The following is a 72,089-nucleotide window of genomic DNA, read 5'->3' on the forward strand; positions in this document are numbered from 1 at the left end:
GACTGAAAGTCAAAGGGTGGAAAACAATACTTCATGCAACAGGAACCCCCCAAAAAAGCGGGGGTAGCTATTCTGTTTGCAAACAAAGTCAACTTCAAGCCAATAATGATCAGAAGGGATAAAGAAGAACACTACATACTGATTAGGGGAAAACTCCAAGAGGAAGAGATAAATATATTAAATATATATGCACCAAACTCCAGAGACCCAGTTGTATAAAACAAGTACTAACAGAAATGAAAAACCAAATCAGCAGTAATACAGTTCTAACAGGAGATCTTAACATACCATTGACACCAATGGACAGATCAACCAAACAGAAAATCAGCAAAGAAATAAAAGAACTGAATTGCACCTGTGAACAAATGGACTTAATAGACATATACAGAGTATTCCACCCAACAACAACAGAATACACATTCTTCTCAGCAGTCATAATATATGGTCTATTTTAAATAGACCATATATTAACTCACAGAACATATTTAAATAAATGCAAAAGAGTTGAAATTATCCCTTGCATGGTATCAAACCATAGCGCTATGAAATTAGTAATTAACAATAAAAAATACTGCAAAAATCCCACAAACAAGTGGCAACTGAATAACACACTCTTGAGTAATCAGTGGGTCACAAAGGAAATTAAAAAAAGAAATTAAGCAATACCTACAAACAAATGAAAATACAGATACAACTTACCGGAATCTATGGGATGCAATGAAAGCCGTCCTCAGAGGAAAATTTATTGCACTGAGTTCCCACATCAGGAAAACAGAACAAATACAAATAAACAACATGATGCTACACATCAAAGAGCTAGAAAAAGAAGAGTGAGTCAAGCCCAAAGCCAAAAGAAGAGAGGAAATTATAAAAATCAGAGCAGAAATCAACGCAATAGAGACTAAGAAAACAATCCAAAGAATCAACGAATCAAAAAGTTGGTTCTTTGAAAGAATAAATAAAATCGATACCTTATTTGAAACCTTATTTAAAGAAGGGAAGAAAGAGCTCAAATTCATGCAATAAGAAATGAAAAAGGTGAAGTCACTACAGACTCAATAGAAATACAGAAGATCATCAACACCTACTTCAAAAACCTCTACTCTCAAAGGTTTGATAACACAGAAGAAATAGACAGATTCTTAGAAGCATACGAAGTATTGAAGCTAGATCAAGAGGATGTAAAACTGCTGAATAACCCAATCTCTATCAATGAAATTGAACATGTAATTAATTCCTTACCTACAAAGAAGAGCCCAGGCCCAGACGGATTCACTGCAGAATTCTACAAGAAATACAAAGAAGACCTAATGCCGACACTCCTCAAACTTTTCAATGAAATTGAAAGGGAAGCAATCCTTCCTAAGTCATTCCTGGAAGCAAATTCCTCTAGTACCAAAACCTGAGAAAGACCCAACTGAAAAGGAGAACTACAGACCAATCTCCCTAATGAACACAGATGCAAGAATCCTCAATAAAATATTGGCAAATAGGATGCAGCAAATCATCAAGAAGATTATACACCATGACCAAGTGGGATTCATCCCAGAAATGCAGGGATGTTTCAACATACGTAAATCAATAAATGTAATCCACCATATCAATAAAGCCAAAAGTAAGAATCACATGATCATTTCCATAGATGCAGAAAAAGCCTTCAATAAGGTCCAACATTCATTCATGATAAGAACTTTACAGAAAATTGGAATAGATGGTCTTTACCTCAATATAATAAAGGCCGGCTATGACAAACCAACAGCCAGTATCATACTAAATGGCCAAAAATGAAAGCCTTTACCTTAAAATCAGGCACAAGACAAGGATGTCACCTCTCCTGTTTAATATAGTACTGTAATTACAGCCAGAGCAATTAGACAAGAGAGAAAAATAAAAGGGGTAAAGATAGGAAAAGAAGAAGTTAAACTGTCATTGTTTGCAGATGACATAATACTCTACATAGAAGATGCCCTAAACTCCATTGAAAGACTCTTAAGACATAATAAATAAATTCAGTAACGTAGCTGGATACAAAATCAATACTCAGAAATCAATAGCATTCCTATACATTAACAACAAAATCACAGAGAGAGAAATAAGAGAAGCCACACTCTTCACACTAGCAAGCAAAAAAATGAAATATTTAGGAATTACTCTTACGAAAGAAGCGAAAGACCTATACAGGGAAAATTATAATACATTGAAAGAAGAAATTGAAGATGATCTCAGAAAATGGAAAGACATCCCATGTTCATGGATAGGAACAATAAACATTGTGAAAACGGCCATTCTCCCAAACTGTTATACATATTCAATGCAATCCCAATAAAAATGCCATCAACATACCTTATAGACCTAGAGAAATCACTCCTAAAATTCATCTGGAACCAGAAGAGACCTAGAAAATCAAAGGCAATTCTAAGCAGCAAAGGCAAGGCAGGAGGCATAACAATCTCTGACTTGAAGTTATACTACAAAGCAACAGTAGTAAAATCAATGTGGTACTGGAATCAAAACAGAGCAGAGGATCAATGGAATAGATTATAAGATGCAACCACAACTACAAACACACTCAACCACCTTATCTTTGATAAAGGAGCCAAGCAGGTTCACTGGAAAAACGACAGTCTTTTTAATAAATGGTGTTGCAAAAACTGGCTCTCCATTTGCCAAAAACTAAAACTCGACCCAAGCCTATCACCATGTACTAAATTAAAATCTAAATGGATCAAAGATCTGAATATTAAAACAGAAATACTAAATCTATTGGAAGACAAATTGGGTAGAAACCTTGAAGACATAGGGGTGGGTAGAGAATTCATGAACAGGACTCAAACTGCACGGGAAATACTTCCCAGAATCAATAACTGGAATCACCTCTTATTAAAAAGTTTCTTTAAGTCAAAAAAAAAAAATCTCCAGCATAGTGAAAAGAAAACCTGCACACTTGGAAAAGATCTTAGTCAACTCCCCCTCAGACAAGGGACTTTTGTCTAAAACATATAAAGAACTAAAAAATCTCAGACCCCCAAAATTCAAAGACCCAATGCAAAAATGGGCATCTGAGATGAATACACACTTCTCAGAGGAAGAAATACAAATGGCAAATAAATGCATGAAAAAATGTTCATCATCATTGGTTATTAGGGAAATGCAAATTAAAACCACACTGAGATTGCATCTCACTCCTGAAAGAATGGCCAGGATCAAGAAAACCAACAACAAGTGCTGGAGAGGCTGTGGGGAAAAAGGAACTCTCCTGCACTGTAGGTGGGAGGGTAGACTGGTACAACCTTTGTGGAGGTCAGTCTGGAGATTTCTCAAAACTGGGATTGGAAGTCCCATTTATTCCAGCTATTGCACTTCTAGGCATATTCCCAGAAGAACTGAAAGCATCGTACCACAGTGATATATGCGCACCTATGTTTATAGCAGCACAATTTGTAATCGCCAGATCTTGGAAACAACCCAAGGGTCCATCAACTGAGGAATGGATAAAAAAGTTGTGGTATTTCTATACAATGGAGTACTACTCAGCTATAAAGAAGGATCACATTGCGATATTCATCAATAAATGGGCACAGCTTGAAACCATACTCATAAGTGAAATAAATGAAACTCACATCTGTGAACACCGAATAGTTTCCCTAGTGTAGGAAATGATTCAAATATATAAAAGTATGTGATAACCATGATTCCCCATTATGTGGCATTGAAGCCTTATAAAGTTTTCATTCATTAATTGGAATGGCTTTATTTTAGGCTATTTGATATTATGTCCTGTGATGCAATGAACAGCTGTTTTGAAGAAAACAAGACATCATCATAGCTAGCACATATTTAATACCATCTTGTTTTGAAGCCGCACCAACTATGGCTCTTCTGTCTCCAATGATTTTATCATGTTGTATCTTGCTGGATTTTATTGTATGTGGTAGTATAAACAAAAATTGTTATAGGCAAAGAGACAATATAGAAACTATTGTTCAATTTTCTGTTAGCTGGTTCTAAATACTCTACAATGCTTTCATCCACTTGAATGGTGTTACACTTTAAGGGAGATCTTTCCCACTCATGACATGATACATATGAAGACAGGAATCTTTAGGCAAATAAACAGAATGAACACTAAGCTGTTATGCTAGCACTACTCATGTATATTTAATAGAAAAAAATGATAAAGGATAAAATTTGAAACCAGAAATTAATCCAAAGTCTAGGAGAGGATTATTTTTTATTAATAATCTTTACATTCTGAAAGAGTTCTTAAATATTTCTCTAAGTAAAATGCCATGAAGTTGGCTTGAGATTTTAAATACCAATAAAACAAAAGGTCAAATACAAAAACTCAAGCTATCTTGATTTGATTATTGTAGACATTTATCTATGCAACATATAACCTTTTGTAGTTAAAAAAAAGTCTACCAAGTTATTTTTAAGTGACCAATAGAGACTATGCTTATTTCATTTTTGTATACTCTGTTCTCTACTTCTCAGTTTTTTAAACACAGGAGGTCATAAACAATTTTCATATAGTGAAAAATGAAGGCATCAAAAATTCAAAAGACTGAACAATTAAGAGATTTTTCCCTTTGACTTCAGATTATTGGTAACATTTTTTAAAAATATATCCTCTGAAAACAATTTCCTTAAAATAGTCTTGCAGAGATATTATTTGTAAGTGAAACTGAATGTGCCTTTATATATATGCTTATACATTTTCGTTTCTATCATAAATGTAGAAAGGAAAAAAGTGTGTTGTGTTGAAGAGCAAGAAGGCAAAGTGAGGAGTAACACACGGGAATAAAGGATCACGGACTACATATATACAAGTTCCCTCACACATATACGTATGAAATTTCTACACTCTTTATATTAAGTAATATTCCTAATACTAATTTAGCCTCTGTAATTTGTCATAAATAGAACCAAATGCAGAATCCCCACAGTGCATTTACACTCCTAACATGCAGAGTGACAAACAATGAGCAGGGCAGAATGTGTCACACGAAACTGTGTGAATTTGCTTTTTTCAGGAAATCATGTGAATCAAACAATAGCACAATAAAATTATGAAATAATAACAATGTGGACAAGAATAATAGTGTGTGCATTATGCGCCTTGAGGTCAGTGGCTATACTGATGTTAGCACACATTAATGACTCCATCAAAACTTCAGAGTCAACACAGTTGAGAGTAATTCCTGCCCTCTAGAACAGTTACTTGTAAGTCCATGTAGGTTTTCAAAATTCTCCTCAATCCATTGTAATAAATCATTGGTTAAAAACGATTTTAAGCTGTTCTTTTCTATAAATAACAAAATTTAATTGTCAAATTGCTGCTAGTGACTGTTAACTAGGACAAGAAACGAATGTGAAACTGCTGACTTGCTATGGTTCTCTTTAATATTTATATATAGTAAATCAAAAGAGGACATATTCATTCACAATGACACTAAGATATTTTAAGGGCATATGAATACTTCAAAAGTCCCCAAAAATATCAAAATTATATTGACATTGAAATTATGTTATTTAAAATATCTAAATTTAATAATAGGACCTAATGAGGTGATTATAAGTCAATGTTACTTTATAAGAATTTTAGAATGCACTCTGGAATGAACTATCTATGAAACATATATAAGACTACCTTTATTAACCAAATATCTTTATTTTAAAGGGAAAACCTTAGTTAACTTTTTCATTAAAATCCAAAGAAAACTATACTCATTTAAATTAAATTACTAGAGGTTAAAGTTATTCTACTGAAACAGATTTAAGTATAACAAATGATTAAGACATAATGTAAACAATATATGTGTTCACTTACCAAATATATATAAAGCACCCTCAAATAGATTTTTAGTGAAATGTTATTAATCATATTGTCCATTAGAGACTTTATAAGCTTTTTCTTCATCTTTATATTGTAGTAATAGAAATATTCTGATATTTTCTATTATTTAGTTCTACATTATATTAACATGTACCAAGAAAAATGTATTTATCATTGGGGTGTTTTTTGCATGTATTTGCTATAAATTAATTATAAAAGAAATATATTTCAGTTATGCAGTACCTACATGGAAGGCACAAGGTCCTGAGTTCCCACCAAAAGCAAATCTTAGGTAGTGGAAGAAAATAAAATTATAATTTTAAAATATGATATTTTACTTCATCTTCTTATCATAATTGGAACTTGTTTTGGTACAATTTTTACAGTTAAATATCAATTTGCAATTGTTTTTTTAAAAATGTTACTATTGAGGCTTTTATAGTATTTTTAGCAAAGGAAATACAGTACGTTAATACTAAAGGAGGAATTTAAGTTTAAAACAGAAATACAGATTGCTCCGTTACTATGCCAATTTAGAACCTATAGAGGGGATTTTTAAAAAATGAATATTTACTTGATTCATTTTAGGAACTGTCTGAATACTACATATTAATACAAACTACTTCAAAATATTACATAACAAGCTTTACAATATTCAAATATTTCAATTTTCCCAAAAAATTATTTTGTTCTGAAATTTACGTGTCTGTCACATAAACAAGTTCTTTTTTTATTTTAAAGAGAATCAAACAAAACAAAACAGAATAAAGCAAATCAAAACAGAACAACATAAGTGATACAAGGCCTCAAGACAACAAGAAATCAACAATGGCTGCCATAATGTCTCTCGTTTTCTTCAAAATAGCTGTCCATACCGTCAAGTACAATAAAGGCAAAGAAAAAAAAAAAAAAACCGGAAACAGAACAAAACCAATCAAAACAAAAGAATTAAAATAAAATAGGACTTCCAAATAAGATAATAGGAAATAAACAACAGCTACTTTTTATGGTTGATACATTGTATCAACTTGAGCAGTACAGAAGTTTAAGAGACACAGCAGGAGTCAGAGTTCCTACTTTGTAGATACATTCATCTTGTGTAAAGGAGGGCACAAAGATTTTATTTATTTATTTTTTTTTTTTTTGTCTTTTTCCTTTTTATCGGTACCGGGGATCAAACTCACGACTGCCTGCTTGCAAGGCAGGCGCTTATGCCGCTGAGCTAAACCCCCAGCCCCGGCACAAAGATTTTATGAGTACTACACCTGCCCTGGAAGCTGGGGTTGGCCTGTGTACAACAGAAAAGAGAAAGGGCCTGTCCTCCTGTTGCTCTGGCTGCTGCCTTGAAGTGTTGCCCTGCCTTGGAGCCAGCTGATTGTGGACTGAAAGAGTGGGCTTAATAAACCTTTCCTTTTTTCATTTTGGGTGTCAGACACTTTGTCCCAGCAATGAGGGAAAAGTAGCCCAGGCACGACTATAATGACTCTCATTTTCTTCAAAATAACTCTCCATAGTATCATTCATAATAAAATCAAATAAAACAAAGCAGAATAAAATCAATCAAGACAAAAGAATGAAATCAATATAGGAATATTAAGTTTCTTTCAATAGTTCCTATTCATTTTCCTTGGGATAAATTTCCCTAAATCACCAAAAGAACAGTTCATAAAGAACGCATTTATTGAACAAACTCTAGCCTTCTAGTTTTATAATAAAATATGCAAGTAGCTACAAAAATTATTTTTATAAATGAAGATAGTGGCTGATGTTCAAAGACAAAAAAAGTTTTGTTTGAATGACATATCATATTACCTATCAGAATTTTAATCTAAAGAGAATTATCACATTAAGAGTCCTCAAAACCCATTACACTAAAAGAAGTATTCTTGAAATGTGAATATAAATGTAGCATATTTTGTAAAAGAAAGATTGGGTTAAAAAGGTAAACTTCTAAGTGGGGGGGGGATCAAGAAAGTAGAATTGACTTATTTCATACATGCATTACCTAGAGTAGTCTCAAGAAAAGTGATAATGATGAAGAAACTTCTGTAGGCACAAAAACTAATACAGTTAGTAAGTTAAAAATAGCGTAGTTTAAAATTTTAAGCTAGGCATTTTCTCAGTACTAAATTTTAGCCATGAGAATAACACTTATACCAATATCTCATGAATGCTACATACCTTAAACAATAAAATGTACTAAAAAATTTACAGTGTTAAGCAGAACATTTAATTATAGTGAAAGTAGCTAAAGTAGAGGACAAGGAATCAAGTATAACTAAAACAAAAATGAGAAACTGAAGTCCAGTAGAGAAATTAGGATGTCAAGAAAAATGCATAAAACTTGACTGAGTACCCAAGGTTGGAAGTTTTATTTAGACCCCTCATATTGAAGGTCTGGCTTCTTTATCTATTTATCTAAAATAACTATGGATTCTAAGTTTGAATCTTTTTTCTATCCGTGAATCTAATTAATCTTGCATATGATTTCATTGTTAGTCTCATTTAGATCCTTTCATTCTATTAATAGCTCACAGTTTCCTTTCTATAAACTTTGTATGACGGAATGACTGTTTATTAAAGGCTTAATTAGATTTGCTTTTTCCAGCGTTTGGGGAAAATAATCATAGGTTGTCTATAAGTAATAATATCGAGTGTATGACAGTTTCAATGCCTACAGTTTGGATACTGTACTTTAAACAAGAAAAACATTTTAAAATAAAGGTCATAAATTAGATTAATTTAGTGATATGAGATTATAAATATTTTATAATTAAATTTTAAACTTTTGTATATTTTAACCTTGGAATTCTTACAGACAAAAGCCAAGAATATTTTGTGCTATTCTCAGAAGATATATTCAGTGTGAATTCTACATATTTTTCTCTAATTAACTTATATCACCATTTACTTCAATTTCTACGGAGATATATCAGCACATCTAGCACTGAATCTGTCCTTACAGTAACAATTTCCACAAAAATTCTTCTTTCTTGATCTGGGGATATAGCTCAGTAGCACACCGCCTGTACGCCAGGTCTTAAATTCAATTCCCAATACACACACACACACACACACACACACACACACACACACACACAAACTTCTTTGTCACAGTAAAAATAACTTATCTTTTTGTTTTTCCATATATTTCTTGTTCTTGTCTTGCTTTAATCCAGAAGAAAATGTAGGGCATAAAAAATGGGGTAAGAGAGATGCTAACCAAGAAAATATTTTACTCAGCTTTCTATATTAATTAGATTAGTTTACTTATATTCCTACTTTTTAAAAACATTCATTTCATATTAACAAATATATGTGTCAAAACTCTAATATTATTTATAAATTCATATGTACATATATATGTATTTTCTTAAATGACATATATTACTTCCCCTTTTATTTTTAATATTCTTTCAATTATTTATTTAAAACAATGTGATTACAAGATATTTATAGATTTTTCCTTGCATTTAACCTGCTTAGATTCATTAATAGTACATTTTAGCTGATATGAGAAGCGACAAGCCACTATTTTCCCTATTTTGTTTCTATTATAATTGTCAGTGTTCTCCTTTTTGTATCCTCCTTTGTGCATTACTCATAACTCATTCTGTGTTTTATGTTTCTGTTACTTGTTATTTCTTTGTTTCAGCTTGAATTTTTGTTAAGATTCTGCATTTTGGATTTCAGTAAAGACCCAGTGTACTGTACCCAGGTACAGGAAGGACTACATGAAATCTTCTTGACTCGTTGCACATAAAAATTCTATTGATATGCTCCATTTTTCATATTGCATTATTCTGTTTTGTATAACATATGCATCATGCTTTTGTGTCCTTTCTTAGTTTTAGTATTTCTATAGTCTCTTGGTCTTACAAGACTATTTTATCTGTTTATTACTGACAAGTTCCTGGTTAATCAATAATTTTATATTTTATGTCACATATTAGAGATAATGCATTTTAGAGACATTTGATTATTTTTTCCTTCTATTTCTCTGAGGGCTACTTCTGATGCATAAACCTTAATTCTCAACTCAGGTTTTTCTGTCTGTAGCATGGCATATTTAGTTTCTCAAACAGAAGCTTTGATTTTTACCAAGGTAGTATTCTGTAATTGATTTTGAACTTCTATACATTTGTTTTAATCTCTCCTTATTCCTTTTTGCTTGTTTTTGCTAGGTATCTTGGAGCTCTGCTTACTGAATACACACCTATGCATTCAGTTGAGATACAAAGAGAATTTTATATTTTTTTGTGGTTCTCTGTATGCGATACTTCCCTTAAAACCCTGTTCCTGACACTCAAACCATTATGACAGCAATAAACTGCGATTTCACTGATTTCCATCCAGTCTTCGTGCTTCTCTTTGTTTGAATTCCATTGTCCTGCACGATGTTAGGGGACATACCTCCACAGAAAACCCAGGATGCAAACCTGATGTCTGACTTTATGCTCCTTTTTAAGGTACGTTCAGCCTGCATTTTTAATTTTCCAATGTCCCCATGAGGTGTTTGCTCAGATTTTCCTGTAACTTTTAAAAGTTGCTACCTGAGTGACATAACTATGTAAATATCATGTCCTCTGCCATGGACAGAGTTGGGAACTTTTTGCTTTTCAATTCTGAAAGTGTGTAAGGCGGAACTCCTCCTTCAGGATATTATCTGAATGTACCAGAGGATAATTTGTAGTGGGAGGAAAGTGAAATTTAGTAACAAGGAAGGAGGAATATTGTTGAGATATTTTTTACTTCCCAAGCATCATCATATTTTCCAGTCTCTTGCCCTGGGATTTGGGCCAATTATGGCAGAGGAATTTGAGCAGAAATAACATGAAGAAAGCCTCTGTAAAAATAGTATAAATACTCTTTCTCTGCTTCAAAGCTCTTGATCTAACAAAATGATTCTTGAGTCAGTAGTGAGAGGAAAACAGCCAAGTGGTCCAGCAGCATTAGACCTAGAGTAACAACCATACTTGACTGTGATTTATCAATGGGATTTCATCATTTATTTTGTAAACGCAGCATATACATTTAAAAACTCTGATTAACCAGAAACTGAGTGGATTTTTTATATACATTTTTTTCAGTTTTTTAGGTATATTTTCCTTCTAGATTCAGGAAAATGCCTGAAAATGGATGAATTTTTTAAAAGAAAATAATGACCCTCCCTCCATAAAAGAACCTTAAAAAAATGCCCTATTTCTAAATTTTCCCGAGTCTCCAAAGAAAATACACAGTGACTAGTATATCAGGAAACCAAAAGTAAATAAATAAACATACTAACATGCTCATAGTATTTTAAACAAATATAGGGGAAGAAATTCACTTACAAATTCCACTGAACTGTGCCAAACTACTGACGGTAACACCTGCATATAAAATTAACTCTGTGAAAGTAGAAAGGAGACAAAATAATTCCTGATGGCTGTGATGCTGATGAACCCAGAAATTGCTTAAAATCATTCACTCAGAAAGCCAGAGAAGACACATTGAATTAGAAGTCAGGTGTAACAATCTGAGAAAATAGCTTAGAACAGCAGCGGAGGCTCTGTCGTCTCCATTTCATGGGTGAGTTCAAGGGGACCTCAGGAATGTGAGTGCTGAAGTTGTCTGGGCATCAGAAAAGCATGAAAGCACAGGCTAGGAGGAAGTGTTGAGAATATAATTAAGCAGCACAGAAATGAGGGAGACAAAAGGAAAATACTGGCCACAGGAAAAAAAGACAACAATTGAAATTCTCTAGTACTACATATCTGAACATTTTGATGCTTCAGTATAAAAGCTCTGAAGCCACCATGCTATAAAAACTATATTGGCACATACCCCATCATAAACAGAAAGGCAACTATAAAGTGTCAGAAAATCATCTTGTATAAGTATTCATACACAATCGGGTGCAGTTGAATTTTACACAAAATTATTTTAGGTAAAAATAAAATTCTGAAGTGAATAATCATTTTTCAGGCAGCAAAGCATATGAAAAGGTCCTAATCCTCCATCAAAAATTTAGACACCATGCATATGACTACTAAACAAACAAAATATTGAGATATGAGCAATGAAAAAAATAAACTAGAAAAAAATTTTAAAGTCATGATAGTAAAAATTTGAAAAAAGACATTGCAGTGCTTGGAAGTGATTTACAAGTAAATTTTAAAAATTTTTTGAACTTAAGATTAGGTAAACCACTACAATAAACAGTATCATAAATCATGTATTATCAGTAGACAGTTTAAGATAAAAACATTCAAATTAAGCAGAAATGCAGAAAGATGTAAATGAGAGAGAAAATGATAGAAAAAGAAGGTAAGGTTTTTCAAATTAGTGTATTGGAAGACAAAATGCAACAAAATAAAGTAGGACAAATAATACATTTTAAAAATTTCAGTTTAACAAGACTATCTTTAAATAGAATTACATCTTACATCAAAACCAAATACTGTTTCCCCAATAGCAAAAGTCAACATATGTTGCAGTAAAATTACCTAACTTCACCAAGAAATGTTTTAAAAAATGAGTGATCTTAAAGAAATTTAAATTTTACCTCAGTTTTATTTCAATAGTTTATGCTACTCAAAAATAAAAACCTTTAAAACTTTGGAGAAAATTTTAATACATTGATTAAAAGGCTAGTAAATAATGTGCTAAAGAGGAGATAAAAGCTAATCTCAGATGGGGATGCTAAGAAAATTCTCCATTTTTAAACTATTGCATTGATTTCAATGTAAACATCATTTTTGCTTAGAACAGAAAAACTTCATTCTTCTAAGACGTGTTATGTACAAGTATTGCGTCCTTGCGAATGCAATCATTATGTATTGCAAACACTTACTGCTAAAAATTAATAAAAAACACTTATTGCAATGTTCATGTGAAAGTGCGAACAGGCAGGAATAGAAAACTTGAAATTCATGAGAAGGGTATGTTAGTCATCCTCTATATGAAATGCGTATTTTGTTCTCAATAAGTAAATCAATGAGATGTTTCAACATGAAAGGGACAAAGTGGAAACTCTGAAAGTAGCTGTACTAACAAAAAAATATATAGCATGTCAAGACAGTTATCAGTGAGCAAAAACATGTTACATAATACCTGGAGTTATCATAAGGGCATGCTTTTATGAAGAAAGATAAATCATCTACATACTGTGTATCATATATTAAGAAATTATCATTGAGTGAGAAAAAGGAAGGCATACAAAACAAAAATAAAAAAGAGGAAAAAGAATTAAGATGTAAAGTATTAGACCAACTGCCCATGATAGTTGTAATTCTTATGTACTGCAAACATATATTAATGAAAATATATTTCAAATTTGGGAGAATCTATGTTAACTATTAATCTTGAAGTCATGAAGATTTAAATATATCTTACAAAAATAATAAAGATAAAATTAGTATATTTGTTTTAAAAATCCATGTAAAATGAATATTATTAGCAAATGATGAAAAAGTGAAATTTATCAACAATAAATTATTTTAATATAAACTGAACTATGCATTAATGAATATTGTATAATTGAGCATTTTTACAAAAGAGATAAGCTACATATTCAGAAATATTCTAAAAATGAAGAACAATGCTGGGATTGGTTTGCCAGCACATGTGCAAATATTGGAGCCATAATGGAGATCAGAATGACCCTTACCTGATAATAACATGCAAATTTGTGAAGTATGCTATATTTTTTTGTACAATCAAAAAGTTGAAAATGTTAAATTTTATGGTATACATGTGTTGGCATAATTGAATACATACAGAAAATACGTTTTTCAATAGAATAAAAAAAACATAATTAGGAATCTTATTTTCATTAATAATGATGAAAAAAGTCATGATGTTTTCTCAGTTTAATTCAATAGGAAGCTCATAAACCCCATGAAATATCGTTACCAAAAAGTTGAATGTAAGTTAATTTGCTTTCAACGTGTAATTACTTAACAGAAATAGATGGATAGCCATAGCATTTTAAGTGAGATAAAAAAGAGGTAAGCAAAATCTTGAATGTGCAGTTTAAATATGATCAGTTATCTGATATTATTGAGTGAAATGGAAAGGACAAAGAGGATGATAAACTTATACATTAAAATAAATTAAACCTATAGAAATAAAATATATGTATACTTGATTTTCTAATAAAAACAAACTTACTTTAAGAAGGAAAAAATAAAAATAAAAGGTAAATTTCACAATAGTAAAAAACATATCTAATTATTTAAAGAATAATAAAATGTTGGAATTAATATTTTTTTATTTTTTTATTTTATTTAAGGAGAAAAAGAAAAAACAGAAAAAGGGTACAAGTTATACAGAATTTCAGAAAAAATAAATAGTAGGAAATCACTAGTTAATAGATTACATATTGTCATCTTAGAAATAGTTGTTCAAGTTACAAAATTAAAGCATACAAAGTGGACTTTCAAACAGTGAGACTGCAAACAGTTCTGTTCAATGATCCAACAAAACTCAGTAATATGGTTATCTGTTTTATACACTTAAATATACACACAGTTATATCCTTTAGAGCACTTTCTTTTCCTCTCTTTTGTACAATGACAACTATATTTTTAAGATAGCAGGAGGCAGTATGGAAACCATTGTTGATCACCTTGTATTCTGTTTTTACATTATGTATTATGTCAATCCTTTTGATCTACTGACTGTTTTTTTATGTCACATTTGGTTTTACTCTGTTCCAAAAAAAAAAAAGTAATAGGAACTGTGGGAGTAATAAAAACCAAAATGTGGAATTAAGATTTTTTAAATATATCTTTCAAATATAAACTGAATTATCTATGAATGTAATAATTTAATATCTAGAAATTGCTTGATATTTAGGGTCAAGATTAAAAAACACTGAAGGAAAGGTATACTTTTGAAAATTGACATTATATTCATGTATTAATAATACTGTTTTTCCTCTCACATACTGTGTTTAAACTTTTGCATTATAACTTTTCACATAGTATCAGCACTATGATCAGATCAAGTAGTACTGTATGGTGGAAATTATTATAGCAAAGTATTTGCAAGGTTGGAATTAAGAATGAACATACTTTATCTCCTTTTAAAATCTTTTTTACTTCAGATTATGTAAACCAACCTCCAAACATGATGACACTTTCCAGTTTTAAATGTATGTTACGTTACTGGACATCTAGAAACTCACATGTTATAAAGTAGACGTTTCCTGGCTTTTGTTCTTACTTAATAAACTTCTTTTGAACTAGGCATTAAACGCCAGGTACTTTCTTAAAGTACATTTTCGGTTTACTCTCCACCAGGGAAAAATGTGACCTCATTCCGTGTTCTGAATAACACAAGGGTGCCCTAGTGATTCATGCATCAGGTCCAGGGAGAGAAAAACACATGGCTCAGTACTTTAATAACCTGCTCAGGATTAAACTGCAGTACCAAGACATTTAAAGGCAAAGCTTGAGAAATGTGAATTGATTAAGCACAGTGGGTGATAAATTTTAAAAATTAAACAAAACTCTACATTTATATTAATAATGTCAAGGTAAAAGACTCCTGGCAAAGTTTATTTTTAAACTTGACTGAGGTATAGTAAACATCAGAAGTTTTAATTAATTTTAAATTTCCAATCTGGTGAACTGGTGGGAGCAATCATTTCCCATCTCAGACAGGGTTTAGGGTTACCACTGTCTCTCCTGCAGTCAGTCAAGACCTTGTCTTTATTGCTATGTAAACTGTGCACTGAAATCAAGGAAATGGTGGTTTTGTCTTCTCTAGATTTATATATCAGTTTCATGCAAAATTCTGAGATGTGTAGTCTTTAGGGACTGACTTCTGCCATGTAACTCCTTCACTAGATTACTGGGGAATTTGAGGAATGATTTTTCAATGACCTCATGAAACTGTGGAGGAAAAAAAAATGGAAAGTAGAACAGAAAACTTGTATTTTGTTTGTGCTATGCCAATCTAAAGCACACTCAACTTCTCTGGTCTTTTGAAAGTAAGAAAAATATGACAGTAATATCCTGCCCTCAAGGCTGTTGTGTAGATCGAATTATACAAGATGCATAGCATACTTTTTAAATTAACATGTTACACTTGAAAATACAGAAAAGGCCACTGAATGTAAGGGAAATGTCAGTGTTTAGGAAATATTACACTCATGAATCAATATGTATTAAAACATAAAGCCTCAATATCCTGACTTTTTGCTGTGTAGATGAGAATCAAAGGATGCTATAAATGGATTATATGAAATTTAAAGATAAAAAAGAGTGAAGCTAGAATTGTATAAAGAAAAATATGCACATATCTAAATGAATACGTGAAATGCTTCTTTAAATATAAACCTTATTTTTAAAATTTTTCTTCACAATATACTTATCAAAAATTTACATAGGAAATTGTTACAAAATAGAATCTAAATTAACATGAGCATGATTTTATAATAAAATATACTACATTATGAGAAATATAAGTGAAATTCTAAAAATTAGAAAAAAAAAATCACATTCATTGACTGAAACCCTGAAAACTGCCAAGATAGAAACTAGTCACAAATTTATGTAGATGGGACACAATTATTGTTTTGCCTTTTTTTTTTTCTTTTTTCGTTTTTAACGGTACCAGGGATCGAACTCATGAATGCCTGCTTGCAAGGCAGGAGCTTATGCTGCTGAGCTAAATCCCCAGCCCCTAGATGGGACACAATTTAAAATAAAGTACTGAGTTTCTAAAATTCATATGGAAAAGAAGAAGATCCATAATTACTAAAGTCAATAATTTTTCAGTTTTACAATGAACAAAGTTGGAAGCCTCTTAGTTTTAATTTCAAAATTATTTGTACATTCCTATCTGTCTTTGGTCTGGAACAAAGAGAAAGGGATTTTATCTGCTGGAACCCAGCTCCAGGATTGACAGAAAGGTATTAAAATGTCTATACTTCTGAATGGCTCATGACTGAATCACATTAATTTTCTTCAGATGCAGTGCAGTGCAGAGATACATGTAATAGGTCCCAGACAGGAAGAGGAAAGGAGGTCACATAGAAAAAATAGGTTCATCTACCCCACTTTTCCAAATAATAGGTCCTAGAAATGAGGTACAGGCAGAAATAAGGAAGAAAATTCTCTCTAAATTTAGTCATGAGATTCATTAGAAATAAGAGGAGTGGTGTAAAGTGTATAGGGAACACATCAACTGTATTATTAAATATACATGAAGGTAACATTATTTTTACAGTCTTTTTTACACAATGTAATTAAAATACAAATGGAGTTTAAATTAATCATGATATATATTGCTAGAAGACAGTATGCTGCATTTTATCAAAAATAAATGAGGATAAAATATGTATTTCCTTCAGGTTCATTGGTTCCTTTGATTTTAGAAATATGGAAGACAGACGTTTCTTTTACTTAGAGATAATAGATACTTCCATAACAAAAGAATGGTTGTTGCTAGTTTCTAAAATAAAAATTGATAAAGGTTGTCATTAAATGAAAAAAAAAAATGACTGCTTCCGTCTCTTCTACATAGAAGAAGGTTATACTGCATAGAAAGCATAGGATTAACTACATCTTCAAGGCACTTTCCTCTCCCAGAACATGGCTAGATATACTGTGTTGTACAAATATGCTGTACATAAGGAAAGAAGCCAGGCTTCATATCCTCCCAAGTGCATTTCATGTCCCTTCAAATAGCACATTTGGATGAACAGATCTGAGCAGACCTGAACCATAAAGAGGGTTTAGAACCTTCTCCCATAACTCCAGCTGTTTTCACAGTGGATTAAAAGTACCTCTAGGCACAGGTTAATAAAATTCCCATGAGTACCACGGTTTGCTTTAAAGAACTCAAGATTCTTTTAACTGTAGTTAGTTTGCTATCAAATTAACCTAGCGGAGGTTGAGGAAATGAGAATAAAATATCGTACATTTTCCCCTAGTTCAGAATGTACATATAGACAAAGAATACCAGTATCTAGTTTTTGGAAAATGTTGTTTTTCCCTGATTGATACTGACTGTAAAATAATTGCTTGAATAAGAAAAAAAAAAAACAAGCAAAAAACTAATAAAGTATTCAGGTAAACTCTTTTGTTTTTAAAAGGACAAATAACAATACACAAGAATGGGTTTAATTAAATGTATCAGTCAACAGACTAAAAGCCCCAGCTGTGGTCCAGGGAGGGACTGCATGCCAAAAGGCATTTAAAAGTAGCAAAGGATGTCACTTTCAGTATCAGCATAATCTGGATTTAGTCCTAGTTGCATTCATTAAACAAAACATTCACATGTCCCTTTACACTGTTTTTTAAATCTTTATCTATGATTATCTTTGGTGATTTTTAAGGAAATGTACTCCTAGACGTACTCAAAGAATTTTTGTTTTTAAATTTCACTTTAAGAAACTCAATGAAACAGTTAAAAGGGAAGTTTAGAGATTGTTTTCAAATTAAGCCTTAGTTAAAAGCATTGCGCCATTTGTATTTATTATCAATAAGTGGAATTGATTAGTGATTCCTTGTTCTGTCTTCATATTCCTGAGTAGGAATTGTTAGCTTTGTTTTAAGGTGTTAACAACAAATAGCTAAGTGTAAAATTTGAATCTGAAGACAAATCTGTAATTGTTTTAAAGAAAGTAAGGTGATCAGTGAGCATGATGTCACATCCCTATGATACCTGGACTTTGGAAGGCTGGGTCAGAAAGATCATAAATCAGAGCCCAGACTGGGTAGATTACCAATTTAGCAAAACTCTGTCTCAAAATACAAATGACTAAGTAAATTTTTAAAAATGACTGGAGATGAGTCTCATAGCTAATCTCTTGTGCTTAATTCTCAGCACGAGAATTAAAGTTTAATCAATCAACACCAACTGATAAAGGAACAGACACCTTCTTGCTTAAAACATTAGAAAATTGTCTGAAAACACAATATTTATGTTTCAAATTTTTATAGACATTTTTAATTCTTTTGAAACACTATGAGTTGTAAAATAGGTCCTTATGTGACCATCCCAAAAATTCAAAATGACAAATTCACAGTAAATCATTTAAAATCCTTATTTTGCCAATTTTACTAACTACTGTGTTATTTCTAAACAATATATGTACATCATATTATATCCTAACAGAATCCCTTAAACTTTACAGAAAAGGCCAAGCAAGCAATATAGAGAATATAATTACCTAAGATAACTTTTGGCAGAGTTGAAAATATTTTTAAATAAAACAGAAACATCAATGAATCCTTTGATAATATAAATTATTTATCTAATTTAATATATTCAGAGTACTATAAAAATTACTTATATACTTTGCTTTGACAAAGATGAGAATAAAATTCATATCACAGATTCTGTTAAATGTGCCAAGTAAAATACATATTGTTAGACATTTGCTTTCATTCCAGCACAAAAAATGCTTCATTGCATATGGCTAAATGGACATATGATGCTGCCGATGAAGCGCTGTAATTGATTTTCTTGTGTACAAACTAGAAAATCTAGCTGAAAACAATTTAGAAGAAGAATAAAACTTGGCAGAAATGCTCCCATCTATAAAAAGCAAACTGACATTATCCCCTATTAGAATAATAGCACATAAAGCAAAGTTAAAAGCAAATTATCAATCACAAGTCATGATTAGGAAAAAAAAATATGTTTCAGAAACAAAATACTATGAAACAAAGAACTATATATGCAGAAATATTAAGCCCCAAAATAAAGATATGAAAAATAACAAACTAAAAGAATTCCTCATGACCATGTCTGAAATATTCACATATATTCTTTATAGTTTATAGATAACTGCTTAATCCAGGATATAAGTAAATTGCCCAAATTTACATAAAATACATTAATATTGTGGGGTATAAAACAATCAATGTTACTTGAATAAATGAAGAAAAACTTGAAATCACAAAAGCAACCTTATGTACAACAGCACAAAATTTTTAAATGTTTAGAAAAAAAATCAATAATTGAAAAAAAATGTATACCAAAAGCTATGAATCACTGATCAAGCCAATGAAAGGAAACACAAATAAATGGAAAAGCTCAAGACTGTTAGCATATCTGATTCAGTGCAATTCCTACTAAAACCACCAAAACACACTCAAAATAGATGCTATTCTAGAATTCACATGAAATAAGCAAAGAACCTTGTTAGGGGCCATGAGCCGCTCCCCAAAGATGGCGCCCGCTTCCTGCTTCCTGGTTCTTGTTGGCCCGTGTTGCCGCGTAATTAACCCGCCAAGAGTGATCATCTGCCTAGCAACAGTTGGTTGTGACCAATTGCTATCCGAGTTCCTGCTATGCTGTGATTGGCTGCTTCTCGCCATATAAACTCATGTATCTCCTCCCAGAAGGAAAGGAGGAAGAAGGCTTGAGGGCGGCGGACCTTGTTAGGTCCGGCTGAGCTGTACGCAATAAAACTTTGAGAACCGACCCCATTATCGTCTCGCCTCTATCACTCATGGCTCCAGTCAACTGGTGGCCCGTACGGGGACCCTGCATATCCTCTGGCCAAGGTGTGCAGCGAACACGAGTGACGGCGAGACCTCGGTCCAACGACATCCGAAGACCGACAGAGCCTCTTCTCGACGCCCCAGGTCAGTTACGAACGATACAGCTGAGGTTCCCTAGGACAGGTGAGTACCGGGTCACCTGGGTTGGGTGGACACACCTAACACACTCCCGAGCGCCACATTCGCTGGCGCCGCTCTCTTCCCTTTTACGTTTCTTTGCTTTACTTTCGCTTCGCTGATATGGGTAACGCTGCACGCAAACCTCTCGCTGACTCTTTGGGAGTTCTGCTTCGCTCTTGGGGAATTTATGAATCGGGTCACCCTTGCCCGGTTTCTGGATCTCATTAACGAACAAGCCCCCTGGTTCTGGCCCACAGGCTCCCTGACCCTCCCTTCATGGGAAAAATTGGGCAGAGATCTCCCGGGTGCTCGTGAAAGGGGCCCATTAGATCCGATGGTTATACCCTTATGGGAAATTATCAGGGCATGCCTGACTGATGAAGATGCTCCTGGGCTCCATTCAACCTGACAAGTTTTTGATAAAGCCCGCTCCAAATGCTCTGAAGAGCCCGGAGTTACGGCCGACTTTGGGCCTCAAGAGGGCCCTAGAGATACAGACTTAGAGTCTGATAGTTCTGAGGAAGAAGTGGTTTTCGACAAATGTGACCCACCGGCTCAGACAGGGGAGAATCTAAGGGCCCAAGAAGACAAAAAGGGGAACTGGACACCTCCCTGCCCAGGATACTCCGACTTGCGGAGGGAACTCAGGTCCTTCCGGCCTTGTACAACCTCGCAGCCTGCGGTTGCCCCCTTCTGGGCACCGCACTCTGTTGCACCACCTTGGCCGGAGGAGGAGTTACTCCCCGGGCTGCCACCTCCACCCGTGGCCGCTAGAGGGCATCCACAACCCTCGGCGCCGCCCTGGCCGGAAGGGGAGTTACTTCCTGGGTTACCTCCCATGTCTACATCCAGGGGGGGGGGATGTTCCTTCCATCAGAGGGTGTGGTCGCGGCTCCCCTTCGAGTGTTCTGGCCTCCATGCCTTTCCGGTACAAATAGGAGGCAGAGGGGGAGGAGGGTACTACGAACCCCTGGAGATCAAACAGCTGAAAGCCATTAAAGATGCAGTCTCGGCCTATGGGCCTAGTGCACCCTTTACCATGGCCCTCCATAGATCTTCAATACTGGCTATTGTGACAGTCAGGTGTTCGGGGGAGCCTGACTGTTTACTGGACACCAAATTTGCAACCCGCTAAAGGCTTGTCTTGATCTTAGACCGTTTCTTACACTTAATGGTTCGCTCTCTAACACCTCCACCTCTAGCTCGGAAACTAATTCCTCCATGTCTCTTCACAACTATGTTTGTCTAGACCCCCCCCCTTTTCTGTTTCTTGTGTCTTTTGAGGTCAGGACACGCGGTTTTACAGGCTTGGACCACTAACCAAATTGCCCTAACCATGGATACCATCAACAACCTCGCCAACCAGACCGCCGCTACGTTGAGACGTCAGCAGTCCCTCATTGAACTAAATTCACAGGCAATTCAACAGATCCAAAGAGAGATCAAGGAAATTGGACATGAGATAGACACCCTCTGGAACGTCGCGGGCCAGCTCTGCGATCAACGATGGATCCTGCGTCACGTTTGTGTGACTCCGGCTCGTGCTAATATCACAGCCCAAACAAAACAGGTTTCTGACTGGTTAAAACAGACTTATTTAAACTCACACCCATCACTTTTGATCTGTCAGTTCTGAAAGATGCATGGGATTATGTAACTTCCTGGTTTTCCTGGCCCAATCTCACCACCTGGGCCATTATTGCTGTGTTGGTTCTGGTGGGCCTGGTGGTCATTCGGTGCTTATTTGACCGTTTGCTTCAGACGCAGCAACAGGTTAGGCTTACAGCACTATGCAGATGACTGAGCCAGGTCTAACAGGAGGACAGGTGGCGGCCTATCTGCTGCGCATTGCAGAACACCAGATATAGTTTGGCTGGATATTTCCGAGGGTCCTCAATATCCTTTATGCCCTGGGAGATCAGGAAAGGGATGATGTGGCGATGGGATGCGAGACCAAGGGTACTGCAGTGTCATCCGCCCAGGCAAGGCCATCGGGGATGACAGGAATGTATGTCTATATGCATCCAGGTTCTGTTCCGATGTATGCCTGGCCCTGCGAAAAAGGAACAACTCATTTCAGCATGGTCCTGGTGCAAGGATATGCATATAACAAAATGATGCACAGCAGGGTATAGTCCTCTACATTCTCCCTTGCCTTACTGCCCTGTTTGGCTGGCACCCCAGCAATGGGCCCGCCTGACTCCCCTCCCGATGCTCGGTCAGGAGTAGAAGAGGACCCTCGTGATTTATCTTTCAAATTAATAAAAAAGGGGGAGATGTTAGGGGCCATGAGCCGCTCCCCAAAGATGGTGCCCGCTTCCTGCTTCCTGGTTTTTGTTGGCCCGTGTTGCCGCGTAATTAACCCGCCAAGAGTGATCATCTGCCTAGCAACAGTTGGTTGTGACCAATTGCTATCCGAGTTCCTGCTATGCTGTGATTGGCTGCTTCTCACCATATAAACTCATGTATCTCCTCCCAGAGAGAGAGGAGGAAGAAGGCTTGAGGGCGGCGGACCTTGTTAGGTCCGGCTGAGCTGTACGCAATAAAACTTTGAGAACCGACCCCATTATCGTCTCGCCTCTATCACTCACGGCTCCGGTCAGAACCTGAATAAATAATCTTCAAAAGAAAGAAGAAAGCTGAAAACATCTTATTTACTGATTTCAATATTTTCCCCAAAGTAACAGTAATTTAAAAGGTATGGTATTCTTAAAAGTAACATAAAAAAGAAATCAGAAAATAATCCCATTTTCTACAACACAAAAAGGATAACATGTTAGGCAAAATTCAAAATAAATAATTGAAAAACTTTTACAATAAAATACTGTACTAAAATAGACAGAACAATGGAACAGAATAATAGGCACAAAAATAAGTCCATATATATTTTACCAAATTCTCTTTGAAAATCTACCACAAATGCACAAGGTGGAAAGGAAAACCACTTCAAATAGTTGTTGGAATACTGCATATCTACCTGCAAAAGAATATTAGACCTATATTCTAATACTATTGTTGTAAATTACGCTAAAATAGTCAAAGCACTTAAGCATAAAATGTACAGCTATAAAAGTCCTAGGAGAAAAAATAGATGAAAATTCATAGGACAGTGTTCTTCCTATTGATTTCATGGCTTGAATGACAAAAACAGGAAATGGGTGTGGCTTATAACCCAGAGACAAAGCCCAGGCCTGACAGGGTGAGGACTGAGTTGGATTACCAGTACCAAACAAACAAAAACAAAAACAAACAACAAACAAAAACAGGCAATGAAAGCAAATACAGAGAAGTGGAAAAAGAGCAAAATAAGGTGGTTCTTAATAGAAAGAGAAACAACAGAGAGAATGGAAAACTTACAGAAGGGAAGAAGTATGAGAAAAACATTTACAATATATTTAGGAACTTTTGGAATTTAGGAGCAAAAATATGGGGTCAAAGAGGAAAGACTAAATGGAATAGATATTTCTTCAAGAAGAGAGAACAGGAACATTTATTATAACAAACTGATTTTATCAGAATGTCTGTGGTTCATTGTCAATGCTTTGCCCTGTATTTTTTATCATTAGTGCAGTTTGGGTGAATGTGTAGGGTTCAGTGATTTTCAAGTTCCCATTTTAAAACTAGGTAAATGGGGGGAAGAGAGAACATGGCGGACAGACAACAGCAACTACTGAACGCTCTCTAAAGGCTCGGCTCAGAGGCCAGGAATGATGCGGACTAAGGAGATACGAACCAGTAGAGATATGCTCTGCTGACTCAGGAACGAACTGGGCTGAGAGAATCCAACTTGGAATACAGCCCTGGCGCTAAAATAGGAACAGAAAAATCTCGGTGTGGAGGCTCGACTCCGCGCCATTGGAAACCGCGGTTTGGATTTCCCGCCGCTCGGCGGCCGGCGCCTCCACAGCAGCTCGGCAAGGAGAGACGCGACCGCCGAGCTCTGGGAACGGGAGTCTGGGAACGGAGTTCCCGCGCCATCGGAAACCGTGGTTTGGATTTCCCGCCGCCTGGCGGCCGGCTACCTCCATAGCGGCTCGGCAAGGAGAGACGCGCAGAGGCTTGGGAACGGGAGTCGGCGAACGGAGTCGGAAACGCGACGGACAGGGAGGAAGGCTGACTGGTGGCGAGGTGAGCGAGGAACTGACTCCCTACCGCAGTTTGACTCCAGCGGAGGTTTTTCTGGGCACGGGCAGTCCTGTAAGAGCAGGGCGTGGTGGCAACTGCAGCCGCACGTTTCCCTCTCGGTCGGGATTGGTGAAAGGTGCCTGGCCGGAGGGACGCTGCTGGCAGACTCCCTAGACTGGCCTAACCCAGATCCCAGAGCCTGACGGTGGCCCGGAGGAGCGACCGACTCCCGCGTAGGCTGCCTCCTCCGCAACTCCCTGGGGCGCAGTGGTGAGCGGGAACAACTAACCAGCGCAATTTGATCAAGCTGTGGCTGACAGGCAGGGAAGCCGGGCCTCCTGTGTAAGATTACATTTTATAAGGAACAGAAAATATGGGGAAGGGAAGCAACAAAAAAGGCTCCTCGACCCCCAATCCTGAGAATCAGGCAATAGTGGACACTGCACCAATATACATTAAGCGCCATTTAGAGAGCCTCATAGACCAATTCAGGAATGAAGTTATCAATGACCTGAAGCTAGAAGTATGCAGAATAGTTAGAGAAATGCTAAGCACCACCCAGGAAAAAGCAGATGGTGGAATGGAAGAACAGAAAAAGAGGGGAGAATTGCTTGATGGAGAAAACAGAGAAAGCATTGAGTATGTGAAGCAGGTGCAAAGGGACTATCAAGAAATCAAGAAGTCTACCCAAGACTGGCATAACAGCTTGAAAGAAACTAAGGACAGACTATCTGAATTGGAGGGCAGACTTGAAACATGGGAGAATGAAATGAAAAACTTCTTAAAAATAACAAAGAAACACACAGCAATAATACAAAGACAAGAAGATGATAAGAGGAGCCATAACTTAAGGATTAAGAACATAAAAGAAGAAGTAGGGACACAAACAAGTGAACTACAAAACCTACTCACAGAAATAATCCAGGAGAATTTTCCTAATTTAGCAAAAGGTAAAGATACTCAAATGTATGAGACATACAGGACCCCAGCTACCTACAACCCTAACAGAGAAACACCCAGACATATAATAATAAAAATTCCAGAAATTCAATACAAGAACAGAATATTAAAAGCTGTAAGAGACAAGAAACAGATCACTTACAAGGGAAGACCCATCAGAATTACAGCAGATTTCTCTTCACAAACCATCAAATCACGAAGAGCATGGGGAGAAATAATTCAAGCTTTGAAAGATAATAATCTACAGCCAAGATTGAGATATCCTGCACAACTGTCCCTGGAAATTGATGGAAAAACGAGGTGCTTCCAAGATAAAGAGGAACTGGGGGAATTTGCAACCACCAATTCAACCCTACAGAAAGTATTGCAGGATATTCTAAAAAAAGAAAAATACAAAGAACCCAGAAATAGGGGCGGGGAGGCCACAACGAATGGAGCAGAGAACAAAATGAAGAAGACAAACTGACAGCTACTGACAGAAAAAGAGCTCAACAGAAATGAGACAGAGAAGATTGGATGATAGGAACAGCTTTTTTTGGAGAAAATGACATCTTAATAGGTAATGCTGATTTAGTACCATCTTGTTTTGAAGTCTCATCTAGCTTTTGTTCTTCTGTCTCCAATGGTCTAAACAGGTTGTATCTTATTGGATTTTGCTATGTACGATAGTATAAGAAAAAACCTTCTAAAGACAAGGAGATTATACAGAGACCATTGTTCATTTTCTGTTAGTCGATTCTAAATACTCTATAATGCTGTCATTCTCTTAAATGGATTTACATTGTTTTGATATACTGAATGCTACAGTATATGAAGTTGTACTCAAGGACTTCAGGAAGGGAGTCAATATGATAACTATTTTTGGGTCAGGATTAGCTGGTGGTGAAACTCTATTCTGCTTAAATGGTTATGTTTTGATCTGCCCTGTTTCGCTGTTATGCCCTCTTTTTTCTCAATCTCCACTCCATTATTTACTTTTTTATTTTTATCCATTTAATTAAAGGGAAAAATATAGCAGGATATAATATAGTAACCCACTTTGACTTTCTATTATCTCGATTTGAAGCCCTGTATTACTCTCACCATCTTGTTTTTGACTGATGTTCCCCTATTCTGTTTTGCTGGATAGTATCAGGTTCGAAAGTTTAGGCATCAGCTGAGAAGATAATGAGATTCATTATAACGCCCATTCTCGTTGACTTTTATCTACTTTTGAAGACCTACAATATCTCCAATGTTTTGGTTTTGTCGGTTTTATTCTTTACGGTTTTGTTCAATTGTATTACAACTAATGATATAGGCAATTCTATTAGAAATAGCGGGAGGCATTATGGTAACCATTGTTGATCACCTTGTATTATGTTTTTATATTATCTATTATGTCCACCCTTTTGACTTGACCGATTCTGTTCTGTTATGTCACATTTGGTTTTACTCTCTTCCAAAAAAGCAACAAGAACCGTGGGAGCAATGAAACCCAAAATGTGTAATAGTCACTGTACAAAAGAGAGGAAAAGAAAGTGCTCTAAACTATATAACTGCATGTATATTTAAATGTATAAGATAGAAAATGATATCACAGAGTTTTATTGGATCATTGAACAGAACTGTTCGCAGTAACATTGTTGGAATGTCCACTCTACAAGCTTTAATTTTGTGACTTGAACAATTATTTCTAATTTGGCAATATGTAATCCATTAACTAGTGATTTCCTACTGCGCATTTTTTTATTCTGTAAATCTGTATAACTTGTACCCCTTCACTGTTTTTTTTTCTTTCTTTTCTTTTTTCCTTAAATAAAAATTTAAAAAAAAAAAAAAAAAAAAAAAAAAAAAACTAGGTAAATGACCTCATCTTTACAGCTTGGATTCATTTATAAATTTTATTTTATTTTTATACAATGTGTGGCCAGTGGCCTGTTCTTTGCAGTTAGAAATATACACAAAAAAGATCTGTCAATTCTGTATGCTTTATAATTATGATAGTTTTTTTCTCCTATCATTGAAAGATTTAAAATAAAGCCTGTGTGTACAAAATAATGTACACATGTCAAGTAGATACATGAAGAGAAGGTCAGCATCACACACAGTAAGAACAATGCAAGTAAAAAACACAATGAGACATGTCATCCTTCTGTTACATTTTTAACTTTTTATTTAAGTTTATTTGTTTGTTTGTTTGTTTGTTTTGTTTGCATTTATTTTAGAACAGATTTGCAGCCCATTAACTAGTGTATTCTTTGTGAAGCATTGTGACCTGTACAAAGCACGTTATCTTCATGTTTTCATAGTCTTTCCCTCTTCTGTTCTTTCCATCTCTTGATCCTCTTGTGATTGGAGAAAATTCTTTTTTAAGAAAATAAAAGTTTAGAAAACTTATGAGAAACTAAATTTTACACTTTTGGGAGTGTAAAATGATGCAGCCACTCTGAAATTAGCACAGAAGTTCATCAAAAGTTAAAAATAGAATTTAATATTATTTAAGAATCCCACTTCTGAATACTTTTCTGAAAGAATTGAAATTATGATTTATAAAGATTTCAGTACTCACGTGTTCATTTTAATACTGTTTTTAGTAGGCAAAATGTAGGAAAAAAGCTATGTACCCACTGATGGATAAATTGAATTTTTTAAAAGTGGCCTAAATGAAAAATGGAATTTTAGTCTGTCTTAAATAAGAATAAAATTTCTGAAACATATGACAAAGTTAATGAATTCATATGACATAGCCTTAGGTGAAATAATTCAGTCAAAAATAGAAAAATACATCAAAATTACAATTTATAGTGAATTTGAAAATAGCTAAATATATGGAAACAACAAATAGAAATGTAATTTCCAGAACTTACATGGGTTTACAGGGAAATGTAGTTTTCACATTCAACAGAGTTTCCTTTTAAATTTCAGATATACAAGGTAAATAAGCTATAGAGATATGTTGACAGTATCATGCTCTTAGATGATAACAATGCATTGCATATTCACCCATCTAGTGGACTTCTGTTAATTATTACCACAACTTAAAAAGATAATTCTCTAAATTTTCACGATATTGTCCTGAGTTTTAATAAATATAAAATCTGGCATTGATATTATGGAATATCTAGATCTAAGAAAATAACAAATATTGGGGAAAGCTTAAGGAGATACACTGGTTAACTTCTATATGAGTAAACATATGGACAAGAAATTTTCAAATTTTGATAATCTAAAGAACAAAAAATTAAACTTGGACATTTAAAATCTGCCACACTAGTTTTACAAATTGACTTCCAAATAAATACACTTTTTATAAATGTGCACTTTTTATAAAATGGGAATCAAAAGGTTGAAAAGAACCAAGTAGATACAATAAAAATGACTGTCTAATAGTAATTTAAATTATTGTAAAACTGATTCAGAATGAGAACAAAAAAGTAAGTCCCCAAGAACTAATACAGAATTGATATTATGACAGAAGTAGGTCAGAGGTACACAGTCAATAAAGTAAGAAAAATGAGTAAAATGTCAGAAATAATAGATACAAGACAAAAAATACTGCAGATATAAACCATGTGTGTGCAGTAAAAATCTAACTGGGGAATTGCGTTGTATATTCTGTGAAAATAATTTATTACAAAGAAGTGGTTAAAACTGTGTCAACCATTTTATTATACGTCGGTCTCTACATCAAACATGGAAGAGGGAACTGGTTCACTGTTTCAGTTTCTGAGTTTCTTCATGCGGTTACAATTTCACAATGACTGGAGGTGTAGCAGGGACAGGTAGGTGGGAGGTCCTCTGAAGCAACTGGTTAATGGGAATCACGCCTCCTCTTCATGTACTTAGAACTTCTCCATTGGACTTTGAACTAATGTGGGTTCCTTACCACATAAAAACTTAGTGCACCGAGATAGTTTACAGAGTAATATATCTCTCAGTGATTTTGTGGAAAATCAGATATTACAGATGTGTAGCTATACTTTTAGGCTTTCTATTGTATTTTATTGGTTCTTTATTTGTACACACACCATGTTGTTTTAATTCCTATAAATTTGTATTATCATTGATGGTTCCTGCTTTGTTCTTTCTGCACAAAATGATTTAGTTCTCTGTATGTCCATATAGCTTTTAGTATTTTTTTTTTGTTTCATGAAGAACTTAATTGGCATTTCATAAGCATTGTATTGGTTCTTTAGATCACTTAAATAATATGAATAATTTAACAATTCTTACAACCCATGAACATGTGTCAGGCTACATCATTGTGAGCACTTCAAGTTTTTTCATCAATTTTTTTAGAGTTTACACTATAGAGATCTTCATTAAGTTTATTCCTAAGCACTTTTTGTAGTTATTGTCAATAAAATTGTTTTCTTTACGTCTATGTCACACAATTTACTATGAGTATTCAGCAACACTACTGGTTTTGCACACTGATTTTGTAGCCTGAAATATCACTGAATTCTCTTATTAGTCCTTGGAGTTGTTTGACGGAGTTTTGGGAGTTTTATATATACAAAATATGACCTTTGCATGAAGGCTAAGTGGAGAAATCTTCACATATAGTTTTTGGAACACAAATGCAGAAAAATTAAAATAGTACCCTTTTACCAGTTATGAAAGTCAAATCAATGGACCAAACCAATAGCTCCAAAACATATAGAAGTAATATAGAACCAATGTTTCAACACAGTAGAATGAGCAAAAATATTTTGTACAAGAAATCAAAGACAGAAAACAGCAGCAAAAATAAACAAATTAAACTATATCAATCTAAAAATCTTCACATACACATAAATTCATTTTCATTTCAAACATAATTCTTTGGTAAAATGTCCTCTTGCTAAAAAGCACTGTAAAACTGGATGCATATATTTACAAATGGAGTGAGGGAAAGACACAGAGAAAGAAAACTATATGCATATTCACAGTTGACACTGTGTCCAAAGAAGAAATGAATCACATGTGCCACTGTGAAGATAAAGGCATAAAATTTCTTGTAAGTACAGGAGAAACATTTACACATGAGGAAATTTTCTTACATAGCATGCAAATTAAATTGCTGTAGTAAAGCCAAAATGAATATGATTAAATTTCACAATGATTATTTCTAAGAGCCTAGACATGTTAAGTCAAATTTTTTAATATAGCATGTAATTTTGTTATAAATATATCTGATGAAGATCCTATATCAACTACATATATAGAACCAATTCCATTCAACAATCATGCTGCAAAACATCAAAAATGGCAAAGTACTTGAACAATTTAAAAATTATGCAAGCTATATATGAATAATATTCAACACTGACCTTAACAAATGAATCATTCTGAAATAAGATGCACTACACAGTTTCTATTTTAATGAAATCACAAATTTATCATATCAGTTCAACCAATAAGTTTGAAAATTAAAATCCTTACATATTGCTGAAGAATGTTTAATATTATAAAATAGTTGTAAACATTGTCTTATAATTTCATATAAAATTAAAACTGGACTTACCATACGGTAATTTCTTTCCACTTTACCCAAAAGGATGAAAAGGATAAAATACATTCATGGGAAAAATAAGACTTCTAAATATTATTAAATTAGATTAACTCAAAACAAATTCAAAATAAAAATTAACCAAATGTTTAAGTAAATGGATAAAAAATTGTTTTGCCATACAATATTATTTAGCACACTGAATAGAAATGTACATGAAGTAGCATTCTCAAGGAATTATTCTAAGTGAAATAAGATACAGTTTAAAGAATGAACTTAAATATTCATTTTCAGTAGAAGCAATTGTTCAAAATTACCTAGACCTTTCAATCTTTCATTCTTAATGATTTTCCCCCATGAAGCAAGTGTCAGTGCTATGATACTATCTCCGTTCTTCTTGCCTTTAATTCAATCAGTTTTGAACTTAGTTCTTGCTCTTTTGTCTCATTTTACCCATCTTATGCCAATTTTTCGTACTTATTGTTTTTATTTCTCAGATCCTCACTCTCGGCTAACGGTTCCAGCATGAATATTTTAAACAATGTATTATTATTCTTTGTGTCTTCTTTGTGTCTATTTGAGAAGACTGTCCAACACATGAGGTAACTGGGATATGTACTCATTCTTTTAAGTCGATTTTTCCTTTCACCTAGTGTAGGTGTTGATTTTTGACAAACTTTTCTTGTTTATTCTTGTCTGCTTACTTGTGTTCATATTTTTCTACTTATTTATGTAGTACTTGGAAAATGAACACATTTTTTCGTATTCCCAAGAAAATATTGTCCTAAAATCATCCACCTGAGTGTAAGCTATAAAATACTAACAAATCCAAAAGGTTAAAATATTAATGGAATTAAAAATATACCTCGAAACAAAATGGCTGTCAGTACTCTTTTCGTTTATCATATCTTCTGTTGCAGACTATTAAGAGGATTTTTTAAAATGCATGGTAGACATTTCAGGACAATTTAGGAGGCTATCAATATTTATAAGAGTATTTAGGTAATCCATTGTTCTTAAGCAAGTAAGCATCATATTGTGCATATAAAACTTTAATAGATTTTTTTGAATCTCACCACGAAAGGAATGAAAATAGACCATGCATCTACTAAAGGATGCAAACTAAAAACTGTGACAATTTCTTTTTCATATACAGGAACACAAAATATCACAATTGCCAGTATTTCATGCTCATTTATTTTGTGTTCTAAATACAAGTATCACATCAACTTTGCGTCACACAGCAAAGGTCTGATAGAACAGAGAACAGCCAGGAAAAATACAGTCTCAGTGGAAATTGAGAGTAGTCAGGTCCACATCACAGTTATTGGAGAGTTCAGCCCAGATTTCTGAGTAAACAACGCAGCCTTTGCATATTCTGCACATCAAAGAGTCATTATGAGAATATCTGCAGCAAATAATTATGTATAAACATCATATGAATGTGATTTCTTCTACTAATAGGTCACTGGGTAGAAAATACCCAGAATTTTTAGAAAGAGCATATTCGATGTGCATAATGATTTTCTGAATGGTACTTTGCGTGCTCTTGTGAAACTTCCATGTTGGGAAGTTTATAAATTCATGACTTGCACATCATCTACTCAACATTAATTTGAGTAGATGACTGTAATGGAGAAAAATACAGCATTAATGGTAGCTATAAAAAGGACTAGTTTCCAATCGTGTAGAATTTATGGAGGTGCTCACTTTGCAACATGAAGGAAAGGGCATGAACTCTACTAGCATACATAACTAGAATACAGGCATCAGGCCAAGCATTTACTGTTTTTAAGAAAATACTTCTTTTATATCCAATCAGGAAGGAAGTTCATCTTGAACTATGCACAACTTTGTGGCGATGCTAGGAAATGAACTCAGGATTACAATGCAATTTACTGAAACATATAAATTTTAATTTCAAGCAAATATAAAATTCAAGATATTGTACCAGTAAAAAGTAGAGAGAGCAAATGAATCTGAAAAGGTTTCAAAAGTTTGAGATGTTAATGACAGTTACCTTATAATGTTATTCATTACTGAAGTTAGCGTATTATTTCTTGTGTTATTAAATCAATAAACTAGTCAGGTGCTCAGCTGAATTGTTATTATGAAGTTAAACACTTGTCACTCAAGAAAGTGTACAGAATGACATCATAAAATTCCCTCTAGCAGAAGTTAACTAGCAAAGGCAGACAGGATAAAAAGAAATATTCAACAAGTATTTTAGTAGTAGTATATTTTATAATGCTCAGATTGAAATTTCATTCTGGTTGTTGTACTGCTGATTCTGCTACTGATAATGTGGGAAAATGTATTACATGGCAAATAAATGAAGCTCAGATAATATCTCCATGCTTACACAAATAGATTGAATCAGATGAATTCCATATATTTTCTTTGTTCTAACAGATAATTGACATATTGCTAACATTTGATCATAAGAAGGAAAATCAACAAACTACTTTTGCAAAACAAAGATCCCTTTTAGGACTAGTGTACAAAAGGGAAAAATCAAAGACAACCTTTCCTATTATCTTATTCATGTAATTCAAATTTCTTGAGCATTAAAACTTCATTTTTATGTAATTTTCATGTGCCATGAAACTTATTTTCTTTTTTCCTCAACAATTTTAAAAAATCAAAACAACTTCTACCACACTGACTACATGTTAAACAGGTAGCAGGCCAAATTTAGCTTAAAACTATTAATGGTTAAATTATTTTTAAAATTTTTATTTACTTTTTATTTATTTATTGGTATCAGGGATTAAACTCATGATCTTGTTATTGCCAGCTAGGCACTGTGCCTCTGAGCTATATCCCCAACTCCTCTAATTTTGCAATTTCTTATACAATCTTTTCACTGTATTAAAGACTCTGTCTCTGTTTCTTTCTCTTTGTGTCTGTATCTGTCTGTCACTCTCTCTCTCCTCGTACACAGCACACCCAATATTGTCACAAAATACTATTCTTATTTCTGCTAATCATCTTATAGAGTTCCAGTTACTTATAAATATAACCCCCAAAATTTTATGCTACAAGATAAATTCCTCTGTCCAAACATAAAATGCATCCTTAATAATTTGTCTTTTCACAAGTTATTTAGTAATGGCATCTTTCATTATTCAGTGAATTTCTCAGTATACTAATAATAATATTAAATATGGTGTTCATACTTTGGGTTTTTATGGTTAACACATGAAAATTTTAAATGAGAAAAACTGTACTTTTCTAATTTTTAAAAAATTAATTTAGCTCTCTGTGGCTACAGAGGCAGAAGTTAGATGATCAGTGTTTATTCCTGGAGCATTAGGGCTTGGTACAGAGGACAGGTACTGGCAGAGTCCTTGCTCATTTTAAATACTCTAACACTTTAAATCATAATTATGATACTTAAAAGTTTTTCATAGGATGACTTATTCACAAATTTCTGCCTTATGAAAAAAGTATTTTAAAGTTCAGGTTCAAGAATAATTTTAAAAGATTAAATTATAGTCTTCTCAAATTGAATCCATGTGGGTTCAATTCCTTTGCTGGAAAGTAAACACCAATGTTTAACGGAAGCTGCTGATATTAAAAATTTGAAAAAAATGAGTTTTTCCATGTTTTTCTAAAGTAGTATTTATGCTTGCTTCCTGACAAACTGTACTTCATAAATAGTATTTTATGGGCTTCTAGCAAGCTTCTTGAGAAATGTTTGAAACTTTGGTCCCAAGAAAGGTTTCTAACGCAACAATACCTTACCATTTAATTTCATTTATCAGTGTGGAGGTCAGCAAAGTGGATGGGCTTTTATTTTAACTTCGGACTACACCAAATTAGGAGATCCTTAAGATTTAAGGAGCTTTATAATCAAGTAAAAGTTAGCTGTTATTAACTCAGCCTGTGGGAAATATTAAAGGACTTCCAAGAGACTGAATTCCAAAAATGAGATAAGTGAACATCTTTGAACTTGACAGATACATAGGAACCATTCTACTGATTCAGGTGCTGCAAAAGATCAGGAGAGATTGAAGGTGACAAGTCAATATTGTAGGAAACAACAAGATAGCCAATTACGATTCCTGGAGAAAACTACTCTTCTGTGTATGACAGAAAATACTCTTTGGGTTAACAGAAACAGAAACTGTATTTGTTAAATGTCCTATATAGCAACTTCTATTTTATGGCTCTAGACAAAAAAGAATGAGAGGCAGGGTTGGAAAGCAAACAATAAAATCCTTATTAACATAATTCCAGTACAGACAGAGAAAATTGTTTTTGCTGACTTGATCACAAGTGGGCAGGAAATAAAATTTTCAAGGGGGTAACTGGTTCCATAAATACTATGTTAAATTTTAGGCTACAAAATGAGGCTCTTCTTAGTGAATACTAAGTAAATAACTGTATATGTTGCACAGCAAGGAATAATTTTCAGGAGACAAGAGTCACTATCTATTGAAATTACTTAAAAATACTAAACCCCTACATGGGTGAGTTCCCTTTTTTTTTTTTTTTTTTTTTTTTTTTTGTAGTAGGTCGAAATGATGACTTTAAAACATCATGAATACTTAAAATAATTCAAGAAAATAGTTTGATAAAATGATCTGGAAAACTCCATACTCAAATTTAGTGTAAATTAATGATTTATAATTATTGTATTATGAAGAATTTTGAATACATAATCAAGCAGTTAAATAATATTTGTAGACGTGTAGAAATTAAAACTGAAGTCCAATGGTATTCACAAGTTTCTGGTAAAAATATTTAATAGGATACAGTGAAGTTTTCATTTGCTTTTTCATATAACTACAAACTTCCGGTAGCCATTTATGTATTCTTTTTAAGCATTGTGTATTTATTTAAATGGTATAAATGCTTATGCTAGCACTTGTAATGCAATACTAAAATACTTCATTTATTAGTGTGATGGATTGATAACTGGTGGTCAACTTGTTATACCAGCCGAACTGAATCAGCATGGTGCTGAGCATGGATGGCCAATCTAAGGATTGTTGCCTAGATAAAATGAGAGAAGTAGAAAGGAAGTAGTAGTGCTGTTGGTTCTTCATGGCATTGTTCGTTCTCCTGTTGCTGTTGATTCTCCTGGAGAAGCTTTTTGAGTTTCTTTCCTGATATGAACTTGGCTGTTCTCATTGTCAGAGGAGCTTGGGATCTTGTCACTGAGAATGGTTGCAGTTCACTTTGGAGGAGCTCTGGTCTATACTGCTTCCAGGTTTCAGAGGGGAAGATGGGGGCTTCCAGGTTTCAGAGGGGTGCTGTTCAGTCTCCAAGAAGCTTGCCACTCTGGCTTCCTGGTATGAACTTGGTTGTTCTCATTGTTGGAGGAGTGCGAAACCTCGTTGTTGCTGCAGATGGCTGCGTTATTTTTCAGGGGAGCCTTGGTCCTTATTTTGAGCATCTCTTCATGGCTCCAGTGGAGAACCCTCAGCCTGCAGGCACAGATCCTTCCAAGATGTCTAGTTTCCACTACTGACCTTTGTGCTTTCCCAGCGCAGATCCATGAAACAGAGTTACATGAGTCATTGTCTTGGGCTCTAGATCTCCAGTTGGACTTGTTGGAGACATTGTCATGGACTCTTAAGTCTTTAGCTGGACTCATTCAGGACATGGCTGGGGACCCAAGCCCTCAAAAAGATTCTTTGGGTTTTAGTGTGTGGATAGATCTCCTGTACTTCTTCTCTGTAACTCTTTGGGTGACTATTATAAAATAATTCTTTAAATTATGTGTCCTGTATGTAATCATTTTCCTTACCATCCCTAACTGCAACAAGTAACAAATGTTAACCTTATCCCATGTTAATTTTTCTAATTACACATATTCATAACATCATCTGGTGTCCTGGAAAGATTTTAAAAATTAGTAACACACATTTTAATATGAAGGTCAAATATATTTGTCCTTGGTTACTTTAAATAGGTTCTTATCCATTTTTTATCATTGTCTCAGGGAGTTTTTCTCATGCAGTTGAGCATTATAAGAGAGACTGTATGATCCAAAAGGACCTGAAACTGTATATTTGAGCCAATTATAGACAGAGTTTTCTGACCTTTGGTGGTTGTAACAACAAATTTTTAAATAAATCATGCCTAAGAGTTCACAAGTTAGTGACTGGAAAACACATGCAAAGCAAATTTTAAATAAACTTCATTTTATCATGTGATAATCAAAGATTGCTAACCAAAGAGAACATTTTTCAGCACCTTCATAACATTAACAAACTGCTGTCTTAGGTACAATAAGCAGCAGATTTATTGAAAGTGACTTATGAAGTCAATATCTGAAATGAAACAGCTAGTTTCATCTTGTCCAATTTTTACATTACTCTTCATTTTCCCTGAGAACTACATAGCTGAAACACTTTTAGTAAAGCACTTCCTTGTAAAATGATCAGTTGTATCTGTCACCAGGAAGAAATGCATTTTCCTGCTTTATTACAGCCATCTGCATCCTTCATTTTCTTTTAATTCAGTCACTGGAGCCCTAATGATCGCAGCCATTTCAAGAGATGCCATCAATTACAGCCAGGAGCTCATTCAGAAGTGAAAGATGAGTTGCAGGCTCTGTTACTTAGAGGTCAGTGATCATTCCCCAACCTCTTCCCAGTAAACAAATAGTGTAGTAACTTTCACAAGCTCCTTTCATTTTTCTCAAGTCTGCTTCTTTATGACTTTTTGTAGACCTTGGTTATAATAACTTCATGCGTTTGAAGCTGGCAGCTCCAAAAGAAGCCTGAGCCAATCACTTTCCTTGTGTCTACCATGATAAATTCAATCATACATAATTCTTACTTTTACAATAAACTTTAAAACGTTAGATATTGTTAAGAAAGTGTTTTCAAATTATTTTTTAAAAAGTACAGTATAGTTTATATTCAAATGAATCTAAAGTGGTAATTACTTTACACTGACTAGTATTTTATAAATATTTCAAAAACTTCAGTGTATAATATACATTTCTGTAAAAAATTAACACATTGTTTAAAATATATTTTTATACTTTCTGTAAGCATTTTTAATAATTAGTAATAAAATTCAATAGTCACTATTCGGTTGGGGGCACAAGGTTTCACGTAATTAATGAATCTTCTCAAAAACCTGCACAATATATCTATAGCAGTGTTACACATAATTATTAAAAATTGGAAGCAACCAAAATGACTTTCAATGGGAAAATAGATAAACTGTCATGTATCCATACATGGACGTATTATGCACAGTTTTAAAAGATGAACCAGTAAGCCATTAATAGGCATAACAGTTTTCCCTTTATATTAATAAGTGAAAGAACAATGCATCCTACATAAGAAATATTTCTACATTAGCTTTTAGGAAAAAAAAAGGATATCATGGGAAACAATGTTCAGCAGTTACTGAAAATTAAGGAGAGAGAAAGGTACATGAAGTGGAAGATTGTTTTAGGGTGATGATATTGGTCTGTGTGACATTCATGAATACATGAGAAATTTTATTATAAAACCCATAGAAATCTGTAGCACAGAAATTAATTTTAATGAATTCAAGTTAGAATAATACCAGTTAAGTTACAGAATGCAAAGGTAGAATGAAAATATTACAAAATGAATATACATTATAAACAAATACTGCTATCAACATATGTATTCATATGAAATAACCTTACTGAAAATTTGAAGGAAAAAAGTGTTGTGGCATATAACTTTGGAAATTAGCAAACTCTCTAAAAACAAAGTAAAAGAAATGGTTTTATCCAGTTGATAATATTGTTTCCTTCATGGAAACAGAGTAATGATATCTATCATGGATCAATAGATTTGAAAGTTGGTAAATAAGGGCCAGGGATTTAGCTCAGCAGCATAAGAGTCTGCCTTGCAAGTGTGAGGCTCTGAGTTTGATCCCCATTACAAAAAAGAAAAAAAAAGAGAAACAAAGTCAGTAAATAATGGAAACTGGGCTTGTCAGTTTTGGAACAAGATTTAAAGAAAAAGAAACAGAATATGTTCAAATAATATATGTGGCCCTCAATTACGTGCACATATCATTATAAACACAATTTAATTTAATATAGACACTAATGGTTACATAAAGAAATATTAATGGATTTGAATCAATGCATGTATTAATGTATACATACATTATACATTGTATATTTATTCTAATTGGTCAACTGGAAAAAGTTTAAAGTTATGATAGCTAAGAAAATTAAAGTGAGTCACAAATGAATGAAAAAAAAAAAAAGAGAAAGAATAAACTAACTTTTCCCAGAAAATAGATATCTTTGAATAGGTAATGCAAAATAATATAAATGAAGTGTAGAGTCAGCATATTAAATAATTTTACTCTTCTGATTATAAGAGAAATTCACTTCAATACTTACGATATTATATAAGGGAGGTTTCCTTTCTCTGACATTTTTCAGAATTTTCTCCTTATTTTTGATCTTCTGTCACACTCATATTTTGATATTTATTCCTTGTGGTGGTCTCTGAGCTTTCTGGACCTGTAGCTTGATTCTACTACTTCTGAAAAATACCTAGGCTGTTATCACTTCAAACACATATTGCTTCAGTTTCTTTCTTTTCCCGATGATTCTGTCATGCACATATTACAAATTGTATAATTATCTTCACAATTATTGAATATTTTCTTCCAGTTTTAATTTTTTTCCTGTTTGCATTTAAGTTATGAAAGTTTCTCTTAACCTGTGTGCAAGTAATTGGTATTTCCTTGGCTTTTCTCAATGTACTGACTAGCCCATTAAAACCATTCTTCATTTCAACCGCAGTATTTTTTATTTCGAGCGTGTATTTTGACACTATTCTTAGAATTTCCAAAGGCTATAACTTGGCTGTGTTTTCCACATTCATGTGTTGGAAGCTTGATCCCCAATGTACCAGTAATGAAGGGTGAACCTAATGAGAACTGGTTGGCTCATGGGGACAGAACCCATGTGAACACACTAATGCTATTACTATGGGCATTGGTTAGCCAAGGTGACAGTGGGTTGTTGTAAAAGTGCATCTGTCTCTCATACTGTTTTTTGTATGTTCTTGTTTGTTTATTCACTTTCTTCCAATTTCTGATGCAAAATGGAGGTTCCCAAAGACTTCACAGTGATGATGCCCTTGTCCTTCTCTTCTTCCAGAACTTTGGGAAGCATGACTGGAACTGCTTTTCTTCATAAATTATCCAATATGTTACTATCAGTTATAATCAAAGAAAATCAGTTAAGATAGCATTTCTTGCTGTTACCTGCCTGTTATTCTACATATACTCTTTTTCCATAGGTACCTGTGGAAAATTATTTAACATTAGTTAAATCAAATATCCAAATTTTAATCCTGAAATCTCTGCACATTTCGGTCTGGATCTTAATACTTACTATGGATTTTTAAATTGTGATGAGTGTGTGTGTGTGTGTGTGTGTGTGTGCGCGCACGCATGTGTTTGTGGCTGTATGTCTTGTTCTTTTTTTGCTACTTTTGAAATCAGCACATGTTTTACTAAGAAGAAAGGATAGAGGCATAGATGCCTTTAGTGTGTTACGCTAGTTTCTTTTGGCCAAGAGATAGTTTATTATTTGTTATAGGTGCAGATCTCAGAGCTGAAGGTTTTCAGTGGTGCCCTTGTCTTGTCTTCCCTTTATCATTGTGTGTCCATATAAATTTCTTTTTAAATAACTTCTAAATTTTTTGGTTTTAATCTCCTGTTGTTACATATTGACGTAACGTGTGGATTGATGGCGAGTGTTACTTACTTTTATGTCTCAGTCCTTCACTGAATCTGCACCTTCATGAGTGGTTCTTAAATTGTGATGCTTAATGTCTTGTTGTAGTTACTGCTATTTCTCCTTAGTTGGAATAAGAACAGAGGCAGATGGATTTGTACTTTGGTTCCCCACATGGATGGCTGCAGTGAATAGGACCAGGTATTTCCTTTGCTTAAGCAAGGTCTGTTCAGCCTTCGCTAAAAATCTTTTTCCTGAGGTTCAAGCTTTGTTAAGAATAAAAGAACCATGGCAGATAGCATTTTTCTTTGATTTTCCTTGTGAAAACCTAGCACAATACATGAGGGTTGTGGAGACTTCCTAAAGAACAGACTGTCTTGAAAATTTATTGGGAATAAGCCCAGGGCTTCGCATTGTGCTAGCTAGATCCACACCTCATTTTTGGTATTTACCGTATTTATCAAGTCAGGATTCCTAAGTTAACATGTTCAAAATGGGCTTAGGTTTGCTCACTTCTTGCCCAGTTTCTCACAGTGCTGGAATGCAGATGTGCACCGCCATGCTTGGCTTTTCCTGAGATTTTTGACCTTATTGTGTTCATATAATATATAAATTCATATTTATATAATATATAAACAGAGTAAGATTATAATAGTAATCTTATATAATCAATATATAGTAGTAATCTTCATCTGACTTCAAATGTGGTTTCTTTTCATAGATGTCACTTCTGATACACTATGAATCTCTATACCTGTCTCCCTGGATTTCCAGTTTTGTACATAGTAGTTTGCCTTTGACCAAACTCTGGATGATCTAATGAAAGTTGTCAAATTCTGTCTTGATCTTTTTTTTTTTTTTCTCTCTTGTGATGAGCAGCAATGGTGACTTTCAGGCTTCTTACATCATAGATGCCGAATCAATCTCAATGAATTATGAAAGAACTATAAGCACAGACATATAAGAAAATACAGCTAGTTACTGTATTAAAATAAAAACAATATGGAATTTAAATATATATATTATACATGTATATATAGATATACATTTATATGCTAATGTAAGAGAAAAATTAAGTCCACAGATCTATCCATTGTTATGTATATTGGTGTCTTTGAAAAATATGCACAAATTAAAACCAAAATCTTAAAAGAAGTCATTACTTGCTAGAGAAATAATATTATGTTTAATAGGTTTAGATTCTTGTTTCTATTGCATGCCTAGATTACCTGAAGAAAAAACGAGTATTCAAGTACATAGAAGAGTTATAAAAATTAAGTGCATGTATTGAAACTCAGTTACTAAATGATTTACACATGTAAAAACTTGATCAAATTGCTATTGAAAGGAAAAATTACCAAGCATTTGTCGTGCAACACTTATCACTGGAAAATCAGGATAAACTAAAAATTAATGAATTAAAGAAGACAATATTGTTTCTCTTACACATATTTGGAAAATACTATTTACACTAATGTGTTTTTACCATGTTTATGAATTTAACTCATAGAAATAATATCTAATAGTTTTCATTATTTTTTCTTCTAAATGTTTTATATATAAAGAAAAAGGTGTATATATGTGTAGCCATATGATCATTTTGTTCATTTTTATGCCATTATTTGCTTAATGTGTATTTTATTTTGAAATCTAAACTAAAAAATTAAGACATGTTTAACTATTGCATTACAGAATATAATGATATTATGGCTTCAAATTGATGTGATTAAAATAATTAAGTTGCTGGCTGAATAATATTTTAAATGCTCAATATATTTAGAATGGAAAGGAAACCACAGATTAACAGATGGATATTTTCATTTTAGTTGGGTGAATTTTTAAATGAAACAATTACTTTACAAATTATCTTTTTGATTATTTGTTCATTTTTAACTCATTTTCTTTTCCCTTTTCTGCCCTCTCCTGTAATTTGACCTTAAATAAATAATTCAAAACCTGTAATTTACATAAAATCATCTACTTTTACCATAGTTTACATAAATTTACCTAGATTCTCACTAATACATCAGTAGAATCACTCTAGAAATACAATAATTATATGCTAACCAAGAAATAGTAGATCTTTAATTAGATCAAGCCCCCAAAACTTACAGAGGCTTTTTAAGCAAAAAATATAGAAATCTAATCACATCTTAAACATACTAAATCACAAATGCCATCCATTTTAAGGGTTAGCTACTGATATCTTAAAGAGTTATATATTTTGTTAGAAGGAAAAATAAACATTTAGCTGCATCAGTTTACATCTCAATGGATTTTCCACTGCTTGGCACTGGGGATAGTTTCACAATCACTTAGATTAATAATTTACTTGATATTATTAGGTAATAATTTACTGTAAAATTTTCTGTGTGCTATAGAAATACACAGGGAAAATAAAAACTATGAAATTAGTGACTGTGTTTTCAGATTGGGTTTTAAAATAAAGCAACAAAGTTTATTTTTAGTTCACACAATGAGTCCCCAGATACTATGCTACTTCCAGAGTGATTACTAGTAAGGAAATAAATTGGGTTAGAGCTCCAGCTGACTAAGTACTGTATTCAGCACTTCCAGAGTATAGGCTACATACATAATAAATGACTTTAATATGAATATGAATTCAAACAAAAATAATCTTACTGTTCTGACCTTACATATGGGAGTTTTGTAGGATAACAATTATTTATAATAATTTAAAACTTGAACCTGCTGGTATGAGCTCTATTTCCAGAACAATACAATGTGAGATATTTAAATTAAACAAAGTCAGGGGTATAGACTCTCTCTCTGTCTCTCTGCCTCTCTTTCTCTCTGTCTCTCTCTCTCTGTCTCTCAGAAATGATTAGACTGAATCTTCGGAAACCAACTTTAGATATTATGGACATAAATCTTATTCCCATTAACTCTGTGAAAAATGATAATTGTCAACCAACCCTGAGAAATCTATATTTTAAAAAAAATGACCAATATATATCTCCCCCAGGAAGTATTAAAGTTTAGAACTAACATGTCCCTCAAAAGTTTGGGGTGTTAACATTGAATACAACATATGGGTACTTTATTTAGTATTATAGAACAGTAGCAAATGTGCTATTAGGTTGGAGGAGGGAGCTCATTGGAGGTAACCTTTGTGAGGGATAGCTTGCTCTTTGGCTCTTTTTTTTCCCCTTTTTGCTTCCTGGGTACCATGTGTTAATCAGTATTCCTATGCCATACCCTTCTACATTGGATCCTGTCAAATGTGGACTGAACCCTCTGAATCCATGAGACAGAATAGACATCTTTGTGTTGGGATGTCAGGTAAAGTGACTAATACAGTGAAACTGTAGTTCAACTGGGAGATAAATGTTTCTGATACATAAGCCTTAAATAGACAATTATCACATCATCAAAATTGATATGCATTTTAAAAGGGTACATTAAGAAGCATAAAAAAGATTCATATAGTTTATAAAATTTTAGGAGGCCATGTTTAACATAATATATTTAAATTAGTTTTTTTAAAAATTAGATGGGATTTAAATCAATACTGAAGGATTTCTTGATAATTATTTCAGCCTAAACATGAAAACATGCCATGATCCTCAGGCAGCATTCAGGAAATAACAGTTCCCTTGGGCATAAGTACACACAGAACAGTAAGTAAGTAAAATTAGAAAAATGGTTATTATTCTTGCTCACTAAGGTGAGCTTCATCAGAAAGTGATAACTTCTTAATTTCTTCTTTTAAATGTTGCTGCTTCTTACCTCTTTGAATGTTTCTTTAAATACTATGAATTCTTACATATACAAGACTATGAAAGTGACTAAATTGGATACCATTTTCTAAATGAAAAGAAAAAAAGATACAATAATATGAAAAAACAACTTTATATATTTTTCTTTGTTTTGATAGTTATTTCAAAATTAAAAGTTAAACAATTCATCTATAAATGCCTACCATATCTATATGAATTAAACCATTTTTAGCCATTTTATCTATTTCATTTTTAAGAGTCTACAAGTAGCAATCTGGATGAAAATTAGGCTATGGAACTTTTTCAGAGAGTATGCATTTGAAACAATCTCACATTTTACACATATGTTATGTTAATTTCATACATATCATATATAGGTTTCATTTAACCCCCTTCAAATTAGGTTATTAAAACATTTTAGATTCACTCAGCACATACATTGAATGTTAACTGTGATTCAGGGACAGTGACAGTGCAGTGAAATTAAAATATCAACTTTGAAATCTTAGGTCTATATATTCAAATACATGTGGACTATTCAAAGAGCTAGAAAATTCACTTGAAAATTATATTTTGCCAGGAAAGTTATATGATAGAACCAAAAATACCACAATAGTACCCAGGTGAGAAATATTTTATAAACTCTAGATCCTACAGAATAGTTTATGACTATATATGCTATTTTTTTCTTTCCAATTCTATCAAAATTGTGTGTCAGTAGAATTGCAGTTATGTTAGCACCAAAAGAATTACTAGTTAGTAAGCAAAATAAATTTTTATATTATGATTATATTAAATAATAAACTGTGAGCTTTCAATTGGAAATTCCTTGTAGCTATGAAGCATATAATTTCAGTTACTAGAAACCACAAGTGAATGCAACAAAATATTTCTTTAATATCTTTCCATATAAGGAGGGTAATTTGTTGAGGTTATGATCTATATAAAGATAATTAAACATGATAGATATAAAATAAACCTATTATGAGTTAATTAGCTCATCTCAATATACCTGTGCAGTCAAGTAATCACAATGCAGTTGTACACCTATTTGGCAACCTAACCTGTGTAAAGCTCTTTCACACATATCATCAAATAACTTTTATAAAGACACAGATAGTAGCAAAAATTAAGAATTTAAATTTTAATTAAGTGGCTTTCTTAAATGTTTCTTTTTTCATTTTTTTCTTTCCAAGGGTCTTATGGCTAAGGGATGATTAACATATTCTTTAACTCCCTGATCAGCATTGTCTACCTACTGACACATAAGAATAATGTTATTTATTGTCTTAATTGATATATTGAAAGTATAAACTTAATGCTCAGATGGCATTTAATCACACACTTATTGTAGTAAGTTGGTTAAAGTGGCTGCTATATCACATTTTTTTTAACCAAGATAACAGGTTATGCTGGATGTAGAAGAAAGGTAACCTGAATCAAGAACCAAAGGATTCGTTTAAGTTCTTGCACTAAAACAAAGGGACATACATGCTTCCAATTTGAAGAGGAGAAGAGGGAATCCTCCCTGGAAAATATAGTACCACTACTGAGAGAGCCTGGAGGTCCTAGATTTCTTAGAAGCAGGAGGTAGGTGTTGTAATTCAAATTACATGCTAATTCTCATTGATCAGCCTATTTAAATGGTAATGAGGTAGAGACAGTCTTCTGGCCTGAGTTTTTGAAACTCTAGCCTTGGGTATGCCAGAAAGAAAATATACTACTGCTTGCATAAAAGATGTGGTTGCTTCTGAGACGTGATTATAAAAGGGAATTAAGACTCGGCCCTCTGACCTGTGGGGAATATGTTATCAAGAGTTTTTGGGACTAAGGGCTTCCATCCTTCTACTGTCACTTTTAGCTTTTCGAGGTTGTGTTCTGACTGTCCTGCAAATACAAAATGATCTTCTGGTCTTATTCAATTCGTTATGTAATAAGACTAGCAATCAGATGTACTACATATGCGCACACACAGAAAAATCTGAGAATCTGGCCATTTTGGGGCAATCTAATAAAAGAATGCTAAGAAAAATTGTTAGATTAGATACAGCAATGTCTTGTGGTTGAGATTATCATCTCCATCCAAAGACATGACTTATATCTCTGCTAGATAAATCTCTGTAAGCTAAATCTATTCCTACAGAGCTACACAAGAACCAAGTCAAAACAAACTAAATCAAAAATTCAACTGCAAAGCCATGATGAAAGAACACAAAATAAAATCTGCTCATTTCTAAATTTTGGATGACTTTTATAACTCAAGTTCCTCTTCCCTTTTTTTCAGCCTTGTGTTGCATTATTCTCCAGTAACATTAATACATGACAGAGTCTCTCAGTTGTAGTTTGAGTTTGTAGGAAAAACACCTTAAATAACTGAAGAAAACATGTTTTTCCATTGCAGACATTTTACATTTTCAGCTCAAATACTGCCTTTATCTGCAATAGATAATTTACCAAACATAGCAATCTCTCCCAGAATGTTACTATGTGAGTGTCAAATCATAATTATGAATTTTTTGATTCTATTCTCATAGAACACACCTTCACCTTTTATGTGGGTAAGCTTTTGGCTATATCATCCAATAGATCACAAAAGATGTATGTTAAGAATTTCAGGGTTTTGTTTCAGAAGGGCATACAGTTTCTGCTTGTTTACTAGTATAGCTGCTACTAGACTTTGGAACCTCCATCACTTCTGACAGCCATAATGAAGCAATGTGCTATATGCATCCAAGTAAACAGCATTAACTAAGACCAGCCTGCCGGTCATCCTTGACAAAGCACCAGACAGGCAAGTGAAATTATATTGTCCTCTCCAGACTAGTCTGTTGGCCAGCTGAATGCCTACCAATGATACCACGTGGAACAGAATAATCATTCTTCCCAAGTCTTCCCAGAGTTCTTGTCTGACAGTTGCATTAAGAAGATAGTACATTTAAATCATTACCTTTTGAAATAATAGTTACAGGATAATAACATATGGCCCATGTGTCAAACACAGTTTCAGAACGCCTGATCTTCAGAGTGCCCTGAGAAAATTTTAATGTCCTGAGAAAACATTATCTGTAATGGGGTCACATGGTATTCCAGGAAAGTTGTTGTGTCAGTCACTGCTTACTAGAGAAACAGATTTAATGAAGATATACAAATGTATAAGAATTGACAAGTCTGCCATGCAGATTAGATGTGGAAGGTTGCAAAAGGGCTGTCTGCACCCTGGAAGGCTGACGGGAGCAGTCAAAACTCTGGAGTTCATTATGGTGCCCTGGGCAAGTTTGTATCAGGAGGCCAAAGTGTTTGCAGTGCAAAGCTGAAGGGTCTGCACTGACAGCCAGGAAACACCATGCAAGGTATAGGTGAAGACTGGTGCTTCTCTGAAGAACCAGAAGTGAGGCTCCCTTCTTCTTTCCCCTTTGTTCCATTTAGGTGACAACCTTCCCTAGGATGGGTCTTCTGTCCTCACTAAATCTCCTCAGCCACATCCAGAACTATGCGGATCCAATTCAGCTGGGTGTTTCTTACATTGACACATTCAGCTAATTATCATAAGTATTAACTATTGATAAAATTACAGAAGCCAAAATAGTGTTTGCTATTGTTTATTGAATCATTTTTCAAATATGAAGCTCTAAATTCTATATGAAAAACTGATGCTCAAGATCACATTGCATAAATTATATGTACTACACATGATTGCAAAATCCAAGTATCCCAGTAAATACACAAAATCCAGGCCAAGAAGCTTAGAAAAGAGTGTTTCCAAGAATACTTGAGAGCGTAAATTAGAAATTCTGATTTATTCTGAGATTTCAGCAGTCATTAATCATAGTATGCACTCTCTATGTTACTCGCATATTATCAACTATGGAAACCAATGTGAAATATTCTTCAAGATTATTTCTTCAAGATTAAATAACATCACAGATGAACATATTAAAAGCTATGTTTGAATTTTGAAATGTGATTATTCTTTGGGGAAGCACAGAGAGAAATATAAAGGCATAAAATGTTTTAAGAAACATATATTTCTAAAAAATATTTCCAGAGTTGTTTGGAGTTCATTGGAAAATCCCACATCATTTGAATAAAAATATCTCACCAAGTCACTTAAAGCAAAGACAGAACATTTTGTAATAGGTATGTAAATAAAATTGCTTACATGTTCAACACTTTAGGTGCGTTTAAATCCTTAAGTGTCTGTGAACTATATCATTTATGCCAGTACTAAATACTTTATGCTTTATTTATTTCTAAAGTTTGACTACTATTCTGGATATAAGAAACTTAAAGAAAAATGAGACCCTTGAGGATCTCACAGAGTAGTTCAGAAAGGAGATGGGTATTTTTCTAAAGTTATAACGTCTAATAAAATAGTAAGTTCATGAAGATAATACACAGGATAGACAGAGAAGATGATTAAATTTGCCTGAGGTGGGAAAAAAAGGTGTTAAAGCTAGCTTTCTGTTGCTGCCACAGTGTATGATCACAAATAATACTTTAAAATTATACAATTTTATAGGTCAGGAGAAATGTTGGTCAAGCTGTTTTCACAGGCTCAGGTTCAACGACAATCAACATGGTGGATGGCTGAGTTCTTATTGAGTGCTTCTTAGAACAATTTGCTTCCATGTCTAGTCAGATGTTGGTAAAACCCAGTTCTTTAAGATACAAAAGGATTAAAGTTCCTATTTCTACTAGAGGCATTACACAAAAATCTCTGTTTTCAAAGATCTATGCAACAGATTGGACCCTTACAGAGAATCCAGAATAATCATTCTTTTTAAAAATTCCTGCCCTTAGCTGTTTTATACTATTTCAGAATGAAAGATCAGGGTAGATTACAAACCAAAGCTAATAATGAGTAGTTTGAGAGTGAACTATCTAATAAGAAACTTAAAAACTATATACACTAATATCAGAAACTAATTTAAAATGAATGATGTTCAGACATGGTAAATATATACACTATATAATCTTATATGTTATGTGAACAGCTTTGACAGTTACATTAAAACACCTGGTTGATGCTATCATGAGCCTCAGCAAGCTTCATATATAGATTCTTTCATGGACTACTTAACAAGAGATTTACTCAAGTCTTGCAAAGTGTTTGCACCATGCAAATATAATTGCAGGTTTGCAAAACTTGAAGAGGAGCAGTTTTAGGGTGTCCCCTTCTAGCCCATTCACTAGATCCAGTACTGTGAAAATTATGGCTCTTCCTCAAAATCAAAATGGCAATGACAGGAAAGAATTCTTCCAGTTAACTCAGAACATTGAGGCATCTACAACAGTGCAGCTAACGTCATTCACGAAAGAGAACTTCCAGAATTGCTCAGAAAGTGGCAAGAATGATGGAATGAATGTGATCAAGAGGAGGAGGAGTATTATCAAGATGATTAAAGAAAAATTGGCTTTAATTTTTAAATTTTTTAAAAATTAAAATATGTACTCTGCTTCTAAATCACATCCTGGAGATTCACCTTATAATTCACTTCTATAATATATTCCAGTGGAATAATTATATTCCACTTCTGGATGCAGACTGTTATAAACGGTGCTGTTATAAAAATGGACATGTATGTATTGCTGTAATATATCTTTAAAGTATCCAGAAAACTTGTATCTGGGTCAAAATGGAATTTCTACTTTTAATTTTTGAGGAATCTCCATACTGATCTATAACATATTTATAGCTATGTTTTTTAGTCACATAAAATTTTGCTCATAATGTCTGACCCACATAATTTCATTGATGTGATGAAGCCATGAGATATTCTATGGGACTACACAGACAAATTGTTACAGAAGTTATGATGGAGGGTAAGGTAATTAACAAATTCCCAAAGCAAACTTTAAATATTCTTTATATTCTCATATTGTGAAATTTGTCTTATCTTCTGTTATTATTGAAACAGAAGGGAAAGCATTGTTCAAGACAGTGCCTATTCCCGTGTGCCTGTGACCTTGTCAGCCTTTTCCAGTGATGCCTTAGGGGTAAAGCAGCCATAACTGAAGTATCCACTCCTTTAATCCTATAGTAGTGTTAAGGAATTTTACAGATTTATCTGGGATGCTTCAGGTGTAGCTTAGTGAATTAAATGTTGATATAATAAGGGCTATCTCTCCTTCGTACTTTGTATTTTGATAAGTAATAATAACGCCCAACATCTGAGAACATGCATCAGTTTTGATTTATTATCTTCAGTGGGGGTAGAATAGCTTTTTAAGAGATTGTAAATTGGTCTTTTTCACTGTCTTTACTCTACCAGACAAGGATGCAACATTGATATTATTCTACCTGCCAACTGAAGTACAATTCTATATTTGATGACTGAGAAACAAATACTGGGTGAATCCACAAATTTTGTCGACTATTCTGAGTTAGATTTTAGTCAGCCCAGCATTTATCTCTTGCTATGAGTAAGTCCCTACCCTTAGGGTCAGTGATGATTACTTAGCTCTTCAGTCATCAATTCCAGCTCAGACTCAAACTCTGACTTACATCTTCAAATGTGTGGGTATTCCTATTTCTTTAGTGTACTCTATACCACATTCAGTGTTCTGTTACGTTTTGTGACTTTCTTCATATGGACCTGATCACATGTTCCATCAATGACTTACAAATGTAAAAATTAGTCCAGTCCTTGTGTTCTGATCCTTATAGTTTTAGGAGATTGTGAATATTAGTCATCATTCTGGTTGCCTGCCCATCTTTTTGTTCCTATGGATTTCCTGTTTTATTAATCACAACTTTTGGTATTAATAAAATTTTCTTGATTATGTTTTGGAATTTTTCATGCTGCATAATTTTATCATGTTATAATAATTTCTGCATTAAGTTGCAGGTGTTAAAGTGCTGACACCTTCTGTGTATTATATTTTTATCTCATTATCCCATGGATGTTGGCTTAGTTATTTTTTCTCTTGTTGTTGAAACAAAACTGCCCAAAATTAGGGAAGGCAAGGTTTATTTCTTAGAATTTTGGAGATTTCATTTTGTACTCTGCTGGCTCCAAGGCAGGGCGGCATTGCCGTTCATGGCCATCATAAAACAGCAAGAGTGAACTGCACAATAAAAAACAAAGGCATATCTTCTTCTTGCCCTTACTTTGTGTATCAACTCTGCCCCTGGGCATGTGTATCACTCACATCACCAATCCCACTGATAAGACAATGAACTAATCATGAGTGCTGAATTCAGCCACATCCATGATTGCATGAGACTCATGGGAGGTTGGCATCTGAACACAAACCATAACAGATGTTATACAGCAACATCTGTAGGCAACATTTTCTGTTGTCATATCTTGTTTATCAAAAAGCTCTATCATCAAACTTCTTTGATATTCTGTTCTAGTCCCACTTGCAAATCTTGATGGCTTTAATGAACAAACTGATCTTCTAGGTATTCTTGTAGAATATAACTATATGATAGATCCTATGATTTCACATAATAAATCTATTGTAATCAGTTTTACTTGTCTCAATTTCCTTTTTCTTTCCTTCTACTATCGTCCAGGGTATTTTAATTTTGCTTAATTTAGGCCATTTCTCTGGGTCCCTGAGCAGAGAATTTGCTCTGTATCCTGGAGTACTGTGAAAGTGCTCAATCCCAGTTTTTGTTAGAGACTTTATGCTAATGAATTCTTAAGTGCTGCAGTCTAACATCATATTCTTTTGCTCAGTTACTCTCAAAATACAATCATGCTGAGCTCAGTACCGAGAAATGTTGCCAACTCCATCTAGAGGCTTGCAACTGGGCTCAGGCCCGTGGAAATTGCTTGGGCAATGATAAGCCAAGTGGGTCTGGTCTCCAGGCAGGCCTGCTGAGATTATTCACCACTCCAACAAAAACTACTGCTGGCTTGGTGGGATAGATCAGCATAGTTTGGGACTCTCTCTCTACAAGTTGTCTATTACTGAAACCAGAGACAATCCTGGAAATGGACTGTTTGTTTTTTCCTTTTCTTTTCCTTTTTTCTGTTCTCTTCTCTTCCATTATGTATGTGTGAGCCTAGTCCCTAGCTTTTTTGTGGGTGTACTTCTGTTCTGTCCTTCCTTATTTCTCTTCCATCTCTCTTTTCCTTCAGTCTTTTGCATCAGTTTCCCAAAATTTGATGTGATTCCCCTTTGTTCTCCAAACTATTTTCTAATCTCTTTCACTTCTTCCACTTCTCAGTTTTCTCCTGAAACATCCATTTTAAATTTTAAACTGACACAGTAAGAATTTATATACTACATATAATTTTCTGGTTTGTTTTACATTTTGTTATATTATCACAAATATAGTTCATATGGTTAAAAGTGACAAAGTAAGAGTTAGATTGTTTTGGTCATTTTCTAAGTTGTAGTTCATGCTATTGGTGCCACTATAGCCAAAACTGATGTAATTGTTCTAAATAGCTATTGTTCCTGGTATTTCATGACTGAGATTGACTAAGGATCACAAAAATAGTGTAGCACAGTGCCTAATGACCAGAGACTAGGTCAAACAAGCAGCAACTTTTCAATTCAATAAACTAAAGAAGAAACAACTTCAAACAGACTCAATGCCCAATTATCAGCTACACCTGGAAGATAGCTCGGAGAAGTAGTCATCACCCAATGGTCCTAAATACTAGCAATAAAGTAGCCCTCCCTAGGAAACTTATACATCACAACAGGAGTTAAAATAATAGAGAAAAGAAAATGAGAAAATATTTAAGCAAAATGCAGTACCTGACATCCAGTTTGCCAAAAGAAAAGCCAAGGGACAATTCAAAAGTCATGCATTATGCCTCTCTACACTAATAATAACAAAGCAATTGAATGAAATGCTGGAAAAAATAAATCAGAAATAATCTCTCATATAATTATAGAGATGACCAAAATATACACCATGGTTAGGGACATTAGAGTATAGACTACAAAAAAAAAAAAAAAAAAAAAAAGAACCTAAGAAAATTATGGAAGCGCAACATAAGAAAAAAATGGAATCCACAAAAGAATATTCAAGTGGACTTTCATGAGAATAAAAGCTCCCTTGAAAGTATTCAAGCCAGATTAGGCCAACATGAGGACAGGATCTCAGATATTGAAGACAGACTCGCAGTTAGTGACAAGAAAAGAAAGATTTCACAAAAATGGAAAAGGAACATGAGAAATCAATCCAGCAGCGGCTAGATGAGAGAAAAAGAGTAAATTGGAGTCACTAAAAAAGCAGGAGATACAACAAATGACACTGAAAAATGTTCACAGGCATTATAGAAGAAAAATTTTCTAGTAGAGAAAAAAATTTGATACAGATCAATAAGGTATATAGAATTCCATGTAGCCATGATCAAAAAAAAAAAAAAAAAATCTATGGCCAGACATTTCATAGTCAAAGTTTCAGAAATTCAACACAAGAATAAAATCTTACAAACTGTTAGAGAAAAGAAACAAATCAGCTATAAAGGAAAGCCCATCAGAAACACAGCTGACTTCTCAGCTAAAACTTTGAAGCCAAGGAAAGTTTGGAGTGAATTACTATAAGTTTTAAACAAAAACAACTTTCAACCCAGATTCATGTACTCCACAAAACTGTCTTTCAAAATTGATGGAGAAATAAGATAATTCCATGACATCAAAAATCTGAGGAAATTTATGATGACCAAACCAACAATCCATAATGTTCTGAAGGATATTCTAGAAAGAGAAAATCGTTATCACAGCTCCATCAACACCTACAGAAGGAATCTTTGACAGAAGGAAAGTATTGAGGGGGGAAAAAAGGGACAGAGCCAATAATAGGGAAATAACATGACAAAGATAACTCAATACACATCAGTTATAACCATCGATGTTAATAGTCTCTATTCACCAGTCAAATGGCATGATTGGCAGAATAGTTCAAGAAGCAAGATCCAACAATATACTACTTACAAGAAACACATTTAATTAAAAATAAATTGATAGACTGAAAGTCAAAAGATGGAATAGAATACGGCATGTGACAGAAACCCAGAAAAAAGCAGAGATAGCTATTCTATTAGTAGTCAAAGTGAATTTAAAGCAAAGACTGCTTCAGACAGATAAAGAAGATCACTACCTCCTCATAAAGGGAATAATCCAAGAGGAAGAGATAATAGTCACAAATACATATGCAACCGTGCATGTAACTGTATAAAACAATTACTAACAGATGTGAAAAATCAAATGAACCTTATTACAATTATATTGAGAGACATCAGTACCCCATTGCCAGAAAAAGATCAACTAGACCAAAAAATCAACAATGAAATATTAGAACTAAACCAAACTTGAACAAATGGACTTAGTATATGCCTTTAGAATGCTTCACCCCACATTAAAGTATACATTCTTCTCAGCTGCACATGGGACATTCAAAATACTGGCTCATAGAACATGCATAAGTAAATGCAAAAGAATTGAAATTATCTCATACATATTATCAAAACATAGTGTAATGAAATTGAAAATCTATGACAGAAGAAACCACAATAACTTCATAAACATACAGAAATTAAGTAGTACCCTGCTGAATAAATAATGGGTTACAGATGAAATTAAAGAAAAATTGGACATTTTTTACTGCTGAATGATAAGGACAATACATTATACCAGAACTTATAGGGCACAATGAAAGCTGTCTAAAAGGGAAAGTTGTATCAGTAAATACTCATATCAGGAAAACAGAGTGAGCACATGTAAATAACTTAAAGATGAACATGAGACTTCTAGAAAAAGAAGAGCAGACTATGCCAAAAGCTCATATAAGGAAGGAAATTATAAAGGTTATAGCAGAAATTTATGCACAAGAGACTAAAAAAAATGCAAACAATCAATGAATCGAAGAGTTGGTTGTTTAAAATATTAAATAAAATGGAGAAGCTCTTATCCAAACTTATCAAATAAAGAAAGACTCAAATTCATGCAATTTGGAATGAAAAGTGTGAAATCACAACAAATCTTGCAGAAATTCAAAAGATCATCTATAATTACTTTGAAAACTTGTATTATATTAAGATGCAAAATGCAGAAGTAATGGACAGATTTCTAGATACATATGAATTACCAAAGCTGAATCAAGAAGATATAAAAATTCTAAATAAGCCAATATCAATCAATGAAATCAGAGCTGGTTATTTAGCTCAGCAACTCAAGTGTTTGCTTGGTAAGCATGAGGTCATGAGTTTGAACTATGGTACAAAAAAAAAAAAAATGAAATCGAATACATAAGGTTAAAAAAAAAAAAAAAAAAAAAGTATCGCAAAGGAAAGCCCAGGCCCTCATGAATTCACTGCTGAACTCTACAAGAAATTTAGAGAAGACATAACACCATTACTCCTCAAACTCTTTGATGAAATTGAAAAGGAAGAAACATTCTCAAATTCATTCCTGGAAACAAGCATTACCTTTATACCAAAACTAGGGAAGGCCTAACCAAGACAGAAAAGTGCAGACCGATTTCCCTATTGAACATAGATGCAAAAACCCTTCATAAGATATTGGCAAACAGAGTACAGCAAATTGATTCATCCCAGGGATGGAGGGATGGTTCAACATCTGTATATTCATAAATGTAACACACCATGTTAACAAAGGCAAGACAAAATCATGTAATTATTTCCATAGATGTGGAAAATGCATGATAAAAAAAAACCTGTATAAAATTGAAATAGATGATCTTAATTTCAATCCGAAAAAAGTCACGTAGGAAAAACCAGCAATCAACATCATACTTAATGGAAACAAACTGAAAATCATTTCTTTAAAATCAGGAATAAGACAATGGTGTTCACTGTCTCAACTCTTAGTTAATATAGTCCTAGAAACTTTAGAACAATTAAACAAGAGAAAGAAATAAATGGAAAATAGAAAATAAAGAAGTTAAAATATTGTTATTTGCACACAACATGATATTCTACATAGGAGACCTCAAATTCTACCAAAATACTACATTTAATAAGCAAAGTGAAAAACATAGATAAATACACAATCAATTCTCAAAAATCAATAGCCCTCCTGTATTGATAACAAACTCACTGAGACAGAAATCAAGGAAACAACACCTTTCACCATATCATCCCATACAAAATAGGAAAGAAGAAATACCTAGGAATCGATCTGACAAAAAATGTAAAAGATATCTATTTTGAAAACTACAGTACCCTAAGAAAGAAGATTGAAAAGGATATTGGAAAATAGACAGATAACCCACACTCTTGGGTCAGGATGAACCAATATATTGAAAATGACTATACTTCCAAACTGTTTTACAGATTTAATGCAATCCCAATCAAAATTCCAATAGCATATCTCACAGAATTAGAGAAAAGAATGTTAAAATTCATATGGAACAAGAAGGAGAATAAAGTAGCAAAGGCAATCTTGGGCAACAAAGACAAGACAGAGGGCATTACAGTCTCTGACTTGAAATTATACTAATAAATCTACTGTGATAAAAAGTGTGGTACTGGCAAAAGAAGAGACCTAAAGAACAATGAACAGATTAGAAGATACAGAAAGAACTCCAGACACACAAAGCCACCTTATCTTTGACAAAGGTGCCAAACACATTCACTGTAAGAAAGCCTTTTTAATAAATGGTGCTGGTAAAATTGTCTCTACACATACTAAAGATTAAAATTGGACCCCTATCTTTCACCATGTACCTTAATATTAAAACATAAACATTAAATATGCTGGAAGATAGGTTAGGTAAAATTCTTGAAGACATTGTTGTAGGCAAAGACTTCATAAACAAAATTCTGATTGCACAGGAACTATCACAAAGAATGAACAACTGGGATCTCATCCTGTTTAAAAGCTTTGGCACAGCAAGAGAAATCACCAACAGAGTGAACAGACAATCACAATGTGAGAGAAAATATTTACCAGCTATACCTCAAAGAACTACTATCAAGAACATATAAAGAAGTCAAAAAAATCATTCCTCCCAAATTGAAATGCCCAGTCTAAAATGCCCAGTCTAAAAATGGGCATTTGAGATGAATACACACTTCTCTGATTAAAAAAGAAACACAAAAAGCAAATAAATATACAAAAAGGTGTTCAGCATCACTGGTCATTCAAGAGAAACAAATCAAAACAACACTGAGATTCTACTGCAACCCTGAAAGAACTGTTATTGCAGGAAATCAACCAATAACAAGGGGCTAAAAGAAAAAAAAAAAAAAAAAAAAAAAACCCTTCTCCACTGTTGGTGGGAGTATAGACTTCTGCAACCATTGTGGAAGTCACTGTGGAGATTCCTCAAAAAATTAGGACTAGAGTTTCCATTAGACCCAGCTATTCCCTTTCTGGTTATCTTCTTACCACAGTGATATATATGCATGCATGATTATAGCAGCACAAATTATAATAGCCAGATGTTGGAAACAACCTGAAGGACCATAAACAGAGGAATAAATAAAAGATATGGTATTTTTAGATAATTGGATGCAACTTGAGATCATACTCATAAGTAAAATAAATCAGATACACATGTGTAAACATCATACTGTCTCACTAGAGTGAGAAACTTAAGGAAACGACATATGTGTATGTATATGTATATGTATACGTACATGTATATATATATATATAGGTATAGGTATATATGTATATGCATGTATATAAAAAGTTAGTTAATATAATTATATTACGGATTTCTTTCTCTGAGTTCATTGAAGAGGAAGATTTGTGCTGGTACTGTTCAAAACAATTCAATGCAGATGTCTTGTGCTCTGAGTGAACAATTTGGGGAAGACAATGTATGTACCATTGTTGCCCCCAATTGATGTGTTTTGAAATTTTGTTTTAGGTTTTCTTTCTTTTTTCTATTTGAAATAAAATGGATTTGAAAAAAAAATATCCTATCATTGTTGTCCACGCCTTCATCTGTCTGTACATACTACATAATTCTGCAATTCTTAAGTGGCTTTTCCTCTGAATCCTATCATATCCAGTTTAGCTTTGCTTAGATTATGGTAGAATTTAGCTCAGACTATGAACCTTCCTGTTTAAGGAATCTAGGGTTAATCTGATGATAACATTTGCTGACCTCTGAGGAAGGTTTCCATGCAATACCCTATAAAAGGTCAAAAAAAGTAAGAATTACAAATGAAGGGTGGATGTCTCTTCAGTCTCTGTCAGTAAAGGAATATCAGTAAGATTAATTATGCAGCTGAGCATCCTTGAAAAACAACCCCAACTTATGACTCAGGGCTCAAGATTTTCTGAATCAGGGTCTAGGTTTTAGCAAAAATATTCTAACTCAAGGAAGTTTCCAGATGCCTCTCGAGTAAGGCAACAATTATTACCAAATCTTGCATTTTCTGCAGAACCTGTTGTTCACCGAGAAGAATCTTCTTTAAAGATATCAATAGGACCCTCTGGCTTCCATTTATATCTAATTGTTTGTTTATTCTACTCAATTTTTCATTATCCTTCTGTAGAGTATCAGGTGAGAAGCCCATTTTTTTTGTTGTTGTTTAATTGTTTTGCTTGTTCTGTTTTGGGTTTAATGCTGATGCCCATACACATATATTTTAAGTTCCTGAATTACTGGAGTTGAAAGGGTATTTCATTCCACTGAGACACATTTCCACGTTGCAATTGGTGAGATCATCAGAAAAAAAACATATTATGCTAGATTCTCTGTACTGTTTATTGTGACAAATTTTAACTGTAGGATAGTGGTTGATCCAGTTTCCAATTCATATCCTGCTACCTGGCTTTTGAGCTCAGTCAGTGACATTGTGTTACTTTACGTTATCTAACAAAATCACTCAGAGCATCTTATTTGCAGTAATGAAAGTTGTTGGAAAACCATATTAGAGGAAATGAGGTGGATCTGGAGGAAGAATGATATAGGACCAATTTTTGGAAAGTGCGGTAGAAAAAAAGTAACAATGGGTAGGAGCAGTTTCAGCACACCTTCCATAAAGATTTGGTCATAACAATGGATCCAAGAATCAGGTGTCAGAGAAGAGTAATATTTTTCAGGAATAAACTTGCACTTGCATCCATTCCAGGATCACCTCATGAGATTCATCATCTTGGCATAAACATTGTGGTACATTCAAAATGCAACAGCAAATCTATCCATCAATTATTCTTTCATCAGTAGAAAATCTCAGTGGTATTTCTTGACTTTTATAAAAAGCATAAAAAAATCTGTGCTGAATTTTCAGAAGTTGTACCAGGTGTAAACTGAAATGGGAAGCTGTCAAAATAAAAGGCTAATATTTGCAAATGCATTGATATATGAAGAAAAGTTATGACTTATATGTTCAGTTATTGTTATTAGAATAAAATGTTTGAGAAGGAAATGGAAGAGATGAAGCCAAATGCTGCTAGATGGTAGATTTTTACAGAGCAGAATTATACAGCATGATCATTTGAGTGCCATTTATGATGGACACATTGCTGGAACAAAATCTTTGTGGGACTCGGTTTTGCTAAGTTCATCAAAACTTCTTTTGAAGACCTATAAGGTCCCAGTGTTTTGGTTTTATTGGTTTTGTTCTTCACTGTTTTGTTCAATTTTATTATAACTGATGATATAGGCAATTCTTTTTAAGATAGCAAGAGGCATTATGGTAACCGTTGTTGATCACCTTGTATTCTCTTTTTACATTATGTACTATGTCCATCCTTTTGATTTGACTGATTCTGTTTCGTTATGTCACATTTGGTTTTATTCTCTTCAAAAAAAAAAAAAAGTAATGAGAACTGTGGGAGTAATAAAACCCCAAATGTGTAATTGTTATTGTAAAAAAAGAGAGGAAAAGAAAGTGTTCTAAAGGATATAATCACATGTATTTTTAAGCGTATAAGATAGATCACCATATTACTGAGTTTTTGTTGGATCATTGAACAGAACTGTTTGCAGTCTCACTGTTTGAACGTCCACTTTATATGCTTTAATTTTGTAACTTGAACAACTATTTCTAAGATGACAGTATGTAATCTATTAACTAGTGATTTCCTACTGTTATTTTTTTTTTTGAAATTCTGTATAACTTGTACCCTATTTTTTTTTCTTTTTCTCCTTAAACAAAATTTTTACAAAGCTTGTGCTTAAACTCTGATAGATGTTCAATCATGAGGCCTCTCAAAATGTTTTTTATGGCTTTCGTATTGCTCAGTTTTCTAGCAAGAAATGAGAGAAACTGAAATCTGACACAGGGCTACTTCAGCTCTACAGAAGGGTTTACAAAATTGTCATCCACTTGTCATATACTGTACTATGCTTGCTCAGAAAGTGTCATTTTGTATTCTCACTTGAAGCTCGGTATCATATTAGGCTAGGAATGTACTATTCCATCACATTAAGGTTTGTTCTGTAGAAAATACTTTAATTAGTAATTATCCTAGTTATTTTATTTTCACAGTATACAACACATCCAAAACAAAGGAGGAAAGATTTATTTTGGCTCACAGTTTGTAGAGATTTCAACCTATATTCTGCTGATAAGGCAGAGAGCCACTGCAAAGGAAAAGTTGCTCAGCTCATGGTGTTTGGAAAGCAGAATGAAAGGCAAAGAATGAATACCTTACAGGCCATGGCCCCAGTGACTCTCTTTTCCTCACCAAGCCCCTCCTTCCTCCAGACTAATCCACTGATGAGTGTTATGGATGGTCCAAATCACCTTCCTATCCCCAGTCTACAACTGCCCTGAGCCTTTGGTGGGACATCTCTATATAAACCACAGCAGTGATTCACTGATATTTTTCTTATTTTTATTTTATTGCTTCTCCTAAACTCCTCTTCTACCTCCTCCTCATTTTCTTCCCTCTTCTCCTTTCCTCCTTCAAGCTGGGTGCAAGTTTCACAGAATCATTATTACATGACATTATCGATGATCAATGATCAGAATAAGTTCAGATAAATATAAGAGTGTCTGAAGGAAAGAAATAACGTGTAAGTGTGTTACCCTGTCACCAGTTTAGCTATCATATCAATATTTTTGAAATTTCACTCACTAAATTTAAAATACATAAGCTATAATTTAGAACTTTAATAGAAACATTTTCAGACGTTTCTGTGGGTATTACGTTATTAGAGAGTATGTTTTCTGCCTTTAAAAGGTAGGTATTCCTACATTGCTTTCATGTATTCCATACACTTAAACAGTGAATTTTCTCAGTTGATGGATAAAAACAGTCATAATCATTATCATAGTCACAATCAAGCTTTTTTCTTTCTGGTCTTCTGTACTAGTATCTACCAGTATCTCTATTTAAAATAAATAGAAACTTCTTTTTTCCCTATTGATTTTTACTCAGATCTGGTAGATAAAATATTGGCTGTGAAATATCATATTACATTATTCCACTTACACTTTTTTGTTTTCTTTTGGATTTTGAACAGGATCACACTATACAGTTCAGATTGGCCTTGAATTAACTGTGTGTCCCAAGCTGGCTTCAAACTCATGTGAATGCTCCTCCTCAACCTCCTGAATACTAGGATGTCAGACATGTGCCACTATACCTGGGTGAAATTAACTTTCTGATACTTTGAAACTAAGTTAGATATATTTAATCACAAATTTCACTTTTTTTGTGATCATCACTGTAATAGGCTATGTGTTCAGATTTTGTTGAAGCCAATGATGGCCATAGATTGCACTGATATGTGTCCAATCAAAATACAATATTTTTTGCAAAGGCAGAGTTTTGGTTTGACATGCATCTGTCCAGAGATCAGCAATATTGCATATGACAATTGCTTCTTCGCAGTGGGGCTTAGAAAATATGATGAAATAATCTCACTTAGCCTATATCAGGAAGAATTTGGGGGGGAATATTTTTGGAAAAAAATTAAAAAATAAAAACAATGATACAGAATTTCAAAACAAGATAAAAAGAAATGAATAATGGCTAATATATTGAGTATTGTTATCTTTAAAGTAGTTGTTCAGATTACAAGATAAAGAAAGACGTGCCAAATGTATCAAGCAATGTAAGCACAAATCGTCCATTTTGGTGAACTTGTTAAAAGTTAGACAACTTACTTCAAAACGAAACTCGATTACACTTTAAGCAACATGTGTATTTTAGTAGTATATGATCACCAAATAAAATATTCAATTTATAATAAAATGGACACATCTTTGAAATATATGCCATCTTCATCGATTTGTACTAATATAAAAACAATGACAAAAAGTATTGATTGAAATGAACTTTTCCTTGAATACTGTTTATCTCTAGTTTATTTCATACTCTAACTTTTGTGACAATTATTGCAACATATGGATAGCTAACAAATATTGGTTTAGATGAAGGATTTGCATTTACTCTGGTAGTGCATAAAAAAATTGAGTACAAGGGCTGGGATTTAGCTCAGTGGAGCGCCTGCCTGGCAAGCACAAAGTCCTGAGTTCGATGCCTGGTACCAAAAAAAAAAAAAAAAAAAAAAAAAAAAAAAATTGAGTACAAAGGTATTATCATAGTTATCATAATTACACCTTTTTAACCTTCATCAAATGGCTAGTCTGAAAGAATTATTACTGACCACTAAGGACGCTTTAAGTGTGATGGGGGGAAACTGCAAGCAGAATTTGTAGATTCCTTTTCAAAACAATGTGTAGATTATGCTGACTCAGCAATGGTTTGGTGTTTTAGAAATGCTGGACTACAACTCATCTGGATTGGAAGGGAGAACTGATTGTCTCTCATATCACTTTTTCTATTTAACCTTTATTCATTTGTATTCCATTAGTCTTCATAAGAAAACCCAAAGTTAAAAGAAAGAAGTGGGTTCATACTCACCACATTATGGGTTAGGGTACAAATGGGTTACATTGGTCCTACACTACAGTTTCTAACCTAGAAATGAAAGTACTCCTATAGTGAGAGGAATGCTAACTGTGTAAGTAACACTTCTCCAAAAGGAAAGCCATTGTAGATTTGTTCTAGCTAAAGCCTAGAACATACTCTAGAAAAACAAATGTCTGTGACAAACAGCTCTGGAATAAACAAACAATCAATAGCTTTGAAGAAAACATGTCTCTTGAATTGCAGATTGAACATATCCCATTGAGTGCACATTAATAAAAACAAACAAACAAAATCTCTACCTACAATAAATCTAGAACTTAGACTGGCAATCAGTGAAATCACTGGAGTGAATGATGAAAATGTGCTGCTTTACATTACTGTCAATAGGGTTATCTCCACACAGTTTTTCCTACAATAGAGGTTCTATTGCCAGTGTTTTTTAAAGATCATTGTCATGGTTTATGTCTGTGGCCCCCAAGTCTCACCAGTTTGAATTGTGCATTTGTTATTTGTTGTCTAGTGCTTGGATTGATGATGTCAGTGCTCCACCCACAAAGGGGTAGAGCCAGGATGTGATGTAATGGCAGGAAGAAGGTGTGTCTTGCTCTTTGCTGGTTCCTGCTTGCTGTTTGCAGCCGCCATGAACTGTGGCCCGGCCATGCCAGCCTGCCTTGGAGCCAACTGAGTGTGGACTGAAACCTCCAAAAACTGTAAGAAATAAACCTTTCCTTTCCCAACTTGGGCTTCAGGGATTTTGTCTCAGTAAGGAGTAAAAAGTAACAAGACAATCATATTACTGATCCCTCATATTATTTTCTGAATATTCTTCAGTGACTTAAAACTAAAAAGTACTAACATTTTCCAGTAGATTACAATTGTCAAAAAGTAATTACCTGTATTTTTTCACCTACAAAGGAAGTATATTTAAATTAAGTTTATTGGTGCTGTTTAGAAATACATATTGAAAACATTCATCCTATGAAACTTGTATCTGTACATGATATGTCTTGATTCTTCTTTTTTTCTTCTTTCCTTCCCTCCCTTTAATCCCTTCTCTTCTCATTTACAAAAGCTTGGTGTACATTTTTTAAATTCTATTTTCTTTTTTATCATTTTGCTTCTTTCCTTTTCCGACCCCTCTCTAGTTTCTCATTTATATGAATGCTTTCCATAGAAAATATTAAATAAAATATAGTGAATGTCTAAAACTAACCAAATAAATTACTATAGTAAAAGAAAGTATTATCTCCTCCCAAATACTCAAATACTCCTCTTCATTTTAAAATACTCATCCATTGTATTTGGCAATGAGTCTTGCTTTATAATTTTTTAACTTTAAACATTCAGTTTGTATTTTTATCACCTCTTATATTTGAGACAGATACAAATACAAAAAAGTTCACTTATATTTGCTAAAATACAATAATGCCATACATAAGAGAAGTTAAATATAGGTGAATTTTTTTTTTCTTTTCAAGCCTTATTTCAAGAAAATCTACTCTCAAATTGGCATTATATTTTACAAAGACTTGCTTTTTCCTTGCCCAATTTTGTAAATTCATTTATATATTCATCTTTCTATATCATTTCTTAAAGCATGAACCGTCTTTACCCCTATTATATTAAAGAGAAAGCATGGAATTTGTGGTCCTTGGCTGCATTTTTAAATGATCTCTGTCTTTTTAAATACTGAAACCTCACGTGAAATGTTTCTGTAAATGACTGGCAAGTTATTTTTAACAATTTAATCACTTTATAACCTTCATTATGCTATGGCCGATTGATAAATGTAGTCCATACAAGATGTTTTAAGTCTAAAATCTCATCTTTTCAACTTTGTGGCCTTAAAATTGATAGCTGCAGTTCTGCACTTGCCTTGTAACCCTGATGGAGCTGATACAAGCAGGTTGCTCCTCGAATGAGGAAGTCCTATGCTTAAATCAAGCCCAGCAATGGTGCAGAACAAGTCATATATTTAGGTGAAACTGTTGCTTCGGTGAATAAGATATCTTGACATGTCAATGGAATATGAAACTCAATTTCACAAGGTTTTTCTAGTGCCAAAAGAGATTTAAGTAGAGCTATCATTCTTAGTCTTAGTGGAAAAGATAAGTCTTCTTCTACAGACTTCTGCATTCCTGGTCTGTAAAATTAAATTTTATCAAGCTTCATAAACCCATTCAGTCTTTAAGTCTTCAGGAAAGCAGAATTACATTTCACCATTGGATTGTTTTCTGTTTTCCCTTTTAGAAACATCTTAACTTCAAATTATTCTATTGTTCCTCTCTATGCCCCATTTAAGATTCTCTTTATTAAGCAGTTTTCACAAAACTAGACTCATTAGAAGCAAAAATAAAGGCTTAATGTTTTCTTTAACACATATTATCTTTAAAAGCATACATAATTCTATATTTTTGAAACATAACCAACTGAGTAAAATCATGACCATACTTTCAAAAGCATCATAATCTCAAGAGGACTTTAAAAATAAAATTTTATAAAGCATTCAAATATCAGCTTTAAAGAGTTCTTAAGTAAGCAATTTTTAAAAAAAGAATTTTACACAGAATTCAGTTTTTACTATAAATATTCTAGCAAGATTGTTTTATTCTGCAATCACTATTTGCTTCCTAAATGACTGCACTTTCTTGCAGCATCATATAATGGTTCAAACATTTAAGGATACTTTATTTCCTGTTTTCTGTGATAACTCTCAAGTGTCTTGAGTAAAATGTCATCGTTCCATTCATTATATCCTGGAATTGTCTTGTGGTCCAAATCAAATCTCAGATGTTCTCTACTCATTTGTAATTAGAACAAGAATCATACGTACGTTCCCAAAAGTGCTCACTAATGAATTTGCAAGTAAACAAGTTAACACATATACCAGATATCAGATACACCAACTAAATATTATTTAAAAGTAGTCTTAGTTGTCACCAGAGCAGAAATGGTAGGTATCACAGTAAGGAAGACAGAGGATAGTATGTGGATAGTTTTAGGAGTTCCTTTATGTGAATTTTACAGAATCTCACATGCCTCCTATGTTAAACAGTATAGCCCAAGATACTTGGTCTGCTAATCTACAGTGCATGCACACAACATGATATGCTTATGTTGTGCAGTGTTTCTGATAGTGGTGTTCTGGTAGCAGAATCATACAGCTCATTTTTCACTTTAATATTTTAAAACCCAATCACAGCCAATTTCTATTCTATGGAAAAGCTCAGCAAAGGAAGACAAACAGATTTCACAAAGAAAATGTATTTTGGCTTTATGATGAGAAATGATACAATGGAATTACTGCCATCAATTCCTTTCTCATTGGGACTACAAACCCTTATGTTGCCTTCCAGATGCTTATTTCATTTGTATGCTTCCCCTTTTTTTTATCACTCCTCAATAGATTATGTCATAACCCTTAGATACAGTTTTATGGATTATCCTTATAGCTTCTAAAATGCTTAGCACCCAATGATAACATATCTCAAATGTATATTTGTAAAAGTGTCATGCTAAAGGCATATGCTAACATGTCAGACGACTTTGGATTCTCACACAAATGGCTGGTACTAGTTTCCACTTCCTCTTGTACTTTTTCCTGTCTCAATTATTTATGGTTAGTTCAGCACATCTTTATTTCTACCATCTGCTTAGTATCACGGTTACAGAACTAAGCTTATTTTAATTAGACTTGTCATAGGTGATTCACTAGTTGCTTAAATAATCAAAAAGTAATGCTTATGCTAGAATATAACAGACTCTGCCAGCTTTGACCCTCTGTGACTATTTATTTTTCTCTGCTTTTAAAATAGGACATATTTCTTTAATAAGATAAATGCAAATCCAGCTCCATTCTTGGCAATATTGTACTCTGTCCTTTGGGTTGGATTATAATCATTACGTTATAAATTGTGCAGAATGAGTAATGCTAAGTAGGAATTCCCTGCCAACAATTTAAAATCGTAGATATTGCTGAATACAAACTGAAGCATGTACATTTTTTCCTCAAAGGATGTGCAACGCCAACTTGAACTACATCCAAATGGCCACCACAGGAGAATTATGATCTTTATTTAAATTCATGTGCACTCCTCATTTAAAATAAAATAAACTACCATGATTGTACTTAAAACAAAAGCAGATATATAAGGTAGATAGATCCTTATGAATTCTCACCTATGACATATTTTCAGTAACTTTGAATTGTGAAAAGAAAGTGGTGTTAGAACATTTATTGAGAGTAATACTGACAGTCCCAAGATGACTTGTAAAAGATAACCACATTTCAATGTCTGGTCCTTCATTCTTTTTTAAAGAGACAGAAATAGAGATATAGGCATGTCTCGAAGTGAAACCATTTAAATTGCACAATTCAGTAGCGTTTACTATATTCAAAATTTTCTGCAACAGTTGTCTGCATCTATTTCAAAAATATTTTATACCTACAAATGAGAACCCCTGCCAATTAAGTAAGGTGTCATTCTTAGTTCCTACCAAGTTCTTTGAACTGCTTACCTGCTTTCTTATACTTATTTGATATATTGCAAATAAATGAAATCACAAAATATTGAATTTTTGTGTTAGACTTTTTTTCATTTAGGAAATCTCTTCAGGGTATTCGCCACCTGCACATTGCTGTGTACATCAGTACTTCAGTGTTCTTTCTATAGAGTTTTTCATTGGTTGGGTTTACCACATTTAGTTTATCTGCTTGTCGGTAGATGAGTACTCAGTGTTTTCTGAATGATTGTGTACATTGCTGCTATCAATATGCACCTCAAAATAAATTATTTTGAAAATTTATCTAAAACTGGAATTGGATTACCCATGTGGCAATTTTATGTTTAACATTTTCAGATACTTGATATGTCCTTTAAAAATAATTCATTTATAAAATTTACATTGTAATGTAGATATCACATAAATTTTCTTCTGTTTAATCTTCATAAACAGTAATGGTAGTTATAGTTGTTCATGTCTTACAGATATAGAAATGAGTTAAATAATTAAGCAAAATGCCACTGGGTAGTTTGAACATCTTAACAAGATTATTTCTAATGTTCACTCTAAAATTCTATTATTCAAAGTGTAAGATGACACATAAAGATGCTATGTAGCTCCTTGTTTTCTAGTCACAGGATAGCACCCCCAAAAACTACAGTTACAGCTTTAGCAGTCCACCCCTCACTGCTGATCCTTTCAAACTGCAAACAGAAAGAAAAATTCAATTTATGTTGGAGGCCATGAATGACTGTTTGCCTCTCTTTAAGAGGCCTTTCTGTTTTGTGAATCATTATTCCTTCTTGAGAGCAACTTTATGTAGACCTGGTCCTGTTTTGTGGCTTAACTTCAGCTCCATAATTATTAGTAAAATTCATGGTTAATTTGTTGGAACAACCAGAAGAAGCCTGAGTAGCTCAGATTACTTAAATGACAAGAACTGAGAACGGATAAATCAATGGAGTCCTAAAATGTAAAATACTAATCAAGGTAAGAAAGGTCTGAAGTCAGCTACACATAGGTATAGAAAAGAATGAGGTTACATGTGTAGCATGGAAACCCCAATGAGTGAATAAGATGCTGGGCTGTTTGAGTTTCTAATTGGGTGGTATTTTATTTCTGTTTGTAGTTCAGGTCCTTTTCTGCTCTGACTTCATTTTGGCCCATCTCCCTTCTAACTGCTGCACATTTCAGTTCCCCTCTGTGCCTGTAGAAGAGATTGAAAGTAGCAGTTAAAACTGGTTATGCCCAATAGTCAAAGCAAATTTTGTTTACAAGATGCTTCATGTTACAGTGTTTGCATTGTCTAAATAACAGGCAATAAAACCTATCAGCTGGAAACCTTCCCTTGCAAATGAGCAGACAATTTTAATCAGTATCTTGTACTGAACAGTCTTTCAAGGACAGTCCAGCCTTAGTATTAGGGAAGCTGTCTGAAACAATATTTAAGTATTTGCTGAATTAAAGCTCATGCATCTAAAACTCTGCTCAGCTCATAATACCATTGCAAAAGTAATATGAAAATTTCCTGCTTTTTGGAATTTAATATTTTATATGGGTACAGTTTAGTCTAGTATTTTTTAATTAAGGAAGAATTGTAATGGTTCTGGATATAAATATACTGTGAGATCAAACAGAGAAAATAACTTGAATCTAGGGTATTACTAGGGAGCCTCATGGATGAGCCAAAATTTGAACTGAGCTCAAATATATGAAATTATAGAGAAGATGTAAAGGAAAATGATGAAGATGATGTAGACTATTAAGAAATGGTTCAAGACTTGTAATGTATTTTGAATATAAAAATGGAAGGAAATGTAGGAGCCAGTTAAAAAAGACCTCTGAAACCATACAAAATATTTTAACTATGAAGGAAATTATTGCAATTTAATGAAATCGATATAGGGGAATGAAACTCCCAACCTACTATGTCCAGTAAGAGTTCGTATTCTCTAATATCAAAGAATGAATTTTAGGAACAACAGAGGTTAAGAGCAGAATATATTTATTGAGAGAAAGAAAGCTGTCTGAGAGAGACACAGAAGAGGTCCCAAGCAGGTTGCCAAAGACTGTCTTTTCCAGGGACTTTTCTAGAGTAAAATCATGGGTTAGATGGGTCAAAGATGGGGAAAAATTGGAATTTGCAAGGTGGGCATAAGATGGGACAGAACAGTGGTCAACCAATAAGATAGATTAATAAGATCAACTCAGGTAGAATTAAATAAATCAGGAACAAATGGGAGAGTAAGTCACTGTCTTAACAGCAAGGACCCTTCCCGTAGGGGTTTGGAATGCTGACTCCTCAGGGTAATAGAGAACTATTGGACTGTGGATCCTAGGGTGTGGCTGTATTTGCTTTGCCTTTTGTCTTGAGATCTGTCCCACAGCAGGAAGTGATTGTCTCTTCCAAGGTTGCATGGTATTTGGACTGCTCTGACTTCTTTGAGAGCCCTGCCCTCTATGACTATTCATAATATTTTTAACTAGTTCAGCTGCCTGTAACAAAATGAAAATTAAGTGAGCTCATTTTGCATACATTAAAGACAGACAAACTTTAAAAAGTTACTCTAAGGGACAAAAGCATGAAATTTATAACTTCTTGTAACCTAAGAATGAAAAGATATCAATCTAAAGGAGACAGTGGGAATCAATAGAAGTGAAATAGATGAACAATAAAAAGGATGGTTGACATTCAGTATTAGTGAATTTTTTTTCATCTCTTTCTCAGTCTTCACTTCATTAACTGGTTTTCATACAGATGTATTTTTTTTTTTTCGATGAAAGGGATGAGTACATTGGGAGGTTTTTTTTTAATGATTTCAACAAGATATATAGTGATATTTTTACCCATTTCACTCTTAAATTTACATTCCCTGTGACTCTTCTGGAATGCTGTAGGAGAAATAAATCAGAAAGATGACTCTAGTGTCTTATGATAAACTTTAACCTCATATCTAAACTACATGAAAATCATCAGCCAATGTGTCACAAGTACCGATAATAATAAAATACCAGAAATCCAAAGTTATCTTTGAAGCTGATAACAGCACTGCAGATAACTCTGTTTCCTGTCTTATTATGGCACCATGTCTCCAACGCCCAGTTGACTCTGAGAAGTTAGCCTGTGTTTGCACCACGAGGAATCTGTATTAATGCAGTGCTCTTAAGTCCTCAGCTCTTCACATGGCCCTCCAGAAATCTGACCAATTTATGTTAATCCAATTTTCAAATGTATTTAGTTAGTGTTCAGGCAGCTGAGTTAGTTAGAAATATTATAGGCAGTGAGACAGGGTTAGGTCCTCAATGGAGCCAGTGCCTAACCTCAGATACTTTGCAGCTGTGGGGGAGACAGACACCTCCTCTGTGGGCCACACCTCAAGACAAAGGATCAACAAATGCACCCACTTCAAAAGGACTGATATTCTAAATATTTCCTTATCACCTGGGGAAGTCAAGAGCCACCCTCCCAACCTCTTAAGGAAGAGTCACTGCTAAGAATGCTCTCTTAGTGGGGAGTGACTCACTTCCCCATTTGTTCCTAATTAATCAATTTTACCTGAACTATTAATCTTATTGGCTAAACATAGTTCTGTCCCTTCAAAAACATTGTAATTGCTCTAAAACTATAGATTAGAGTGATAATCCCTTATCTGAAATGCTTGGGACAAAACATGCTATACATTATGGACTTCTTTAAATTTTGAAATTTTTGTTCATTCATATTGAGATTATGAACCAAGTTTAAACACAATAATTATCTGTTTTCAATATGAGATCAAGTGTGACATTTTCCATTTGTTTTTGAAGGTCTCTGTCATTTGTATAGTCACATATTCTTACTTTTTTTTTTTTTTTTTGGAAGTGTGTCTTACTATATAGTTTAGGGCCTGGCCTTGAATTCATTAAATAATTCAAACTGGTCTTGAACTTTCAGCAATCTTCCTGCCTCAGCCTCCCCCAAGTACTGGATTTGCAGGAATGCTTTACTCAACTCAGTAGTACTTACTTTACTTACTCAATACTACCTGCTTCCAAGACAAGAAAGGAAGGAAAGAGGGAAACGGAGAGAGACAGAGACAGAGACAGTTTTCTTTAGCAACTTAAACTATCTTCTTGAAGAAAAGATGATATGCCCATGTCAAATTGTTTGTAAGATAGGATATGAGATTAATTAAAAAATAAAACTCCGTCATATTGAAAATTATTCAAAAACAACAGCAACAACAAAACAAACACAACAGCATTTGACTAGTTTAATTGGTTTGACTTTCTTTCTTTCTTTTCCTTCTTCAAAGATATTCCTTTCATATTAAGCTTTTCTAATAGTCTGCCAGCA

Source organism: Cavia porcellus, unplaced genomic scaffold (genome assembly GCF_034190915.1).
Source record: "Cavia porcellus strain 051 isolate PalLab524CR breed Dunkin Hartley unplaced genomic scaffold, mCavPor4.1 scaffold_2, whole genome shotgun sequence".
Classification (NCBI taxonomy): Eukaryota; Metazoa; Chordata; class Mammalia; order Rodentia; family Caviidae; genus Cavia; species Cavia porcellus.